At 52.2% G+C, this 72089-nt stretch overlaps 1 protein-coding gene across 1 annotated transcript; it reads left to right on the forward strand.

Moving 5' to 3' along the window:
* The first annotated feature begins 6118 nt into the window (after window positions 1-6118).
* On the forward strand, window positions 6119-52298 carry LOC119090893 (homeotic protein ultrabithorax-like). Its single transcript, XM_037213658.1, is given in 4 exon segments — window positions 6119-6396; window positions 6398-6582; window positions 51690-51953; window positions 52264-52298. Coding segments are annotated over 4 exon segments (762 nt in total).
* The last annotated feature ends 19791 nt before the right edge of the window (window positions 52299-72089 follow it).

The raw sequence follows: 72089 nt of genomic DNA on the forward strand, positions 1-72089 counted from the left end.
TCCTTCTCCTTATACCTCGTGATGGCTTTGTGGATGCCCATACTTGCCTTAGTTTTTGCTTTTTTGAATGAACTAATATTAAAAATGCTGGACACACAGCTAGTAGTTTTCAACTATGCGGTTGCGTTTTAAACTGCTGATCGAATGCCAGGGTTTCTTTCACCACTCCCCAATCGTGCCAAATGCCATTACATGGGCCGAACATCGCCATGAAAAGCTCTCTTATTTAACGGTACCATGCTGGTATATTACAGGTGATAATTGTCCAGGTTATGGCGATTAATGGCGAAGTCGGCATGATAACTAATGCATTCAAATCGGATCCATTTATAAACACTCTACACGCGAAGGGGTGCATCAGGCTGGAAACGTAAGGCCCCTTCGAGTCGATCCATCGACTAGGATCAACGTTTGCATTGTTTTGTTGGCGGCGCGTGACTCATAAACTTTGCCAACTCCTCTATGGCTCGATGATTGTACGTTTGTGTTCCTTATTGCCCGGTTTCTTGCCCAAATGACGTCAATATTACCACGGCTTATGTCACTTGTAATCTCATGACCCACTTATATGAGCACGTTCACGTGCTCCCTACGGCACACAGCCTCCTTGCATCATGCATATTGTTTATAAGCGCAGAGTAGCTTCGTTCTTTGGATGCGTTTGTAAAGATGTTTCGAAAACGGGGGCTTAGCTTTAACTTGCATATCTTATGGTAAAATGCGCTTGCCCCCCGCCGAATGACTCCTGGCAAAATCGTGGCCACAAAATCAAATTATAACGTTTTTAACGTACGCACCGACCATACTCAAACTCAAGGAGAACGATTTCAGATATCGGTACCCCGCTGCTTTCGCTCAATATCAGTGCGCACATTTATTGCGGTGATGTCCTATATGCTAAGCGGCCCGTACTTCCCTTGATTTTCCTGCTCTGAGCAGCTCGGATGATTCAGCCGGGCTTGTCCTGGCAAAATATCCATCGATGGCGAACTCTGTGGTTTGTCTTCTTTCGTAAAGATGTTTGTCAGAGGCATGCCAATGATGCCACTCACACTTGTGTCGGATAATACTATGACAGAAAATGCTTCAAACTGCCCCGAAACAGCCTGGACCTAAGCCATCCACGCGTCACCATTTGCGGTGGAGCCAGTTTGCACTGACACGGCCACGCCAGCACTCGCTATGACTGGATCAGATGCGCCTGGGTGAGCTCGGGATGAGCCGGTTGGAGTGGGCTTCACACTCCAGATCAAGGCGTCAAACTGCCCAAACAGAGAAACGCACAGCACCGAGCTCCAGCTAAGATCCAGTCAGCGAGCATGATGAAGGATCGGTCTCGGAAGCTTCGCGCGCAGTCCAGGTTCTGGGCTTTTGTTTTTGTTGACGACGGCCTGTGGCGACAGCTTGACGATGGCATGGTGGAGGTCAGTTTAGACTCGCGACCAGTTCGACAGCTTATTTCTAACCATTTCTCGCAGTGACCTCAGAGAACCGCTTTTAAGAGATGCTGAGGTAGTGTTTAAGACCTGCTAGAACCGGAAGATATGACAGCAACAAACATGAAGCGAAGCGAACTGAGAGTGGCACTGCTAAACATCGCTGGTCGTGTTGAAAGCCCGGGGCCTCACGGGATAATGCTGCTTTTCAGGAATGCGTCACGATAAGTAGCTAACAAAAAGGTACAAAACACTCTTGTACATGGTATTCTAAACGTTGCTTTTCATGCCGTGTGTTCTTTTTCCCAAAATGCTGTGGATGCTAGCATTCCGCGAGGAAAGGGATTGGGTTCAGTTGCGCCATACCGGCTTCACCGACCGGCGGCGGCGGGCGGTGGCTGGAAGTGAGACTGACATTGAGGTGACCGAGTGTGCACATTACCACGGCATAAACGTGTTTTGGAGGATGTCGCTTGTCTTATTGTATCCAAGCTCGGAATGGAGCGTTTTAGCCCCCGAATAACGCTGATAAGGTTTGGTAATATTTCTTGTGTAATACAACATGTTTTGCCGCACACCAGGCCAATTGCAATGTTTTAGGGCAAATCAGTCGCGTGGCCCTGGTGCACTGGTGTCCCAATGTTGATTCAGCATATGTACCTCCTGCCGCACTGTTTTTACAGCTGTTGCACTGGTGTCCCAATATTCATCCGGCGTATGTACCAGCCCTGTCGCGCTTGTTTACACAACGGTGTTAAGTTACAAGAACAAGGGTAGCATACAAGACTTCCACTTTATATTTACAATTTGGGGCAAACAGTTTGCAAACAAACAGCAAACAGCACACCGATTTGGCCGCCTTTTTTCTGAGGTTTGCCCATTAGGGTTTCACTTTGCCCCAAGTGTATGCCAATGAGCCCGAATTGTATATGATGTTTGCATTATGTGGAAAGGTTGTCCTGATTGGATCAAGGCCATACTCAGAGTTGTTTGGGGCGCGCACCAATGTTGTTAGGGTCCGCACCGCTGTTGTTGTTTGGGTTCCGTACCACTGTTGTTTTGGGTTGGCGCACCGCTGTTGTTTGGGGTCCGTACCGCTGTTGTTGGGTCCGTACCGCTGTTTGTTTGGGGTCCGTACCGCTGCTGTTTGGGGTTCCCACCATTGTTGTTTGGAGCGCGCACCGCTTATGTTTGGGGGTGCACACCGATAACGGCATACACTGGCATGCGCTCAAGCGCTCCTGCCAGACGCGTGCTGCACTGTCCCTGCTACAATGTCGACCCAATTTCGATGCAACCAATCACACATCCTACACGCGTCGAAAAAATAATATAAAATAAGGAATTAGTTGTTGCATGGAGGAGACAGTTTTGAATGTCTAATGTCATTGATGGTTATGAATGTTAACATTGCTTTGAATGTTAACATTCTCTAATGAATGTTAATGTCAGCCAGTCTACCTCCACAGGTAGTGCTGAGCACATACCGTTAGCTTGCTCCTCTCTTTTTTTTTTACCTTCGCATTGGGCCTTTATCGGTTAGGGCCTAACGATAGCAGAAGAAAATCTTGACGGTTTCCGTACTTTGTCGGTAATTGGTGATAAGTGAGCGAAATCCAGGGAGAAAACAGCTTTATGGCGCGCTTGAGACATTGATTTAGCATGTGCGCGTTCAGCCCGAAACGCATGTTACGAAACTACCCCCCTTAATGTGAGCCTGAAAAAGGCTAGTATTATCAACTATTCAAATGGGGTGCGCTTACGCCATGACCACTGTGTATTCAAGGGTACTTTTCCCTCCCTGTTTAAAAGCGAAAGGGCGATTATTCTTCTTCCATTGCTAGTGTCATTGTGCAAACAAAGGAGCCATTTCACTTTGTGTCAGGTGCGACTAACTCCACTTAACGGCAAGGCCCAACAAGCTTTGCAAGTTCGTGGCAGTTAGTGGCAAATTGGACCTTGGCGTTTTGCATAGCTAGTATGCGCTATAGTAGGTATGCAGCCAGCTGTAAGCACCATTTCGTGTCACATAAGTTTCGCTGCAAGAAGTTGATATCAGTATTATCGCAGGGAATTTCCACGCCGAACGACACGTTCTCTACGGGTTCCAATTCCCGATTATATACCCGTCCCTTTGTGTGAATGTGCCAGTGTCCCCTGCCTCCCCCCCCCCCCCCCCCCCCCCCCCGGGGCGTGCGTCCATTCGATCCTCCTCTAGACCGTCGGCTCTTGGCCGTTCCTCCTCTCATACGGCGCCATAACCTTGAGCAATGGGCCCCAATTGGCGCATGCGGGCCGAGCCGTCAGCAGCAGCGGCGGCGGCGGCGGCCGGCTGCGGAGCGTGGCTGGCTCGTCACCCTGCTCGGCCGACCGTGCTGCCATCTCGGGACGGCGGCCACAGCTGTCTTTACGGTCAATACGAACTGGCCTGAGACGTTGTAATTTAATGGATACGCCCACGAAACGAGATGAGGAAGAGGCCCTGAAACGGGCGGCGACGACCAGCCAACGATATCCACATGCTCTATTCTCCACGGAAATATGGGTCATCTACAAAGATTGACTGGTCCAGTGTCACAGAGTTACGCAATTCGCATTACCATCAATTTAGCTGAAACATGCAATGCAGTCTTTGCCATGACCTTTGAACATTTTCAAACGGCTGCTCTATTGTGACGCATGTGGGTCATCGCATACGATCGTGTTAGATGCATGAGTTTCTGTCAGACAAACTGTAATAGGTAGACGAGGCGGAAAACAATTCGGAAAAGGGGCCATAGAAACAGTGATATATCGTTATGCGGTAGAGTTAAGGGTTTCAAGTATGTTATCGTGAAAACTCGCATGGACCTCCTGAACAGTTTTGAGATCTCATCCTAAGACGCCTGCTCTAAATTCGATGCTCTTTAGAAAACTGGAGAAGCGTGGTAGTCAAAGATGGGAGGTTTTATTCAAAAAGGTGGATGGCAAGGGGTCCTTTCTTTGAAACGACTTCGGTACCGAATCGTGCCGTGTCAGTGATAGTCCGGAGCAGACTGTCCCTATGTGAGCGCTCCTCGCACCAGGGGCCAAAGAAACTAGCTATGCAAAAGCTAGTTTGCTATAGCTAGTTGTTCGACGCTTCTAATAAACAAATCTCATGTCCGAACTTAGCTTGACGGTTAGGTGTCGTCAACAGGATTTATATGGTGAGTATACGCTTTCAGTAAGCGTTCGAGTTTTTTTTACGCTGAGGAAGCAGCACGTTAAGGACGAGGAGCATATGAAAAACTGAGCTAGAATGAGCCTCCAAAAAATAAAATACAGTGGGGTGTATCCACGAAGCACCTAGAAACGGTCTCCTCAAACGGCAGCGCTGAAAAAGGTCTAGGCCACTAAAATATATTTTCTTTGTCATTGTTGTAGTGTGCACAGCTTCATCGCAGTCAAAATTTAGCGAAAGAACAAGTTAAGTGGATTTTCGAACGATGAGCGCATTTCATTCTCTTGTCATGACCGGCGGGGCCTTGATGGCGAGTCTCTTACGCGCCCCTGGGCAAGTGGACGCTTTTTACCTCTGGTCTTGACCTCCTACTTGAACCATTTTAAAGCCATATAATCCCCTTTAGACGCCTCGACGACACGTTTTATGTTCTAGAAGCCGTTTCGGGAATGCTCATTTAAAGGCACTCAGAGGTAATGTTCCGCATTTGAAGATATTGAGGGAAACAGTAGATATAATGTAATAATCTCACCTATAGCTTTTCGCATACTTATAAGTGAAAAAGTCTGCATAAAACAACACAATATTTCTGTTTAGTAAATATGCTCAATAATGCGTTATTGTTTTATCACGCCATCGTACTTTGCACCATATTAATCTAGAGGCAGTTGACAACTTTTTCTGGAAATCGTGCTCAGAAACGAAAGACATGAACGTCTGATATGTGCGTCTGTAAAACAAAAGGCACGGGGTTAGATAGAAGGGCGGTGCACGCCCTTCCTGCCAGAGTGAGAGACAGGCGACGCCATGTAGCCCCAGTAGCTGAGTGCGTCGTACAGCCGTAATGACACACACACTCCCTTTAAATTGGCAAGAACTACTGGGGCCTTGGGCTCGAGGAAGGCCACGCTACCTCCACGAGGGCCTCACCTCCGCGTTACTTTGCGACTGTCTACGACCCGAAACATGTTTCAAAAAGGAATGGATCCCAGTAACATTTACGGCATTGTTACGTCCATATATGTGCCCCTCCTAGAGCCTAGGCAAACTGACATTAGTGGCGTCATCTGGGAACAATCATGGATAGAACGATAGGTTACAACTTCCACCGTCAGAATGCGCTGGGAGCAGATTGCTGGCTGGCCGGGAGCGATGATGACGTCAGGGCACTACAGTCGTTTGCGCACGCAGCGGGGCCGTTCGCCGGCCAGCGGTGTTCAGCGCTGTGATTGGCTAGCTCTAGATGCCCTCAGGCCCGGCCTTGGATTGTTTACTGAGGAACTTCTCTTGCCGTAAAATTTTATCCAGCACATCGTAGTGAAAAGTATAATCGTCAACCAGTGGTGATCATAACTTAGTGGGAGCAGTTAGCGGGCGTCTCTGAGCTCCGTAAATCTGCACCTGGTCAGGTGGGAGCCGTTTGGAGCGTTCGGAGTCGAGCCGGACCATTGAGGTGCTCGTGTGGCGTGATTGAGGTGACATGGGCGACAATAACATCGCGCTCCGTCCGTACTTCGAACAGAGCGGCTTCTACCAGCGGAGCTCTGGAGAGCAGGCCTACCCGCCCGGGTTCCTCGGCTTCCCGAACTACCAGCAGACGCGCGGCCAGGAGTCGCCCTTCGTGGACCCGACTGGCGCGTGCAAGCTCTACCCGGGCAACGATGTGTCGGCCACCGCCTACAAAGTCGACTGCTCCAAGGAGCCGAACGGCTACAGCCCCAAGGAGCTGAGCGGCTGGCCGGGCTCGGTGGCGGCGGTGGCCGGCGCCGGTCGGTTCGCCGGCCTGCCGGCGGCCGCCGTCGACCCGGCCCGGGAACGTCAGCAGGCGGGCCTCCAACTGGCTGGCGGCGTGCAGCCAGAGCACGGCCCAGCAGAGCGCCCAGCTGGCGCAGCAGCCCAGCCAGTACGCCAGCACGCCTATCTACCCGTGGATGGCGATGGCAGGTGAGTGGCAGCCGCGCGCCGGTCCTGCCGTGCGCGGCCCCTTCAGTCCCGCCACCCGCCGCCCGCCGCCCCGCCGCCGCCCGACTTTGCCGACTTTGCCGCCCGACCGGCCGGCCGCGCCGCCGCGCGTCGCGCTGTGCGCCGCTACCCGGTGCGGCCGCTGCGCCAACTGCCCCCGCGACGAGAGCCCCGTTCGCGACACTTCGAGCCATCGCCACAGGGGGACCATTGTCGAGCCGTTCGTCAGGGGTCTGAGGCAGGGTAAACACGGCGAAGTCGGCCGCCGCCGCCGCCGCCGCCGCCGCCGCCTGGACGGGCCGACCGGCCGAACCCTGTTGAGCGGGCGCCGCTCTCACTGTATCCAACACTCTGAGCCCCCGACCCTGCCAAACCTGGGAAGGCACTGGAGGCAAGGCCGCACGTCATGAGCCAGAAGTGACAGAGAGACATGGAGGCATGTGTTGTCCACACTGAGGTCCTATACCAGCTTGCCAGCATCTGCACATCAGACTGAGCTATTCGGAGAGGGCCCAGTGTCACAAAGGTTTGGGGATTCACTTCTGTAGACAAAGAGAAACTGGCAAGGAAGTGTGTAATACATGAATCACACTACACAGGGGCCTATGACCCTGCACACTCTTTTTTTTAGCTCCTGTCAGCACACCAGTTTGCCGACTCTGATTTGGATCGTCAATTCCAATTGCCTTACAGAACGCTGAGAAACGTTGTTTCTGTGATGCGAAGTGTGGCGGGAGATCAACAAGCAATGGTGACGTGAATGCGTCGACACTGTGGGCGCCGCATTCCTCTGGATGCAGTCTATGTTAGCCGCAGACCTGGTGCAGCGTTTGTGTGCGCATCAGCCCCCTCACGGGCTGGATGGTGTCACCGTTTGCCATCGGAAGGGTGTTGTCATATCGACGTTTCCAAGCCCCGCAAGTTTTGAGTCCCAGTCCACATAAGTCTGAGTGGGAGCGACGATCCCCATTTCATCACAGTGCGGCCCGATCCTTTATTCCCAGTATTAATTGCCGCCTCCTGGTGAGACATTGTCCAGGTCCGGCTCCTGGCCCGAGCGTAGGGAATTTAGTTATCGAACGCGGCGAATTTACAGCGGGCGTGCTCGGTGCGCCGGGGCGGCGCGATTCGCAGCTGCGATTGCCTCGCCTGGAGCTGCGCTCCAGACGCCGCCGCCGCCATGTCTCAAACGCTGCCCACATTAATCATGGTCCGTCCGCATAATTTCAGTTGGCGGGCATAATTCCGGTCGGTCGGCGGCCCCCGACCGCGCTCACTCCTAACTGTCGAATGACGCCGTTAAGCTGGGCGGGTCTCGGCGCCGGCTCGCCGTGTCGGTTTATGTGTCGGCTGCGTGGTGTTGTATCACAAAACGCCGCCAAAGCTCAGCTGGGAATCCACCCGTCATGTGCTCACCGTATGGCGTTGCTCTACTCGCCTGTTTAGTAAGCGTGGCGCGTCGGGGGCTGGAGAGTCTGGGTTGGACAGGTTGGGAGAGGACCACAGGCCTCTTCGCGAAATTGTAAGTTTCACAAAGGATGATGTGCAGAGCTGCTATGGGACTGCCCCCCCCCCCCCGCCGGGTTTGCTTGTGTCTTCACTGAGAATGAGTGTCGGCAACAGACCAACGATTTGAGTCGTTGTAAAGATCTAAGCTGGGTTTATTGCGGGTTGAAGCCAAGGCAGAAGTGCTGCGAAAGGCACTCATCAGCTACGCATGCAACGAGACGCTCTAGTACATTGTCCACTGCTCAGTCTGTGCGCAGATACACCGCATGTTGCGCGGGTTTGTCGTGGCAACTTCTGCAGACTGCAAGCGGAGATTAATTACACTGAAATCCGGACATAAGCTGCACGCCTCAGGCCAAGATGGATGATGCTTGTTGCCACTGAGTGATGCCAGAACGTGCTAGCTGACGGCAGCATGAGGCCGTGTCTACCAAGCCACGACTCTATTGATGAAACGTTCCGCTGTGTGCAGTTCTACCTTACCACTGGCGCTTGGGAGCTCAAAAGCTAAAATTTGTGAGGAAATATTTGCAATGACGTTACAATCTATAAGTGCAACTCACATTGGTGTCCAATGCTTGTTTCCAGCGCAGTGACATCACTAATTCACCGCAGGAATAGTGCCTAATGCCGGCTGCAATTGAGTGACCGATTGACGTAATAACTCTATCGCACACTCGGTAGCTTGGACCCGTTACATGACTGCTCTTGACGCTTCCCGTAAGTCTTGCAGCCAAACAGCCCTACACTCACAGAATGATCACCGCGATCCAGCAGAGTGTCAAAGTTCCGCGCGCTGGGAGCCCGCGCGTGCTGCGAGCACGCTGATGTCTCGATCTCAGCAGGTCTCAGCCAGCGGTGCGAGCTGACCTGCTTTACTGGACTATCGCCGTGCTGCTTCTAGCCGTCAGGCGGCAGTATTTATGACAGCATTAAATGACACATGATAACTTAAATGCAACAAACGGCTTGGCCAGGGAGGTAAATCAGAGCGATTTCACGGCTTCCTGCCGGCAGCAGGTCGCCACTGACGCGTGCGTCGGTCGGTTTCCTATCGGCAGGTCGCCACTGACACGTGCGTCGGACGGCTTCCTATCGGCAGCAGGTCGCCACTGACGCGTGCGTCGGTCGGCTTCCTGCAGGCAGCAGGCGCCGCTGACACGTGCGTCGGTCGGCTTCCTGCGGCAGCAGGTCGCCACTGACGCGTGCGTCGGTCGGCTTCCTGCCGGCAGCAGGTCGCCACTGACGCGTGCGTCGGTCGGCTTCCTGCAGGCAGCAGGTCGCCACTGACGCGTGCGTCGGTCGGCTTCCTCGGCAGCAGGTCGCCACTGACGCGTGCGTCGGTCGGCCTCCTGCCGGCAGCAGGCCGCCACTGACGCGTGCGTCGGTCGGCTTCGGTTTCATGGGAAAGGGATACGTACAGTCGGTGACCTCGGTGAAATCCACGGTGAAATCACTCTGTGTATTGCCTGTAATAAGTTACTAGTGAAATGAGGTGTAAATCGCATTTAACGTAAGCTAAACTCGCGCTGACTTTAGCGTGACTTACTTATTTAAGGCTCGGCGAAGAGGGATACATTCAAAAGCACCGATAATCATGTCGATGGATGTGCAATTGGGGACGAGACATAGCCGTTTTCATCATTATTCTTACATTCGTACATCATGCGAACAAATGATATACGCCTCTCCACGTACGGCACGCTATCGCCCCGGCGGCAGCGCCGGTCTTCCTCCGCGGTATGGCTCGCCTGCGCGGTATGGTCCACCTCCGCGGTATGGGTACACCTCCGCGGTATGGGTACACCTCCGTGGTATAGTACACCTCCGCGTTATGGTCCACCTCCGCGGTATGGGTACACCTCCGCGGTATGGGTACACCTCCGTGGTGTCGCAAACCTTCGTGGTATGGTCCACCTCGCGGTATGGTCCACCTCAGCGGTATGGTCCATCTCCGTGGTATGGTCCACCTCCGTGGTATGGTCCACCTCGCGGTATGGTCCATCTCCGTGGTATGGTCCACCTCCGCGCCGAGCCTCCACACTCCATCGGCGCACTCACCACGGCCCAATTTCGACGATGCTTTCTCAATTTCCAGCAAAGTGGCGGTGGCCGGCGATTCATTAGATGGTGATTTCGGCGGCGGCCTGCGAAACGGGCGAGCCGGCGGCACCCGCGGGACCGTCCGTCATTGTTATGACTTGGCCTAAGCTGCCATCAGAGAGGCCGGCCGTGAGCAATGGCACCGGCCGTCGGCCGGTCACCGCCCCGCCGACGACGGCGGCCCGGGCCCGTCGACTCGGCGCCGGCGTCGGGCGCCGGCCCCGGCCGAGTCCGCCGCATGCCTCGGCTGCAGTGACGGCGCTCTGCGTAGCCTTCACCTGCCTTGCTGCTGTCGCTGTGTGCTAAAATATGAAGCCTGGGTGGGTGTTTATGCAGAAACATCTCCAGCATCGTCACATTCAGTACAGACTGAACGTCAAGCATGATTTTTCTTTAAAAAAGTTTTAGTATTGGCTATAATCTTTTTCAAAAAGGACTTCAGAAGATTCTATGAGCAACTTGCTGATACGTGTCGCTGAGCCAGGAACCAACACGCCGGCATTGCTTTTGTAACGACGCCTGTTGCTGCTCCAGCACAGAACCAAACAATACGTCTTCATGACAATTTATAATCACCTTTTGAAATCACTGGGATCATCCGTTACGGAGGCTCAAAAATAGTCCCATCAGGCAAGTGCCCTGATAGCGTATTTGACCCAGTCCCTTACGGGTCTTGATAGTGAGAAACGTAGGTGTCAAAGCGCATCAAGCTCACGGACCTGTAAAAGCACATCAAGCTCACTGGACCACCCGGGTATCGATGGCCCGCCGGACAAGGCTGGACCACGTCGGCACACGGCTCGGTGGCGCCAGCTGTCGTGACATGAGCGTGTTGCCTGCGGCTGGACGTGCCGCTCAGCACCGCCAGTTGCGCGTGCTGCTGCGGCGGCGGCCACTGCCGAGGTCAGAGCGTGCCGAACCCTGTCCAGTCCGCTCAGCACCGCCAACTGCGCGTGCTGCTGCGGCGGCGGCCACTGCCGAGGTCAGAGCGCGCCGAACCCTGTCCAGTCCGCTCAGCACCGCCACCTGCGCGTGCTGCTGCGGCGGCGGCCACTGCCGAGGTCAGAGCGCGCCGAACCCTGTCCAGTCCGCTCAGCGCCGCCACCTGCGCGTGCTGCTGCGGCGGCGGCTTCCGCCGAGATCAGAACGCGCCGAACCCTGTCCAGTCCGCTCAGCACCGCCAGCTGCGCGTGCTGCCGCGGCGACGGTCACTGCCGAGATCAGAGCGCGCCGAACCCTGTCCTGTTTGAGAGGATTTGCGACGGCTTGAAAGGCGGCGCGCAAACCTGTGTCCACTGTTTATTTTACCAGACCGGAGTTACGATGTTTATCTAGTTGATGTGTGTCTGCCTGTGGGTGGGCAGCTGGCTCTCGGGCAGGCGATGTCCTGTCTCCCTTCGGTTCAGGTACAGCATGGTTTGCAGGCGTCACACCGGCTGTCCAGCTGGCGCGAGCTCAGGCTGGAACCGATGTCCTGTCTCCCTTCGGTTCAGGTACAGCATGGTTTGCAGGCGTCACAACCGGCTGTCAGCTGGCGCGAGCTCAGGCTGGACCGATGTCCTGTCTCCCTTCGGTTCAGGTACAGCATGGTTTGCAGGCGTCACACCGGCTGTCAGCTGGCGCGAGCTCAGGCTGGACCGATGTCCTGTCTCCCTTCGGTTCAGGTACAGCATGGTTTGCAGGCGTAACACCGGCTGTCACCTGGCGCGAGCTCAGGCTGGACCGTCGACATTCATTACAGAGCTAGGAAATTCAGTCAAGCACCTTGCATATGATAGTGATAGTTCATTCCACTGATTTACTGAGAGGTCGCCAGTCCCGCTGTGCCTCCTCCTGTGTCAGCTGTAAGACCGTCATCTACGATGGAATTCTGATGCGCAAAATTTTGGCTCGGCCTAGGCGGAATGGGAAAGGGGAGAATAGGAGGTACAACGAATGCCGATTGCAGTAGCACTGGGGCTTCTATTCACTGAAATTTAAATTAAAATTCTGCAGAGAAATAAATGGAAGAGCAAACAGCTCGCAAAAAGCGGGCCAGAAAAACTAGTCCGGGGAAGGCGCCACATCTTCGCTTACAGTGAAGCCTGAAGCAATTATTCGGTATGCCCATGCTCTTTAAGCTAAAAGGGGGTCTACACCGGTAGAAAAATGCACGGCGCCAGAGTTGTGTCGCTTCGGTAAAAACGAATGCTGATGACCAGAATAAAGCGATGCCTGAATGGTTGAAGATGTCATGACGTGCCCTAGGCTGCTGGGGCGCCGGAACCGAGGAGCAGCCCAGCATTAGCGTTGCCCTCTGACCCGGGATACAAATTTAGCATCATTTCTATTATGTTGTGTGGTAACAATGGGCTCAATGGGCTTTTCCCGAACTTTCCGTTGCCCCACCGTCTCTGCCCTGTTGGTTGCATTATCGTATTTGGAATATTGCATTTTCTTCACAGATAATGTCTCGATGCAAACATCAACCTTGTGATATGTAAGAAACAAAGCTATTCCATCACTATCGTGATGCGCAAAAATGATTGTCGAAGAGGAGATGGGGGCGAGACGCGCGCGCGGGTCCGGAAGACTCTACGCGGAGGCGCGCCCGAGCGGCAGCCCAGGACCGGAGGACCGCGAGCGCCCGCCCCATGGCGCAGGACTGCAGCCCGGCCCAGCTGACTGCCGGTGCCGCGGGTACACTCGGTGACTGACTGCCGTGACGAAGGCCGGACGATCGTTGGCGATGAGTGCGCAGCAGTCATGGTGATAGACGTGACTGAGCTCTGCAATTACTCTGAGAGACGTGAATGAGTTCTGCAGTGACGCTGACAGACGTGGCTGAATTCTGAATCCCGCTGACAGAAGTGACGGAGTTCTGCAGTCACGCTCAAGGACACGAATGAGTTCTGTAGTCACGCTGATAGACGTGAATGAGTTCTGCAGTTTGGTTGGTAAACAGGCACCTGAACAGTTTGTGTCGCCTTGTGTTCCAAAGCTGACCCTTGCCAAGCCACACAGCCAAGTGCCCCAGTTCAGCTGAACAGGTGGTTGTTTGAGCACGGTCAGCTGCGAATGTGTAATTACTGCCCCGCAGAACATACCAGGCCTTACAATTAAATACCGGTACAATTAATCAACGGTCATACCACATTTTCATCAATAACAGGCGAATTTGAGGCGCCGGTGGCGAGGTAGACAGCTCACGTGCCAGACCTCAACTGTCCATTCTCACACGCGCACAATGACGACGGAAAGTGGAGCTGACACCGTGACCTTTCGTCCCTGATGACGCATCAGACCACTTGCGTCGCGTGCTGGAAGGTTACGACCTCCTCAAACCAGGGTTTGGGAGAGTCGCCGGCTACATCGCTCAGGCGGCATCCGTGTTATGCTAATGCAGATACATGTGGTGATGTATGTGTAGTCTAGTGTGAAGTCCATAATGTAAACCATCGTTGATTAAACAAATGGTAGTTCATTAACTTCCTTCCGTATTCTGTATTTCTAGTTTCTTTCTTTGAATGGGCAAGGAGGCACATTGCGTAGGGGGTGTGGTTTTACGAAGATCAGCCCAGCTCCAGCCTTCCTACCAATTGCAGTAGGACCCAGTCATTCTGCTCCCTACCTGAGCAGGATAAGCAGACACTGATGGCCGATTTCATGGATAACGACTGGATTAATGAGCCATCCCAGCTGTTTCATCTGCCGGCTTCAAACACAGACCAACCGACCTAATGCAGACCACCACGGTGGCCCGCACGTGCCGGGCATGTAGCGGCACAGGGATGCACATGGCACACAGCATGATGAGGTGCAAGTGCCGGAAAGTCTCGCAAGTGCAAGTGTAAGGGCTGTTTTTTGTCATTTTGGCTGCCGGTGGGAGTTAGTTATTGAGCGTTTACAGACCTTGGGGAGATTACTTGGCGCTGCGAGCGTTTTTTGTTTGCACGCCTTCAAGCCAGCGCTGACGCCCAAAAAGGCGCTACTGCTGGCCATGTCGCTGCCGACGGTCGGTAGCCGAGCGGGGCGTGCGGTCATCCGGGCCCCGACGGTCGGTAGCCGAGCGGGGCGTGCGGTCATCCGGTGCTGTCGGCGACCTGAGGCCGTCCACTTCCGGCTGCGGCTCGAACGGTGACGTCACGTCGGCGCCATAACGCCAGCCCGGCCGGCCCACTTGAGTTTCACCGTGAGATGCGGACACCGGAGTGGTCCCCTGCTCAGGGTCAAGCTCAGGGAGGCACGCTCAGCGAGGCCGGACGTTCAGGGCGCGGTTCAGGATGACGACTGGCCATCCCTGACACGCTCCAAGACTGTCCAAGGGACGGCTCAGAGGGAGCTGTGTTTCAGGCTTCGCTGTCTTTCGAGTAGGTGTGCGGTTCATATGAGGCTTGAGAAACAAGCGTGCAATGGCACGGAGCAGGATAACAGCGTTGGCGTTCCTGAGACCCTTTCGCCTCTTTGCGTCCAGTTTGGTCACTTTCGGTCTCAGTTGTCTTGTTCTGCTGTTTTCCACTTTTGAACTTCATGGCGTTCAACAAACCTGTTCACAAAACCTTGTATCAGAACTACACGAGCGATGCGGCGCTGGTCGACCTGAGACTCAGGATGCGTCGCAAAATTCTAAGAAACAAACATACTGCATGGTGCATTATTGCCGTCAGACGTTATTACCGTCAAACATATTGCCGTCAAACGTTCTGGATCAGCAGGTTTAGCATGCGCTTCTTCGAGTTTCCTTTGTCATTGCCGTGTGTATTTGCCCACAGGCCATGCGGCTCGTCAGGTTTCCTTTGTCATGTGGTTCGGTATTTGCCACAGACCATGCGGCTGGTCAGGTTTCCTTTGCCATATGCTTCGATATTTGCCACAGACCATGCGGCTCGTCAGGTTCCCTTTGCCGTGTGGTTCGGTATTTGCCGCAGACCATGCGGCTCGTCAAGTTTCCTTTGCCGTGTGGTTCGGTATTTGCCACAGACCATGCGGCTCGTCAGGTTTCCTTTGCCGTGTGGTTCAGTGTTTGCCACGGACCTGTCCGCCGAGCTGTGTCCGCCCACAGACAGCCATGGATGGACAGGCGTGCAAATAGTTGCTCAAAAACGCTGCGCATTCATTATAATGATCGGGGGCGGTAAAGGAAGAGCTGCACATTACTGCATATATTTCAGCACGTAATTATTCATGGTAAAGAGACGTAATGGATTTAGAACAGGCCCATAACAGCGGTCATAATGGACGGCGGCGGCATTAGCCGGGCACTAAAGGTGATTTTCTGTGCAGCCCGCCTTTGGCTTCGTTCCACGCAGTGCCTTTCGCAGAAGCGATTCCGTTACTCGTGATTCATGACGGCTCTGGCATTGACAGCCGTCTGTCTGCTCGGCTAGCCGCCTGTCTGGCCGCCTGGGCGGGCAGGCAGGGGGGGGGGGGGGCGACGCGGCTACATGGGTCGGCGAGCTGTGACGTCAGCGTGAGAGCGAACCAGGCCGGGCACCGCCTCCCTCTGACGACGCCTCCACGGCAGAGGAGCGGGGCCGTCTTCGTGGCGGCCACAGTGTGTAGGACCCCAGATCGACAGTTTAAAAATGAAAGGGGGGCAGGTCAGTCCCCGACGCTGTCTGCCCGCCTGTTGCCCATCTGGCAGCGCTGGGGAGAGACGGACAGATCTGGCAGCACTGGGGAGAGACCAGAGACGGCTCCCCAGCAGCGCCCCACCGTTGGCGTCCATTGGACGCGGCGGGCACGACACGGTCAGCTAATAGAAAACAGATCAGATTAACTTCAGCCGCTGCATGCGCTGGCGTAATCAACGAGCCGGCCGCACGCTAGCCATGTCCAGCGGGAGGCAGGCCGGCAGGGGTGCAACAGTGCACTGTGGGGCCGGCCAGGGGTGGACCGGCCCACTGCGCCCATATGGCCAGGTGTCCACCTGGCCACATGGGCGCAGTGGCCAGCTGCGTCCAAAAGCGCCAGCACACTGCACCGGGACACCAGAGCGGACATCCAGTGGGAGGGCTCGTGTGGGTCGCATGCTGAGGGCGACGAGATCAGTGCCGTGGATTCGGGCAGCTGGTTCGGGCTGCTGGCGGCCGCCGCTCCGCAGCTCGGCCCGCAGCCCGCGGGTCACTGCTCAGCCGACTGGAGGCGTCCAGTGGGATCGGCTTTCTCGTCCATCATTGATGCTCAGGGGAGGCCGTCGGCGGCCTGCAGTATACAGGTCGCAGGCAATGTGTGCCCTGCGTCACTGATGTCCGAGTATGATGGGGCTGTCTTCATGCACTACTCCTGGCGTTGCTGTGACGCACACCGTTCTGTCAGCACCATACTGCAGTGGGAAATGTGACCCAAATGCGACAGCGTTGTCACTGGAATATACAGTTGTCGCCGTCATAATTCTGACATGAATGCCATTGCCGTCAAAGGTGTGTTTTTGTATTCCTAGTGTGCTTCGCAGTGCACTCGAATATTTACGCTCCTCTGCTTATGTGGATCCTGTCGTGATCACTTGGGTTGAAACAAAGATGTGAATGCAAGGAGTGCGATCCAAAGCCTCCCGGCAGGCTGCGCCCGCCGCTCACCATTACCAGACATAGGGGGCCTCCCAGGGATCAGGCTACCAGGGACTCATCAACTGATGGGTACACCCACCGCTCGCCATCACCAGACGTAAGGGGCCTCCCAGGGATCAGACTACCAGGGACTCATCAACCGATGGGCACACCCACCGCTCGCCATCACCAGACGTAGGGGGCCTCCCAGGGATCAGACTACCAGGGACTCATCAACCGATGGGTATACCCACCGCTCACCATCACCAGACATAAGGGGCCTCCCAGGGATCAGACTACCAGCGACTCATCAACCGATGGGTACACCCACCGCTCACCATCACCAGACATAAGGGGCCTCCCAGGGATCAGACTACCAGGGACTCATCAACCGACGGGTACACCCACCGCTCACCATCACCAGACATAAGGGGCCTCCCAGGGATCAGACTACCAGGGACTCATCAACCGACGGGTACACCCACGTCGGCATTGCTCACATACGAAACCTCTCCGGGTGACCCTGCATCAGGTCCCAGCAGGTGCATCGGGTCTCAGCAGGTACACCAGGTCTCAGCAGATGTATCAGGTCTCTGCCGGCACTTGTCGGCGGCTGCATCGAGCTGAGGTGTGTTCAGCCTCAGAGAGGCCTCCAGGCGGTGCGATGAAATGCAACACGGCTCGTACGGCCTCCGGTCATGGCTGTCGTGACGCGTCACGGCCAAGCACGTGAATTTGACCCAACACTAAGTACCACGTTGAACCGGTAGTGGGAGCTTGTAGGTCGCCTCAGTCCTCCGCGAGACGCCTCAGGAGACTTTTAGGTCGCCTCAGTCTTCCGCGAGACGCCCGACGCGACTTCCTCGCGCCGCGCTTGTCGGTACTGCGAGAAAAAGCCAGGTGCTCTTGGTATCAACGAAGCCCGTCTACAATGCATGGCTTGACTGTCTGGAGAGACCAGGTCAGGCTTCGCATGTGGGACGAAGGAATAATCGGCGCTTAGGACATAAATGGTGGCAAGAGGACGAAGCGGCCTGCTCACGTTGGCGCTTTAACTGTGTACTGGTCCCAGTAAGGCCCTGCATGCCGTCTGTGGTAAGTTCTCGTCTCTGGCCAGCTTTTATCAGCACTTGCCCTCTGCTTGGCCATCTAAGCTTCTTCTTCAGTCCAAGACTGCAGCTTTTTTGTATATGTACGTTGGTCTGCAAAAGTCCTGAGCACAGGGGCAGTTGTATCTTGCTACTCAGGCATCAAATGGCCGTGTGATGTTGCCCTGCCTGCTGGCGTATGTTGTATGGATGGCGGCTCAGGCTCGCCTCCGTCTGCTAGCGTGAGGCTGGCCTGAGGGCGGCTGAAGCTTCAGCGCCGCGGGCTATCGCAGCCTGTGGCCGAGGCTTGAAGACTGAGGCCTGGGGCCGGTCCGTGGCTGTCCGAACAGCAACGGCCAGCCAGTGGCCTGAGGCCTGAAGCCGGTCCGTGGCTGTCCGAACAGCAACGGCCAGCCAGTGGCCTGAGGCCTGAAGCCGGTCCGTGGCTGTCCGAATAGCAGCGGCCAGCCAGTGGCCTGAGGCCTGGAGCCGGTCCGTGGCTGTCCGAACAGCAGCGGCCAGCCAGTGGCCCGCCAGTCAGGCACGGCTTGGTAAATCAGGCGGCACGGTGGCGGCCGTGTTATCGACCGCCCCGCCGTGGCAGCCCCATGCACACGGTCAGGTCCAGTCCAGCTCTGGGTCATGGATCGGCGTGCGCGCTGATCCCGGTCGGATTGTGGGTGCCCCTGACAAAGGGTGGGGTGGGGGCGACACCGCGCACGGTCCCATTGGTCTGGTCTGCTCTGTATCCTGGATGCTGGAACACAGACCGCGGAGCCCAGGACCTGTTATAACACCACGGTTGGTCAGGTCATGTCAGACCACGAAGTTTTTGGTCCGGACGCAGCTGTCGAAGCCGGTCATCTCGGCGTAGTTTGGGCGCACGCGACCGAGCCGGTCCGACGCTTCAGTGACGTCAGCCATCCCTGTGAGGTTGAAGTCACATGTTCGGCATCCTCTGCCCTCAGCCGGGTCCGAGAGCTGAAGACATGCCTCTCGACGCCGGCTGAAGCGGGCCTTCATTGACCTTTAGGGGCCGTGGAAGGACTGATTCTGCTAACAGGCATTCGTTTTTCTGTTTTGAAGCGCTTAGTGAGCATTTCGGGTGACCTTAGCTGGACACCGAAGGGCTAATGCAAGCAGGGAGGCTCAGCTCCTGAGCAAAGCTCCGCCTACGATGGCGGTGTGGTCCAGCCAGGCGGGACAGGGAGGCTCAGCTCCTAAGCAAAGCTCCACCTACGATGGCGGTGTGGTCCAGCCAGGCGGGATACAGGTGGCCATGTCCTCTGGCCACACTGTGCAGCAATGGTAGACTATGATCAACGATAATAATGTCAGGTTTTGTTTGCATGGACTCATCGCTGCTTAAAGTCTACGCAAATGGCGCATTGGGAATTTGTGATTTTGGCCTCTTTGATTCTCCTGCATTTCTTTGCCAACTCGAACAGCGGCTGTGCGCTCCAATATACCGCAACAGTATAGCGGGCAGCAGACTTGCACTATTCGGATACAGTAGTGCGGAAGCAAACTTACACTACCCGTATACGGCGGCGCAAACAGCGCAGTGAGGTAGCAAACTTACACTGCTCGGATACGGCAGGACGGCACATCGCCCGAAGGCGAGGCTGGCAGCTGCAGTTGGCTTCCGTTCCGGCAGATCAGGATCGTCTCACCTGTCTCCCCTCCACCGTTCAGATTGTAAATCAGGCATTCCTAACCAGGAGGAATCTACCACAAGGGGAATACAAGGACCTCAGCCGACGGGGGATGTGAGATGACCATAACAGGTCTGAGTCAAGGAGGGTAACTTTTCAGGCATCGCCACCAGGCAGACGCAGAGTGGAAGGTAACGCTGCTGCATGTACTTCCAGGCGCCATATGGGCTGAGCTAAAAATGTCTATCACGTTTCTCTGGACTCATCAGCCGCCCATATGGTTCTGCTCCCAGTGCGAGATGAGAATAAGCGTGGCTTATGCTGAAGGAGTTCTTTTTTTTGGTTCGTGGGGTAAAATGATCAATTGAGCCATCCTTAGGGCAAGGGGGAATCAACCATACAAAGGTGGAAAACGCCGCACCAGATACTCCGCATTCCGGCAGAAGGCAAGCTGGGTCGCTTACATCGCATAGTCACGCTAGACACGGCCTGCGAATCGATGCTCACCAATCCTGTTAATGTAGTACTAGAGGGCTTCAACATGACAGCATATATGCAGGCCATGGAGCGCTGAATACCCTGCAAAGCCTTGCTTTCTTCCTGGGCCAATTTGTGCAGCACAAATATAGGCATTCCAGGTGGTTGCGCAAGGCATGAAAAGGAGAAACCTGATGCAAATGAGACTACCAAATGGCGGTCGTAAAATCCCACTTCTCATCACAACTGTCATCACGATTTTACCACATTCAGCGACGTGCATGGCATCACCGAGTTATCCCAGCGACCCGTCGGCAGGGCGGTCCCACCAGCCTGTCGGCAGGGCGGTCCTACCGGCCTGTCGACAGGGTGGTCCCACCAGCCTGTCGGCAGGTGGGTCCCACCGCCCCGTCGACAGGCCGGCAGGCACGTCCCACCGGCCTGTCGGCAGCGCGGTCCCACCGACCTGTCGATAGGTCGGTCCCACTGGCCTGTCGGCAGGTGGGTCCCACCGGCCTGTCGACAGGGCGGGCCCACCGACCTGTCGACAGGGCGGTCCCACTGGTCTGTCGACAGGGCCGCGCCACCGCCGAGTGCCTTGCATGCAGCGGTGTTCTTAATCTCCCTGACAACTAAATAACAGCGGCCGCCGAGATAACGACCCCGGCCATGCACAGGTCACAACCAAGTTTGGAGCCACGGCCCCTGGCAATGCCCTCACAATGACTTCGTGGCTTTACACGGTCACATATGTAGAAGAGACACGAAAGAGCTTTACTTCTTTGCCATATGTTAGCATCCACACTCGACTTGGTCAATTACGGTTAGGCAGAAAGATTTTGCTTCAAAGCGTCCGTGTGGCGAACATGATCGCGAATTGGGTGCTACAAAAGAGGCTCGGTTCTTTCTTTCTTTCTTTTTTTTGGCGCGTAAAGCAGCGAATGCGACCGGCACAAACCAGCCTTGTGCTGTGCCCATGCTGTTATTTTGCATTGCACTATCGCCGACACTCGGCATCGAATCTGTGCGCGTAGTTCGAACTAGGTGCTGCATGACCATTTGTAGTCCACGTGTGCAAAAGCCCCTCGCTAGCTTTTGCAAAACACGACAGAACGCAACCATAGTATGCGATATTCATAGTGTGTAAACAATGGCGGTAGTAATCATGACCTCAGTACTGTGGCCATGTGGATGTGAACTGAATGCACGTTACACATACGTGCGTCCATCGCCAGCAGTGCCTTCAGCAGCGTGACATGGAGCCCGTGTATCCGAGTTTCGAATGCACTGTACGCCATAGCGATCGGCCCTTTGAACCAGGACCGGTTTGATCCCGCCGGATGGCACTCACTTTTGAACCACGCGGTGCATACCTATTGTGGTAGGCATACCAAAGGGACGCAGCATGAGCATAACAGTGCTTTAAATGACAACGCATACGCACATTGGCTGTTCTGTTATGACATTTTGTGTTAGTCGTTCTATTATGAGCATTGCCATTCTTGAAACATGTTTGTATAAGTATTGCACCTTGATGCAAACTATTTGTAAGATGCTTTCAGCTGCGTTAAAGCTACGGGCTGCTAGCCGGGGTTAAGGCAAACAAAGATGTTAAAGTTCCGTTTCATTAGTTAACATGGCATAGCTGTGACACAGTTCAGCGTTCTGCAGTAAGTTTGTTTTGTGGCTCAGTATTGGACGCAGTGGCTGACGCAGGATTTCCAAATTTGAGCGGAGGACACAGCTCAAAACTCACTGAAGTCTGAGCAGCTTGCTGGAAGTACGCGCAATAGGTGGCTTGAACTGAAGCAACATCGCATGTTCCCTGCCCTCCTATTATTACGTATGCATGTAGTTTTATGCGTCTCGTTTTGCTTGTCTACCAGAAACTTTATTTGCCAAGATTAAGTCTCACCATGCATATATATATATATATATATATATATATATATATATATATATATATATATATGCATGGTGAGACTCAATATATATATACAGCCACAGTTTGGTAAGGGAAGGGAGCACGTGACACGGGCGCTGCTATGTGCTTACCTCCCTGGGCGGACTGAAACTGGAGACCACTTAACAGATGACACATCCAGCGCGACTGCAATGTGATATCAGATCAATGAGAAATGCGAAGCTCAGTAGTGATAATACCGTGAAGTTGTGAAAAAAGACACCTCGGCGAACCTATTTACCAATGCAAGCGAATTTTGTTGGCTTCTAAGCGTGTGGCGTGCTAATTTCGGTTGTATTTCATCACACGAATGACCCAAGCAAAAATTACATGGGTCTGGGTAACAAGCATGAAACTGGTATCCTGCTAACCGAAATGTATTTTCTTGAGATTCAATGCCCCTCAAAGAATTGCGTAAAATGTTCAGAGAATTTGCCAGGAATATTATTCACAAAGATAGCAGAGTAGTAATGGCCTTATTCCTCGGATAAGAAACAGGAGAGTGGAGATATAGTTGGTTGATATTTCGGCAATATGCCCTCTTCCAAACAATAGCAGAAGTGTTATTGTTTCGAAGAGGTGCTACTGCTTCTGCTATTGTTTTGATAAAGACATGTTGCCGAAATATGAACCCATCTATATATCCATTCTCCTGGTTTTCTCCTAGGAATAAGGCTATTACTACTGCTTTCTCCCTCAAAAAACTGAAATCTGATGTGTCCGCAGGTGGAGCGTTTAAACGCACGTGGAGAGCTTATATCACATGACGTCTCACATATTCAAGAGCACGCCGCATGAGACGCCCTCTGGACGGATATGTAGATGATAACGGTGGTGTCGATGAGCTCGGCGGCCCACCCGTGTGCCATCTACAGCGCAGTGCACACACGTCTCGGGTTCACTCGCACTGGACGGCAGCGCCCGTCAGCGCTGCACACCCCGTCCGCCGCTGGCCGCCGTACCACCGGTGGACTGCGCGCAGGCCCAGCGCTGGTGTGTGAGAACGGGTGCCCAAACCGAGCTGGCTCAATCTGTCCGGAGGTTAGCAGCGTCTTGCGGCGGGCTGCCGCCGCACATTCCGTGATATGCCCAATCTCTGAAGGCGATGTCAGTCCGGTTAATGTTGTAATGGACAGAACACTTCGGGTGATGCATCGCATTCTGACGCAAAGCAGTGGTGCATTCTGGTTTCACTAGCTAGACTGCAGACATGCACCCGGGATAATGCAACGATGCATTCAGTGCTTAAGCTACAACCTGGTCGCTCGGATCTCAGTGTGGCACTGGACACCGCACCATTCAGACACACTGTGATATTTGACGCCGGACCATTCCGACACACTGTGTGGGTACCCACCTGGGCAGCGATAGATCGTTCGCGATGAGCGCTGCCCATGCCGCTGCTTAAGCGCCCCGCCCAGACGTACCACTTCGTCGTTAAGGCAATGAATTTCCGTCGGCGACATGGACGGAAGCCGTCAGCCGGCTGGCCGATATCGACTGTGAAGACCTCATTTCCTCCATTTGATTTCGGCGGTCATAACGCGTGGTTTCGCTAGTGACTTGCCAGCCTCGTAAAACGTCAGGGGCTGTAACGTTGCATAATGTATGCGATACAGCCAGCGATTCATTCCCCGACCGGGGAGGTTCAGCGCGCGCCGTGCGGACCATTGACTCGGAGCTGTTGGAACCCTTCTCACGAGGCCTGGCATGTGATCCGACGTGATCCTTATGTTTTGATGGCAAACAGTGATTTCGTGTGCTACTGTGCTCTCCAGAACTTGGCTGTGTTTTCTGCAGGTAATATGGGTTCAGAACGTCATGATGGCTGTCTGCTCCCTTTGTTACAGAAGTTCCTCTCGTTTAATTGGCCCATTGCGGGCCAGTGCTGCCATCTTTGGATGACGGCGCGAACTATCGTCGGCCTGTTGATGGCGATGCAGTTTTCGTGTGCTGGCAGCGCGCGCCGGGCTAGAATTTCAGCCATTGACAACGGGCGGTGGAAACAGAGAACAGGGGGGGGGGGGGGGGGAGACATTGGGCGACCGCGCCCATCTCTGAGCATCGTGCACCACCCATCGACCACTGTGCAGCATTGACACTTCCTGTTAGAAATAGGACTAGCAGTTCAAAAAAAAAAATGTTGACGAAAACAGGGAAGGCCATTTTTTCATTTTGTCCCGCTGAACCCGCTTCTGCCTGGTAAAAGGCCTAAAAGGGCTCTGAGCAGATGTGAAGACTTAGGGTGTCCAGAGCGTTACTGTGAGGATGCAGCTAAATGACATTAGCTACCAGACAGAGGCGGAGCCGACAGTGGGCGCTCCGGAACCAGCCGAGAACTTTTGTGGCTAGAAGGGCTAATGGTCAGTCAGAGGTGCTCTTTGGCAGGAGCGCAGCCGAGGCTTTGACATCTGTGGTTGTAGAAGCAAGAGGGCAGTGGCCATGGCTCCCAATTTCTGATACTGTTAAGCAATGATTCCTATGTCAATGCTTGGAAGGAATTTGCTTCGCAATTAAGATTTCTCCTTGCACATGCTCTGAACCGTTTCTATACCTTCTATTCCTGAATCGCTTCTGCCACTTTGATCGTATTATATTGCAATATTCATCCTCATGTTGCAGCCGTCTTATTTACCGGAAGCATCAATTCTCCTGTAATAGGAATGGAATGCGTACTATTCCCGGGAAGTCGAGGCCCTGATAGTGCCGCCATATTTCACTGAACGTCCTTCCAACGCCTGACCCTGGAACCGCCCCTGCGCGTGCCATCCGTCCGACAGTTTGATCCAATGTTTTGAAAAGGTATAGAAGAAAAGTCAGAAAGTTTTAGGGACCTACTCTAATCCCCTATGAAAAAGCAGCAAAATACCCAGAGCGGCATCCGCAAAAATAGAAGAGTGTCATCCCCCCAAATGCACCCCCCATCCCGGCCCCGCCCTGCCCGGAAGCCGGTTGGATCAACAAAATAGTTACATAAATTTTTTAAAAAAACAGGCAACTAAGACTGTATATAGCACTACGTCACCCCAAGCATGGCCGCCACCATCAGTGTACTTGCCACTGGCCAATTACAGAATGGATGTTACAAAGACCATGACTGCCTTGACAGCGCGTTGCGGTTGGGTTTTGGTTCTACTGGTCAAACCAATTGTTTCCCATGGGCAAAATCTTATTCTATAAGTATTACACCGGGCTGCGATAAAAACGGCGACGCGTTTTTTTCATCGAAAATGTATCACAAGATCTGATGGGTATGGATACGTAATATGGGCCCAAATGACCACCGTCGACGCGCCATTAAACTCAAACCGCCATCATCATCACCATCACAAATTGTCAACGAAGTTGTTGAACAATTATTTTGACCATAGGCGAATACGATTAAGCTGAATTTTATGCAGGACGGCATTTGCACTTATAGCGAGGAAAGAGGAGTCCGATGGAATTCCTAACGCCGCCAGATCAAGAAAGCATAAACATTTGGGGGATATGAATTGGCTAAGTTATCTTGAAGAGTGCAAATAAGCCAGTGGTCTTGTTTCTTAGATGATAGGCTTGGGTCTACTGCCTTTTAAGCCACATGAAGCCTCCAAGATATTAACGCATCGCGGCTGAGGGCCAAAATGCACCAAAACTGTCGAACTTCTCTACTTTTATAAACTTGCTATTTATGTATCTGTATAGTTATATTTGTAGTGCAGTCGTCTGAGAGTGGTCTGAGCCAAAAATAGACTTGGGTGTTTTACAGTCTGAGGTTCTGTCCATAAAAAATAATAAGAAAGATGATCGCACAAATCGCACAATCACCGCACTTATATAGAGGTGATTTGTGCAATCACCGATCGCACAAATGAACCGTACTTTGGCGAATGTACCTTACTGGAGCCTTAGTACAAGGTATTTTCGTCTGATCATGACATTAACCCACATTTCTAGACAGCATTTTGACAAATGTTCTTCACATTCTAAATTGATATGCTCGGTTTTTGTCGTTTCTACTTTGCTGGACAGCAAGTCGTTTCGGGTGACGTGCAATATCAGATAGCGGTAAATATGTATACATACAGAATGAAGATATGGTACGCCAATATTCGGCTTTCGAGGCTGATTTGTTCGAATTTGCAGGTTGTTGGATGTTACGTAACAAAGCCCACTGCATGCATTGGAATCGCTCCTACGCAAGCAGCGGGGGGAATCACACGCTGTCTTCATGGCACTCAGCCACTTCCATCTCGCCAAAAACCAGGCGCATGCAGAGCAAGTGTCCATACGTTGCGCTGAATAAACGAATGCAATGCACCGCACGTATTGTGTCATGTCGCATTGAAGGCGTAGATCCCGTGTTGTGACTCTCTCGAATTCTTTGAGCTCCTGAAGAATTATTGAGTGGCGTTCGACTCAGATAGAATTGATTTGTGATCGCTGGCCCCGTGTCCTATTCCTTGTCCATCTCCGATTCCTCCCCATATCACTTACTGACTTCTCCTTCGCTGGCCGACCTAACACCACCCGACCCTCGCTGGCCGACCTGGCACCACCCTACCCTCGCTGGCCGACCTGGCACCGTCATACCCTCGCTGGCCGACCCACCACTGCCCTACCCCCGCTGGCCGACCTGACGCCGCCCGACCCTCGCTGGCCGACTCTCCATGGAGCCTCGGCCCACGCCGTCTGCGTGACACGGATACGTTTGGCCATTCTACACGGGCCAGACGGCGGCTGACCAATCGGCGGGGTCGACGGCACGCCGCTTGGCCGACGGCCGTGTCTGGAGGGGGGGGGGGGGGGAGGGGAGGGGTTGACACACCCGGCTGGCCCGGCTGGAGGGTCGGACGCACCGCAGCCGACCCGCCTTTGTTGGCAAGCCCGGGACCGGTGGGCTCACGTGCATACGGCTCGTTGCCTCGAAGGATTCGAGTGATTAGGTCATGTGGCCGGTTGCTATGTGGCATGCTTGCACTTGTGGAGATATCTTACAGCGCTCAAGAAACGTCATGTGAGGGCTTGTAATCGGATGCTACAATAGTCTCAGACGGCTTAAAATTGCGAATAAATCAGCGGCAAAACAAGCCATTGCTTCTGGGTCGGGCCAAAATATTTTAGAAGGACCACTTCGGAACATAAAAGATTCGTCTACAAGGCATTGTATAGTGTAATAGAATGTTCTGATCTACAGCAGCTGCCATTTGGACCACATTTCACCGGCAGAGCGCATCGTTCCAGCGCTCTGATTAGAGCATAAACCATGGCTCGGCTATAAACCCCACCGAATTGCTGCTGCAGGAGTGCTCAAAGTGTGTTTAATGTATCCACCTACACTGTAGGCGGGTTGTAGGTCCTACAGCAACTGCTTCGCCAGTGAGTGTTCAAACGCATGCGAGACGCATGGACGTTAAAGAGCGTACACAAATAAAATAAATCGTCATTATCGGAATACAGGTTTGATTTGTTAAGCACGAATTATGATTATCCCTAATTTTGATAGAGGGGACAGTAGTAATGGGTGTTAGCGTTGACAGAAAGAATGGAATTCAGTTCTGATATTGTTTCGATAAAGGCACGTTGCCGAAATATCAACATATCATTGTCTCCATTCTCCTAGTTCTCCTCCGAGGAATGAGGCTATTAGTGCTGTCTTATTTATGCGAATAATGCTTCTCGCAATTGTACTTAACAACTTCCGTAAGTTTTATAGTTTCACTTACCTGCAACTTTGCCCACGCAGATCACGCAAATGCAAAGATCAATTGTGGAAAGAAGGCTTACTACAAGGTTAAGGTTGGTAGATTAGCTGTTGTATGGGTTACGCTAAGTATTTCGTTTTGTGGCCGCTGTTGTGTCGGAAAAAGCGACATATGAATTGAGTAAACAACTGCAGGTCTTGCTATTTGCATCTATCAAGAACAACTGGAAATATTAAGATTTTATAGCCGAATGAATTCCGTCCCACTACGTTCCACTGTACCTGTGGTAAGTTCGTGCGGTTTACGTGTAACCCATTCAATCCCTGCTCCTGAAGTAAGTTCGTGTGGTTTAGGTGTAACCCATTCAATCCCTACTCCTTTATAGGATATGGGTGTGGTGTGACCCACGTTCTGCTTTTCGGCATTGCCCACTGAACCGTTGTATAAAGCGTTCAATCTACTATCATATCGTACGGCTGATGGCCGAATTACGCTAAAACTGTCAACTTCTTTACTTCTAAGCAAAAATTAAATTCAGCTGCGTTTCAGTGTTTACTTCTATCCATGGAAAAATCAATAGGTATAATCACATCAGTCGTCCGGAGAACCGTACTTGGCGAATGTACCTCGCTGAAGCCTCAGTATAAAGTATTTCCGTCTGATCATGACATTAACCCGCATTTTCAAGAAGCGTTTTGAAGACTTCCCTTCTAATGCAAAATCGGTATGCTCGTGTTATTTCGGTTCTTTTCTGCTAGACACGGGTTGGTTAAGGTAACGTGCGATTATAAATACAGTCAAATATGTATAAATACAGAATGCACATAAAATTGTGGCAGTAATGGGTTCTTGGGACTCATTGGTACGAATTTGCAGGTTATTAGATGTTTCGCAGCAAAAGGGCACTGCAAGTACTGGCCCCGCCCTTACGTCAATAGCAAGGTATTGGGCACTGCCTTTACGGCGCTCAACCACTTCAATCGCGCCAAAAACCACAAACATACAAAACATGAATCCATATGCCGTAGTTAACGGACGAATGAAATGTACCCCGTCACGGTTGTCATGCCGCATTTGAGGAGAAGATTCCGTGTTCTGAAGTGTAGTAGATTCAATCCCTGCTTCTTTGCAGGATATGGGATTGCCACCCCTGTTTCACTTTTCGGAGGAGTCCACTGAGCCGTTGCTCACACCTAACGACATTGTTTGCAAATGAGTTTTAGCCTTTCGATGCATGATTTGCAGACTCTAAGTTCCTTTTACGACAGAAAAGGAGCCTAAACAAGGAACCCCTCGTCCTCTAAGTAATCTTATTTTCGGCACAGATACTCTGGAAATGTGGAATGGGTCAGTCACGATAGTTAAAATACGGTGGATGACCGCAGATTGACCGACGAAACCGTTGTCATTTGAACCAGAACCACCCGCAGACGTTTAAACTTAAGTTGGCGTCAGTTCAGCCCCGGAAAATTTAGAAAAGCTCTTCATGCGTTACATTCAGTCATCTGTCATATGTCAGGAGCTGGACCGACACTAAAGGCCGAACGAGTGCTTAAGAAAACTGGCGGGAACTACTGCTCCTGAGAGGCTCGGAAGAAACTGGCGGGAACTACTGCTCATGAGAGGCTCGGACTGGCCAGTCACACTTTCACAGGCTTATACCTGAACAACCACTCATAGCACCACCGTGCAGGCTGCACCCACTAGTGCAGTAGGCCTTCAAAAGTTGCGCGATGATATTTTAGAGACATGTTTGTACGCAAACTGCTTGGTCAGACGGGATTCTCTTCCACAGCTCCATTGCCACCGCTTCACTTCTCCGTTTGGTTGACACGTGAAACGCAAATCTTTAAGTTGCCAAGAGGTGAAAGAATGTGGATGGAGACTGGGCGCAGATATGAACCACAGTTGTCGCAGCGACATGAGACCAGCACATTGCGACAGTCGAGAGAACGGACAGCTGCATGGTCAGAGTGGTCAGTTGATTTGTGCGGCCAGTCACTCGCTGGCCGGTGCAAACCCTAGATCCGCACGTGGTGAAGCATTGCTATGATTGATGTCAGGTCCCGGCAAGCAGTGCAGATGCAATCGTCAAGCTCACTGCACGGCACTGCATACAAACCACTAGGCAATCTGCACTGTCTCATGCCACGGCACTGCATACAAACCACCAGGCAATCTGCACACTGTCTCATGCCACGACACTGAATACAAACCACCAGGCAATCTGCACACTGTCTCATGCCACAGCACTGCATACAAACCACTAGGCAATCTGCACACTGTCTCATGCCACGGCACTGCATACAAACCACCAGGCAATCTGCACACTGTCTCATGCCACGGCACTGCATACAAACCACCAGGCAATCTGCACACTGTCTCATGCCAAAGATGCGCCAGTGAAAGATTGAGAAGCAACCAATGTGGCCTTATCCGAAACTAGTCTTGCATATAATATCCCGGAGTTTGGAAAAAATTGGGCCATTAAAAGTAAATATTTACTATGCACACGGGACATGCGCATGGCCAAGTATATTGTGGCATATTGCCAAGCATGTTTTGGTCATAGTGGTCGAGGCCCGAAACAATGCCAGCTTCGCTGATTCTCTGGCTACAAATGCCAGGCCTTGCACGTTTTAGTTACCAAAGCATAGTCATTGTTAAATTCACGCGTAAACACTACATGCCAGTGCATATCTGTCTCCTACAGTTATCATTCAGGGATTGTATGTACTGAAAGGGTGAACCCTTTCTGTGTATACATTGTTTGCATCTTATGCCACAGAACCAGTTCACCGAACCATTAATACCGATGAATATCCATCCGTGTAAAACATTCCCATTGTTAAAAGCCAATGCATCTACTTGTATTTTGTTCATTTCATGCCGAACTTTTCATTAAACATCGCGCTCTTGGTGAGCAACAGACAAGCAAGCAAATAAACAGGAACTGCCGTCCGACTGTGGGTTTATTCTGCGTTGGAGAATAAGGCTGCGTGTGCCATCACTGTAATTTGAGCGAAATTATTTGGTTTCTTTATTACTTGGTAAGCAAACAAGCACCGTAATAATATAAATAAAGGATGATGATGAAGGATACGAAACAGATGTCCATATTCTTCATACAAGGGTTTGATACGACTTGTCTACAAAGGTTGACACTGAAAGTGTGACCAGCTACGTCGTGCGCGAGCTGGCGACTAGAGTCCAGTGCAGACAATTTGGCATCACAGATGTGTTATGCTCGTGCAAGAAAGTGTTGACAAGGCTGAACTCATCGCATTTGATCGGACACAGCAGCGAACGATTCAACGCGATCAAGACTCTCGCGTCCACTTCACATAACAATTGCAGTATCTAAACTAACAACCAGCTTCGAAATCCATTGGGGCTGGACTCAAGTAACCACATATTTGTTGAAATGTGCGAGATAGCGCTATTTTGTTATCTTGCAACCACCCTGGACCTAGCGTCGGAACGTAAGCTTTCTCGGTCTCATCGTTTTCGCGCTGTTTTAATATACGCGCAGCTGAGACGCAATGAACCGCTGTAATGACATTTCTGTAGCCGTATGTAATGCCCAGTCGCCTTGATTGGACATTATTAAAAGCGTAAATCTTCCCGCTTCAAATACAAGGCGCGCGTCAGAGATACCACAACAAGGGGAGGGGGCGCTGGCTTCGCAGACTGCCGGCTGGGCTCCTCATGCTCTGCCAGCGGCGCGATGGCTTTGCTTCGCCTCCGTGGCCGTGCTCGACGTGATAGATGTGGCGGCTTCTGGCAGTCGGTTTGGACGGCAGGCACGCCGGGCGCCCGGCTTCGGCGTGCCTGCCGGCGGCGCGGTGGTTTACTGCTGCCTCTGAGCCGGTCCGATGCTATCAGAGCGTGCTTATGCACGCGGCGAGACAATGAGTGCCGCAGAGGAGTCAGTCACGAGGCGGGCTCGGACGGGAGGCAAGTCACGACAGCGTGATGGCTGCGTCCGGCCAGGAGCCGTGTCTTCTGACCAGGCGAGGGGGTTAGGAGCCTCCCCGTCGGATGGTCACTGCGTCCGGCCAGGAGCCGTGTCTTCTGACCAGGCGAGGGGGGTAGGAACCTCCCCGTCGGATGGTCACTGCGTCCGGCCAGGAGCCGTGTCTTCTGACCAGGCGAGGGGGGTAGGAACCTCCCCGTCGGATGGTCACTGCGTCCGGCCAGAAGCCGTGTCTTCTGACCAGGCGAGGGGGGTAGGAACCTCCCCGTCGAATGGTCACTGCGTCCGGCCAGGAGCCGTGTCTTCCGACGAAGTGGAAAGGATTTGAATCTCCCCTGGGATGGCCACTACCCACGGCTGGATTATGCTTGAGCGTTGCAAAGATTGGCACATCCCTTGGGACAGCGAGGGAAGAGGGAGTTGGGAGAGGGGCGGTGGAAACACAGCGTAATGTGAAGCCGTCGTCGGCGGGATCTCCGGCAGCCGGCACGGTGGCCGGAGTGATCTGATAACTGCCCAAGTGCCGGCTGACGCTTTCCACCTCCCCATCGCTTGCAGTGGTCTCCCTGGCGCTGTATCTGCAGGGGAGGAGCTTAAACGTGCCGCGGAGCTGGGGCGTTTGTTTTCATCCGATCCCAAGTGTCCAGGGGAAATGATGGCATCCATAATTTAGTGAAGTTTGCTGGGGCAGAAACGGTCCGGACTGCTGACTTTACCTTGCAAATATTTGCCAGTTCGGCGTTCCAGGATCAGATCACGAGGATTTCAAACGGTTAAAGGCTCGAAATGAAAGTGCTGAAACCTAATGTGTAGTGTTCACCTCGCGCTTTTTTGCTCTGAACTGAAGGCCTTCTGCTCTTTGAAATGTCACTGGGACAGGGGTGAAGGAACCTCCAAGCAGTCTGGGGAGTCGCATGAATGATTCGCAAAGAAATTCTGTCAATGCAACGCCATAAGAATAAGGTTAGCTAGATTTTTAAAGGATTGGAGCATTCGCTTCCTTTCCCTGCCCACGCGCTATTGCTTGAAAATAATAATAGATGGCTACATGGCTAACGTTGAAGAATGGTCGTCAGAACGGTTCAGGGTTAAATGGTTGTGCTGCGGCATGCAGTTAATGAAAGATCCTGAGATCGCTAGACTGCTCCAGCAGCCTTGGTTAGAGAACGGCCCTCTGCGTCCATTAATTTACCGCATGCAACCGCACTTAACGTGTCGTCAAAGCTGTTACCACTCACCACTGTCGACCGTTTAGCTGCTAATGCGGTGGCTGGGCAATAATTTTCTGATTTGGGCTCATTTTACTCTGTGACTTATCACAGGAATGCCTTAGGAGACTATTGTATCCTTCGCTCCTAGCCTATCATCTGACAAAAGTGGCATTTCCAAGAAAGTTTTTGCTCATTGACCGTTATTTCCCCTTCATCGAAAACGAACACTGAACAGCTCTTGGTCCAACGGCCTCCGACACTAACTCCTCGTCACCTCACTTGGGCAAAACACAGGTTTCCCGTATCCTGGGGCGGGCACTTACCGTGTGAATTATTCAAGATGGCCGCCGCCGCGGTGCCAGCCCGTCCGGCCCGCAGCGGCCGCCGCCGGCCGGTAGCCAACATGGCGGCAAACACGGCCTGGCGGCCACCGGCGCCGCGCCGGAAAACGGAGCCATTTTGCCTCTGTTTAAAGGTAATTGCATGTTTGGAAAATTAACGAAAATGAGTGCGCTTAGATTCACTGCGCTTGGGCGGAGTTTTAGACCACATGCTGAAGTTATTGGCGCTAGATTTGGACCATATCAAATTCATTCCCCTCTAAAGTTTTGCGCAGGTGCCGCGTTTGCGTTAACTACTGCGCGTCTGGGAAACCAGAGGTCCGGGTTCGATTCCCCGCGGTACCCACCCTTCCTGCCAGGGTTAGAGGCAGGTGACGCCACATAGCCTCAGCAGCTGAGCGCGTTGTAAAGCCCCAATGACACTCGAGGGTTTGGCGCAATTACCAATAGACTGCTTGAGTTTACTGCAGGCACAGACAATAATGGGCTGGGGCTTGGTACCCCGTCCCCACACCCGCCTTATCAACCTCGATGTGAGGTTGAAATGAAAACAAAAAACTGTGTTTAATGAAAAATTGGACCACTCCTCCCACATAAAGAAGAATGTTTTCCCGCCAGCTGCCCGTCAGTTGTCAATGTCCAGTCCGTGACAATGCTAGTGTGATTGCTGTTCGTATCGTTTATGGACGTGTCACCCATATAAAGCAACGCACGGTCACACGTAAGGAATATATCATCATTCGAATTTGGAACATTCAACTGGCTATGCCCACCACGTTACTGTCATTTCCTCTTTCAAGGGATATTTTCAAAAGATACCTACGTCATCCAAATTCACCGCCGAGCCTTGACCAATCAGATAAGACGTCCAAGAGTGCCCTAATACGTTCCTATATGTTACACGTTGTAACACACGTGACGTAATGTAGATCAATGGCAGCATGTATACAATACACTAAGCAAACATTGTTACGGTATACCCTGACCTGATAAGTCTTGCCGGCCAATGACTGGATAATTGAGAATGTTATTCGTACGCCCGTGTATATACAGCTGGCATGTAATGAGTTTTGAACAATTAAGTTCTAGTGAATATAATCCAGCAGGTTACATAACCGACACAAGCGCGTCTACACCGCCTGACTGCTTTGATGGTAGCCGTTGAACCACTGCATGAAATCAGAATTTCAATTATTGTCGAAATAAATTCGAGTGAAGTATGTTTCAGAGGTAGTTACCCAAAATGTCGGGGCGCATTCAAAGGGCAGCAATCGAACTACATACCGCCATAGCATATATGGCCCCTCAGGAGCGGAAATTTAAACCCACGCACAAACTCATGCTAGGAATATTCGCCGACATGCAATTTGGTTGTAAAGGCAATTTTAAGTATTCTTCAGTGGCACTATTTGTGTTGTGCTCTCCAATGAGTAGGCTTACACCCCTCCTAAGGAGCGTTGCAAAGGCAATGATCCTTTGAACAGCCTCACAGCTATGAAATTACGAAGCTGTAAGGACCACATGCAAAAACAATGCAACACGGGCCTTAAAGTGTCAAGACCCGTGCGATGACAAATTCAATAGGTTAACCATCAGAAGTCAGCCGGCGAAATCCAACTTCAAATTGATAAAGACAGTTATATGTATTTCATTAATAGTATAAACAGTAGGATTCATTCATTTTGCAGCATGCGCAACCACCATACACCCTCGGATTTTCCTTGTCATATTCTCATTTACCAAAACGTTCACCACTTTCGAACTAACAGGCAATCTAACAGTTATCCCACTCAAACCAATAGGCAAAAGACCGAACGTACTTCAAGATGACCATCTTATACTGCGCCACATTGCACCACTGTTTACCGGAGCGACGGCAGGACGGCACACGGGCCGTCACGCGTCCCCCACTCCACACGGGCCGTCACGCGTCCCCCCACTCCACACGGGCCGCCACGCGTCCCCCCACTCCACACGAGCCGTCACACGTCCTTCACTCCGCGCGAGCCGTCACGCGTTCCCGACTCCGCGCGAGCCGTCACGCGTTCCCAACCCCACACGGGCCGTCACGCGTCCCCCCTCCTCACGGGCCGCCACGCGTCCCCCCCTCCTCACGGGCCGCCACGCGTCCGAGTACTGGGCGCCGGTACATCGCTGCGTGCGAGGCCGCCCCACGCCCCTGTCCCATAAACCCTGGCCCTGAGCTGTGCGGCAGCCTGCCGAGCCGGCCGGGCGTGCGTATCAGCGCCGACGCTCGCCGCGCGTTTATAGCCCGGAATGTCTCAAGGCTGGGCCCGCACTAAACCCGTTCATGCCGCGCGAGCGTGGTGGCGAGGAGCGTCGCTTTGGCTCGGGAACGGGGTCCGAGCCGGCGTCTGGCCGTGGCGCCAGGCGTCAGTCGGGCTATGAGACGCGTCTGGCCGCGGCGCCAGGCGTCAGTCGGGCTCTCAAACGCGTCTGGCCGTGGCGCCAGGCGTTAGCCAGCCTCTGAGACGCGTCTGGCCGCGGTGCCAGACGTCAGTCGGGCTCTCAAACGCGTCTGACCGCGGCGCCAGGCGTCAGCCAGGCTCTCAAACGCGTCTGGCCGCGGCGCCAGGCGTCAGTCGGGCTCTGAGACGCGTCTGACCGCGGCGCCAGGCGTCAGCCAGGCTCTCAAACGCGTCTGGCCGCGGCGCCAGGCGTCAGTCGGGCTCTCAGACGCGTCTGGCCGCGGCGCCAGGCGTCAGTCGGGCTCTCAGACGCGTCTGGCCGCGGCGCCAGGCGTCAGTCGGGCTCTCAGACGCGTCTGGCCGCGGCGCCAGGCGTCAGTCGGGCTCTCAGACGCGTCTGGCCGCGGCGCCAGGCGTCAGTCGGGCTCTCAGACGCGTCTGGCCGCGGCGCCAGGCGCCAGGGGGCCGTCGAGAGGCGCGACTGGCTGGCCTCAAGGCACCGGTCGCGCGCTGACGAGGTATGCATTTCTGAGCGCGGCAAGAGCTAATGGTGACAGCCGTGTGTGACGGCCTCGTTAGTGCGGACGTTAAGAGCATTGTCCTGACGATAATGGGCCGGGCATGCAACACTTGACGGTGCGTAACAATGGCGCGGGCGTCATATTGCACACATGCGTGCGGTAAGTTTCAGGCGCCTGAGGAAGTTGTTGCGTTATCATGGGACGCAACACAGCGTCACAAAATTTTGTCATGGATGGAAATGTGTGGGAATGATTGTTAGCGGCCTCTTTGTTTCACCAATTAACATTAGTGGAGGTGCCATTGGAAAACAGCAGAATGGTATATTTTGCGTGGCGGAACAGACCGCCGGCAGGCACGGATGCAGGCTTCAACACTGGCTAAAGCGACGAGGACTGAAGCAAAGGACGAAGGACGAACGAGGACGAAGGACGAGGACGAGGACGAAGCAAATTCGATGGGATCATTATCACCGAAATCAGTATGCCGTGATGTAGCTCAAATGCTGCGCAATTTATCGGATGTCTGGTGTTTTGCGGGCCACAGGCAGACCTGTCTTCGATTCAAGATGAATGGGTCAACGATTGGTAAGTCGCAGCCTTTTCGGGTAGACCATACGTGCGTCGATGCGTTCTTAGCAAACTTCAATGTAAGTCGTAACTGGAGCCGATGGCTGTTAAAAAAGAATCGATCTGAATCGTGCAACCTATGCGCAGGCTGTATCCATCATTGTTTTCAAACCTGTGCACAAATTAGCTCTTTGTCTCAATTTTATTGGCGGAGATAGACATGTCCAATCAAGCCCTGTCAGCACGGCACTCATGAATGACGCCAGATAGTCATGGGCTGTCTTATCAGACTTAAGGCATGCCTAACCCACGTACACAAAGGCCCAGCTGATCCCGACCTCGCTACTACCATTGCCTTTACCTGCCAGGTCAATTTATCGCAGATCCCTCCCATATCCCATCCCCGCATCCAACAACATCTGAAATAGCGAAGGTCCAAGAGCAAATGGGTGCTGCCCACTCAAGTCGAGCAAAAGACCCAGAGGCAAATGGGTGCTGCCCGCTCAAGTCGAGCAAAAGTTGTATTAAATGAGAGCAAGTCATCCTCACAGCTCGACTTCCGCGGCAGTGCGCGTGGGGCATTTGCGCCGCCTATTGCTTTAGCTGCTACATATTGGGTTTATCCAAGGGTCTTAGTGAGGATTTTTTCTCGGAGCATTAATGTTTGTCCTAGACAGACAACTACGCAAGAAGCAGGCATGATATATGAAGCCATCAGCTAATTATAGCAGCTCTGTACAAATGTGACGCACATGGAACGGGCATTCTTGCAGTTCAGGCCCAAGTAGGTTGGAGCATGGATAAATTTGTTGGCATATATATATATATATATATATATATATATATATATATATATTGATGTGCATATATATATATATAAACTGATATATAATATAGCTATAATGATAGCTTAATGAGTACAGCATTTCGGGCTTTGGCTATGTGCCGGTTAAGTTTCGCAATCCTTCACACGTTGTGCTTGACGACGTTTGTAAACGTAGAACGTAGTTAGCCAAGAGACATGTGCTGTCTTTATATATGTATATTTGTTAGTGTACATCGTCTATCCGTTTTAAACTTCCCTCTCAAAATGATTTTGCCACTCCACGCACCTAAAACATGCACATAAAACACGAGCGAAGCGCAGTCAGTAATGAGCAAAACACACATGCGCTCTCACGCAAAGGTTATCTTTTGCAGTGTGAGTCAACACTCAAACTCAACCACGTACAGATATGCATTTGTCCGGCATTGCGTGATACGCACACACACACACACACACATCACGCATATATATATATATATATATATATGTGTGTGTGTGTATATATACATACATATATAATGTGTATAAAGATATACATATCCCTGTTTATATGTTGTGGTCGTTTTTATGTTTTCTGCAGAGTTTGGTTGGTGCAGACTGAAGATGAGACGAATATGGACGGACTGGGGCTCATTGGGAGAGATACAAAGCTCTACACGCGGTTGATTTGACGATTTTGTGTCCTTCCTTGAAGTTTACCCAAAGAAACGAGCAAATTGTCTGTAGCCGCTATAAGGCCATGCTGTTGCCTGCGTCCCCGAAAACGACATCCTCGAGTTTCAATGAGACAGCTGCGCTCAATGGTTAAACAGCCGTTAACTAAGTTGCGCGTCAGCTTCTCCTCCGTGTTTGGTCTGACGCGCCGGCTCGGCGGCCTGCGCACAGCGGCCGTTGGGCTGGTCACGACACGTTAGTACCGCGCGCCCCTGGGATACGGCGCCAAATGGAGCTCCCAACGGCCGGCGTATGAATGGAAAGAGTGCGTGATGCACATTTACCACGCAGAAAGAAACTTTATTTGGGGCTAATTTATAATGTTCCCAACATCGGCGCAGCCGCTTTGCCGACCCCTGTGGCCACAATCTGCCTGTTCGCCACGTTTGCGCCCGTGAGGCACCGGTGCAGGCATCAGTATTAGGTAGAAAACGCCAGCAATAAACCTATATTTTTGCGATCATCTTTGCAAATGTAGGTGCAAATTAGCGTCTATGTTCAGTGCTTATTGCAATCCTGGCGAAAGTGAGGAGCCAAAAAACAATATGTGCACGATCAGCGCCTGCAGACCGGTTTACGGCGAGAGGATTGTGGCTGAATTCCCCCACGGCTGCGTTCTGATGCTTTAATATTGTACGGAAGCTTACGTGCTATAGCCGGAACACAGCTTTATAAGTATTCCAAGTTCGCCAGGAGCACGAGGCACACCTGTTTCAGACAGCTGATTCAGTGCACGCGAAAACTGCGCGCTCCTTGAGAATGCTACACGTGCTGGCATATACACATTGATCGGAGGTCATTCTCAGTGACATCGCTGGTTTCACTGTGTTGAGAAGTAACGTAGACATAATTTGCAAAATCACAAAAACGAGTTCACAAGAGCGTCCTGACGGCATGCCTTTCGTCTTTTGTTGCATTACAATTACGTTTTCATGTTGCATTGGGTTGCGTGGTTATGTCACAGCATGTGGGGCGCAAGCGAGGCACGAAAGTTGCGTAACAGCACCGATCGATACGAAATTTTGTGGCTATCGAATAGGGGGCTCGGGCTAACCTTGAAAGTCAATTTTGACATTTCGTGGTAAGTCATTCATCGGACAAAATGCTTTGGGTGAAAACTTTTCTAACCTAGCCGAAAATATAGTTAAGCGAGGGTCTTTAAGATCGCGAATAAATATTGATCAAAAATCATACAAAAACATTCTGACCCATAGCCCATATGGACAATATTAAGAAATTCACAGGGAATGCGAGGATGTGCTACGACACAGCCGCAATTAAAAACCACACATATTGACCACTGCACATGGAGGCGAAGTTGAGAAGGCGGCTATGGCGGGTCTCGCCACTCTCACCACGCAACGCCAGACATTCGACGTCACAACGCCCATTGCCTGCACCGTATATCCACGCAGCACGCGTCCTCACCGCTGACTGGCACCGGCACGCGCTCCCCAGGCTCACGCACTGGGGATGCGGCCAGTGCGTGACGGCCGGGCATCTCGTGTTCGGCCGCTGCCAACTGCGTCAGCTCTGATTTAATCGGTTCAAAATGGCCGAGCGGCGCGACGACCAATCAGCGCGCGGCTAGGCAGTATCGACCGCGCTCGGCCAGCCGGCCGTGCGTGCTCTGCCCCGCTGCCGCCGCCACCCCCGCCGATGCCGGACGCCGCTTTTGTCCCGGCGCCGCGCCACGACCGCCGCGGGTATCAAAAGCTGTAGGTGCTGCGGACAGAGGGACGTTTGGTGAGCCACCTACCCGGCACGGCGTGTACGGAACAGGCCTCCGTGCTAGTTAGGACACATTACTGGATTAATGCAACTATGGCGAAATTTGATGGAAATGTCATGGAAGTTTCTTGTCGGACGATTCCATAAAGATAATTAGAACGTATTAGGTGCAATTTACGACCAAAAGTGATGGGAGTCTTCCGAAATTCTAGTATCGTGAGGACTTACACGACCTCTAAATCAGGCCTAATGAAAGGTTAACCCTCAACGATCAAAATGTTATACACACACCCAACGGAGAAAATCACGTGGGATAATTATGTCAATTATTTTATAGAAAAGCACACCACTAATTTTTAGGCTCGGACTCGGAGTGAAATCACGCCCCTATGCTCCAGGCCACACCGGGTCTGCAATCATGGAGCCCGCCGCGGGGCACAGCCTGCCAGCTGCCGCTCGTCGATCTCACAGATGCGGCGGCTGCCGAGGAGATTTACCAGGCCGTCGGAAAGGCCGGCGAGATTTAGCACAGCGCTTTCGGAGTTGCAAAGATACGTCGGCCCGTTTGAAATATCGGTGAATAAATCGGCCGGGCTGGGGCCAGCCGGGGCGTTACTCTGGGGCCGGCCTGTCCGGCGGCCGCCGGTCTCATGTCCGCGGGCCGTCGGATGCCCAGACGAGTCCGGCTCCCGTCCCTTCTGCCCGGCGATTGGACATCACCGCCGACGCTTCGGCGGAGGTAGACACACATGACTGGGAACCACCACACATGGCTGCCATGACAGAGACGACCACCGGCGGCCACGCAGACGGCCGCCAACGGACTGAAGAGGCGACCAGTTGGGCAGTGGAAGGCTAGCGGCCGCTGCCGGTGCTGGACGTCTCCTGGCAACGTGTGCCCGCGCAGTCATACCGTACACGGGGGGTGACGTGGGTTGTGCGTAAGGGATGTGATGCTAAACCATGCACCGTTGCCTCTCTAGAGCTCATTCATTCACATATGAACAGTTCATCTATGATAATCGATCTAGCGTCCTCCTGGCGCTCCTCGTGCCGAAGGAAAGAAAGTAATATTCAACCACTTTGGTTATCATCGGGTGCCCAGAACACTGCCAGGCTGCTGGGGGGGGGGGGGGGGGGGGGGGGGGGGGAGGCGAGCATGGTTCACTAGGGCAGAGGCCTCCGGGAGAGACGGTCCGCCCGCTATCGTCGGTGCCTGCAAGGGACGGGTTTGGAAACGTAACGGTTGAAACAAGTGTTGGAGGGGACGAAGGGGTTGCTAGGTTACATGGAAAAAGTCGACGAAGCTCAAGACTTCACATATAAAATGAATAAAACACACAAAACAAAACAAAGCCAATAATAACTATTAAATAGGCCTTACGCTGGCAGCCAAGTATCCAAAAATTACAGTATGTGCCCCAGTGTTATCCCTTTTAAATAATTTGCCGACACGTAAAGCTTTACCCATTTTATCACCTTTTAGCAAAAAATCGCTGCAATTGCCTTCCATTGCTTTCTGCTTCAAGGCCGGGTGGGGGAGAGAAAATCACCTCCGACAAGCAACGTAAGGGCAAAATAGACGATGTCATTCATTTGTCGCCTTCGTACGCAAGTTGAAACAAGACATCCGGGGACAATTTCTTGGCATTTGGACTGGGCCATAGCCCGGGCGTAAATTGCAGTCCCAACATACTGTTGAAATGGGTCTTACTTATATTGACCCAAAACGCAAGGTGTAAGCAGCAGCCACGCGCCTCCATATACCAGCAGCCGCAAAAGGCCTCCTGATACCAGCAGCCGCAAAAGGTCTCCTTATACCAACAGGCGCAAAAGGCCTCTATATACCAGCAGCCGCAAAAGGTCTTTATATACCAGCAGCCGCAAAAGGCCTCCTTATACCAATAGCCGCAAAAGGCCTCCTTATACCAGCAGCCGCAAAAGGCCTCCTTATACCAGCAGCTGCAGACGGCAGCACTTGTTCATCTTAAGACAGTTATCGAATAACAAACACGTTATTAATGAGCACAGGGTTTACATATTTAAACCTGTCTGATCCTAATGAATAAGGGCTGAGGAGCAAGGAGCCTGATGATGCTTGATAAATCACTGGCGCTGTTAAGCCTCAAGGTTGGCGTTGGGGGGAAGAGCCTCGACAAAGCAACTTATCCTGGTCATATCTTGATCTCTCTGTCTCTCTATATCAAACTTTCATGAGGTACCCCAGGAATACGCACACCTGCTGGCTACTCACGAGTATATGGTCCATGGTTACGTGCACCTGCTGGCTACTGGAGCGAATGGTCCATTTGCAACACGCTTGAGTCCACACCGTATTTTCGTCACATGGGGGATGTGTCTCACCCCATGGATTCGGGAAGGCGAATTTAGCTGTAACATTCGTGCCTGTGCACTTATTTGTTAAACATCTGCTGCCTCCGCCTCTGATGCCGCTGTCTCTGCCTTTGGTCTATGCTACGAATCAAGGCATAAGGCGAACATGGGCAGAAGTCAACAGCGACAGTTGTATAAAGGTGAAAGGTCAAAAGCTTAAATTTCGAGAGATACAAAGGTCCACAGGAATAAGAGTGCAATGAAAGGATGGAAGGGCAACTGGTTAAAAGACAACAAAGAAGCAAAATCCGTCGTAAAATAATAAAAACGGAAAACCGTGAAGAAGTGCACCTTAGCCCACCAATGGGGATTGGAAATAAGCACGGATTGGCCTCTGCCGCATTGAAGGGTTTCTCGCCTTTGTCGGACCCCAGACGGCCTCTACCAGGCCCTAGTGTCTTCCCATTGTATCTAAATAATTATCAGGACTCTGATGGAGGTCGTCGTCGAATGGCCATCATAAAAGTTATCAGTCTGAAATATCATTATACTGCTGCCGCCTACGGATGACCATGAGTGAAATCAAAGTTTGTTATTGGCATGATACCCTCATTTTTAGATAATAACAACCCAGAATTTAACAGCGACATGCAACTAATGGCTCTCGATTAGCACCCCTGCGGTGCCACCCTCGGCCCAATGGGACGTGATATAACGTTCTGTAGCTCGGTTCGTGTGGTTCATTGCCAACCGCGAGTGACGCCGTGTAGTGAAGAAGCCCTGAAGGGCGGGGGTGGTGCAGGGCATCCATGCCCTGATGTCCCTCAACACGTGAGCCGCACAGCGAAGAAGCTCTGAAGGGCGGAGGTGGTGCAGGGCATCCGTGCCGTGATGATCACCAAAGGCTTTGGTCCCAGAGTTACCCCTTCATATCCTTGGGGTCCGATGATATTTATTCACATAGAAATGATGTTAACAGATGCTTTGTATCCCCATTTGATTTGGTACTTCTGATGATGATTATCAGCGAACTTTGGCTGCTCTTCACCGATGATGGGAGAAGAAGGCGGGGTAGGAGGGTTAGAATAGAATAGGCTAGAAAAAGGCAATGGTCCCTTAGTACAACCAGTGATTTAAACACTCCCGAAGCCTTCTCGTGCAATCGGCGAGCGCCAGACAGAATGCGAGTAACTCCAGAAAAAAGGGTGTCAGGGGACGCCGTTCCTCAGACCGTTCATACAGGAGCGACATGATAGTGGGCCAGTTACCTCGAAACAAGACGAGACAAGAGTGTTCTATGGGGCTTGGAGGATGGTAAGGCGACTCCAGCAGACTTACTGTCTTCCTTTTAGAGAAAATTGAAGCATGCCTCAGGCTGGAGTAAAACGATCTTGACGTTTGAAGGGGAACGGCCTTCTCTGTTTGATTGAATCTGAAATTTCGCTGGATTTTTATGTCGGCCGATGAGAGAAATGTTGAAATTATGCAACTCGCTTCTTAATGCGTCTCCGAGTTATGTCCAGAAACTTCACTCATTATCTCAAGGCGCGGCATTGGTGTTGTTTGGCTCGGCCAAGACATCCTTTACTACGCGCAATGGAGCGGGGGAGGGAGGCGAACTCCCTTCCGTTTTTCGTCAGTATTTCCAGAGTGAATGCCAAATATGCATGCTGTTGTGTGTGCCTGCAAATGGGTACCTAGCGTGTCTTTAAAATAACTAAGGACAGGATTGACAGGTACGTTTTCACAATGCGGTCCGTCAATTTCACAACACGGCCAGCGCGACGTCCGAGCGTGGAAGTTGGTGCTAATGCATTCCAGGAATATATGCAGTAAGAAATGCTCTTGACAATATTGGCATGTTTTTCAATGCATTTTGTAATGCATTATAACATCAAGTTCATGGTGGCGTGGCCGAGATCGTTTCATGTCCAGTTCGTAAAAGGTTGACTGAAGCAATCTTGGGCCACCTCAACGTTGTCACATGCACAAATGCCGATATGTGAGTTATGTCCTTGGTCGAAGTTGTACCCTAAGCGTAATGGCAGCTCGTGTTTACTGCTCTTGTCAAGCAATACGTGTGGATAATTCATCAATTACCGATTGCGCCCTTAAGCTGTTTCTACGGAAAATCAGCTGCTGCCGGCCAAGCGCGATGGCATTACAAAACATTCAAAATTTGAAATTCTAGACCTCACCTTACCTTAAAGATATTGGTCTGGGGATCATTCCCACAATATTGCTCTCTATGTTATCCACCCGCCGTGTGAGTTTCGCCACTCCACGTTTCACAATTATTAAAACGGCAGGAGAAGACCCGCCCCCTGCCCCCATACGCTGCGTAGAATTATGAACAGCCCTCCCGCTCATGGTAAAGGGATTGGGCATATTTAACAATAGTTTTCGACCAAAATATGTAGAAACTTGCAACGTGCCCTTTTGCCTCATTTGCTTCGTTCTTATCTTGGCTTTTAGTATGGTGCTGCAGTCAAAAGCCAAAACAATATGGTGCCTCGGGTAGTTGACTAGTTTCTCCGAAACGGTTTGAAGGAGCTGGTTGACGCCTTCTGGTTTTTCCTAGCATCTTTTTGACTTATTGAGTCAAAAGTTTGGGTAATTATATAAACAGGGAAATTCCAGGGCTTGGTGTTGTGAGGAACATGCATTGAAGTTTGGTGACCAAGTTTGAAGACCAAAGGTAGGCATCCAAACTTGTTTTGGAATAAGGTGGGAAACCTTCCTGAAAGCACTTACAACCTGTCGTAGTATTACACTCAAAACCTAGCCCTAGCCAAATCTGATGACATTTTTTAAAGATTATGCTGAGCCATTGAACATTTTGCTTTGCCTTCCCGGCGACAGACGTTCCTTCCCAGCTCCCGCGTGGTAAGTGTTGCAGTCTCACTATGATGACTTGAGCGAAGCCAGAGAGCTGGCCCGCACGTAACCTCTCGGGCGAGACGACCATTACATTACTAGCACAGGGGTGGCCACACCGCAGCCGAAAAGGCAGTCGGTGCATGCTCTGGCGACGACTTTACTTCCTAAGCTCTGAATCAGCACCTGACATGTTGGCTTGTCCCTTCATTGTGCGACCATTCGGCTTTCCACAAATCTTGAAATGTTGGTGCGTTGGAATGTTATCTTCGACAACGATGGCTTTGCCTTAATTAGCCTTGCCTAAGTGGCCATTTTATCCAAACAGTCATTCATGCATGCCGTTTAACCACGTTCGTCCTCGTGCATTTCTTCGCTTTTCTTGACAATGCCACATTTCATTGACCTGAACACTTGCGTGTTATCAGAACATTCCAAATAAAAATATGAATTCCAACAAAGTAAAAAATGTAGCGATGTAGTATACTACGGGTTTGTTCACATGCAAGGGCAGGTTTCGAACACCGCTTGAGGGGAGCAACCCTGTCTTGGGAGGCCAAAATCATGATTGTCAAGATTTAAAATTGACAAATGAAAAAATGCCAAAATTTCAGCTCACAGAGGTGTCATGCTTAAAAAAGCACACTATTTTTATTTCCTTTGCGTAAAGAAGTGTTCTAAAACAAACTTTGCTTAGTCAAAGGTGCTCAAAATTTCTTGTAAGTCCAGAAACGTGTCATTTTTTGCCCAACTTGACCTATTTTGGGTTGATCCGATGCATACCGATATCCTCGACTGGTGGCGACACACCTTACGTGTTGGACTAAGGCTTATTTGATTTGGCCCACCATCCCCGATACAGTGCATCTGTCGCGATTGCGATACTGAGCTCTTTTTATACGCATGCTCAGCGTACGGCTACATTTTTATTAAAGCAGAGAACGAAACTAGCTGACATGCGGTGTACATCGTCACGCAATCCTCTGACGACGGTACAGCGATAGAGATATAGGCGCGAAGAGACCTAAGAAGCCGAGTGCTGACGATGATGATATTTAATCCTCTTAACACAGCGATCAAATACACGCAATGTTGTGCAAACCGATTGGTTCGAAGGCAAACCAATAAAAAATGGCCGAAGATCTTTCCGGGGAGCCTGGTCGTGGTGGGTGTTCAGCATTGGACAACTAAGACTAAACAAAAAGCGCGGGTAACAGCAGACTTGTTGCCTGTTATGCCAGACTGCACGGGGAAATACGTACCCTTCACATATCGCGAGAGCTCGGTTGGGCTTGTTGGGCTAATTACATGCGCCAGGATCAGCATATGAAAAGGCGGGTTATCTCTGGTTTCCTCTTCTAATTTTGTGCCGAATATGAAACAAAATATCCCCAACTGTCATGTAACACTTGTTTGCTTATAGTTCCTAATAACAACTTAAAACTTTTTAAGTCGCAAAAACATTATGATCCGGTGAAGCGACCGCTGAACGATGTGACGTCAGCAAATGAAAACCAGAGCTGGCAGCCAGCCAGCGGGCGCCAACTTCCTTCGTTCATATCGCGCTGCTTTCCTTTGTTGTGTGTGAAGTGATATAGTAATGTTTTGTGGGTGCTGGGGGTTGATATCTGTCCAGTTGGAAGCTGCAGTCAAGCTTGGGAAATTCCGGGAAAGTTGGCACGGTAAAACTATCAAAACGGTTGTCGTTTAATCGGAAAGTCCCAAAATAATGGCGATTTCAAACATGACTTGTGTGACTGCTGCCCCATCTACCATACAGCATTCCCAATTCATGGCTGCAGCGCGCTTGCTTCAGAGACGAGATAGGCTGTGAGCGGTATAGCAGGCCGTGAGCGGTGTAGCAGGCCTTGAGCGGTATGACAGGCTGTGAGCGGTATGACAGGGTGTGAGCGGTATGGCAGACTGTAAGCGGTATGGCAGGGTGTGAGCGGTATGGCAGGCCGTGAGCGGTGTAGCAGGCCTTGAGCGGTATGGCAGGCTGTGAGCGGTATGACAGGGTGTGAGCGGTATGGCAGACTGTAAGCGGTATGGCAGGGTGTGAGCGGTATGGCAGGCCGTGAGCGGTATGGCAGGCTGTGAGCGGTATGGCAGGCTGTGAGCGGTATGGCAGGCTGTAAGCAATATAGCAGGCTGTGAGCGGTATGGCAGGGTGTGAGCGGTATGGCAAGCCGTGAGCGGTATAGCAGGCCGTGAGCGGTATGGCAGGCTGTGAGTGGCGGTTCAGTGGAGTGGCACCGGTGACGTCATGTTCATATGGCAGAGCACTGGTCCAGAGTCAGGCTGCAGGGCCGATTTCCCTGACGGTCTAGCTGCTCCAGAAGTCAGAAAACAGTGGTGAGCCACTGCTGGGCATGGCCCACCAACCACATCTTGCGCTGATTTTTAATGCGAAGATCACAATTGTGTGGCGATTTTGCTGTGACGACCACGCTTTTGCTATACTGAGATGTAAAACGTCTGCATCATGACGCGACATTGCAGTTCATAAAGGAAGTCCAAAGCGCGGTAAGCATGATGCACGACTGCAGCCCCCGCAGGACTGGCAGCTCCCACTGGCCACCACAACATTTTAATGATTATTTGTATACATTTCTCTGGGACTAACACATACGTGCTATGTCAAGCTGGCACGTCAATTTCTCCAGTCATCTCAGGGGATCAGGGCTTTTCAGTGTGATTCATACTGACAAGTAGTAAGGTCTTAGGTCATTTCTGCATTCAGCAGCCATACACAAAGACATCCTGGATATGTTTGGCAATGAGGTCTCCAACGTATATGGCACTGGCATCAGCCATCAGACCTTAGGCCTAGCCACTGGTTTGTTGGTCCTGAATAAAGTGCAGAAGACCATCGAGATCACCAGTGGAAACCAGACCTTCATTACTGCTAAAGATAACATAGAAAGTAGCATCAGCAGGTGTGACACTTTTGAAACTGGCGGCGGAGGGCGGGGCTGGGTCCATGCGGTTGAGCAACCGACTCCGAAACCTGATTTTTTCCCAAGTTCTCTGCCACCTTAACTTGCATTGCTGATGTCTTTTTCGTATTTGATTCAAGTTTTATTTGTCCTGCTTTGGAATGACTTCCCATCTCCAGGTAACGTGATTATGCATTTTTGCAATACTCAAAATGGGTTAGTTCAAAGAAAAGAAACATCACGGTATTTCGAGCCCTTGGGAGCGATGAGAACAGGCGCCCTCCATCTTTCGTCGAAGTTGACCCGAGGTGAAAAAGACTGTTTTATGCAGAATGACGTGCCTGACATGCAGTTGAGAACCTGCAGAAAAGTTTTGGGTACACTACTGTGATATGCCTAAAAAGACAAGCAAGACTATTCCTGTCTTGATTGATAAATCTAGTACCTTTAGTAGTCACAATTTTATTGGTGTGGAGCGACTGATGACTACTGCTGCCGCTGATCATGTTTTACCATCCCATTAGTATTTGAACACCACCAGAGTCACGACCGTGTGAAGAATATTCTTGCCACTGTTGAGAGAAACATCGGCTAACTTTTATCTGGACCATCCTGTACTTTTAAAAGCTGCTACATATTGCAGTCAAATGCTTTTCATCCCAATCCAAGGTGTCATCGTGTGAAAATCTGTTAACAGTTTGCAGATTGGCCTAACACATGAAAAAGCTGGCAAAATAACACCTTTGGGAACCTACAGAATGCTATTTGGTACAAAAGGAGCAGGATCATGATAATTATTCGTCTAGGTCTAGGAAGTGGCATAGCCCAGATGTCACCCAGAACGGGGCTGAAGCATAACAAAGGGCGCCACTTCGTCGCATATAGGCCCTGTTTTTAATCTGCGGACCATCCTAAGCTTGTAATGCCGTTTTGATGCTTGAAGCGCCGTATGTTGATGTTTCAAACTTTCTACGGCAATCGCGCCCTTATTCGCCGTTTTTCACAAGACGAATGGATTGGAGGCGGGGGAGATGAGGGGGAGGGGGAATCGGGGACACCCCTGCGATTTCCAAACCAAAAGTAATATAGACTGGCGGGAAAAGCCAGTGGTTTGGTCTCAGCGAGATCTTGGGATGAGTTATAAGTGTTGTGTTGCTTCGTCAAGAATTGGCCCCACTAGCCACAACAAAGGTGAATTTTTCCCACATCCTGGGATATTTCAGCTTGGCGCACCAACTTATAAAAGTCATGCATCGCTTTAACATATGATTTATGCATGTTATGTGCATGTTTAGTTCAATTTTGAGTACGCAGGCATGTAGGCTTGTGTGATTTGAGCAAACATTGGGGACGTGAGTGACCGTAAATACCACCGTGTCTTTGGCACCGCCGGCGATCGGCAGACCCTTCGGCTGCCACCCGCCGGCCGCACCGACCGCAGATCTCCGTGCAGGGTCGTAAGCAAAACATCTCTACTCGGAAGTCAGAAATGACAGATACGTTTTTGGTTTAAAGAAACACGTGCAGTGAATGCTCCAGGGAATGGTGAAAAATTGGCGGCAATTTCACACCACATTGGGAGAGATGGGCGGAAAACCTACCAGAGCAACGGTAGAGACGGTTGGTATGCCAAAATGCACTGGGGCCTTCGCTGTCATTGGGCCCCGCCTTCTACAAGGGGGAGGGGATGTGACACGACCACATAAACCCCACTTCATTGGCTACACCACTGGTCATGCCTGTCAGTCCGCCCGTCTTTAACCCTCATGGAGGCTGAATTGGTTAAAAAGGTTCCTTTATCGGAACACTTCTTTATCAAACGTTCGTTTATAATTCTGACATGTCGACTCATGGGCTCAGCAGGTCCGGCCAGCGACTCCACGGTCTTCCGTGTGGCTTCGGTACACTGCACACTGTGTGCGGGGTGGGGGTGGGGGCTGTCTGTCTGGTCAGGATGACTGAGCGCTCCCAGGCCCTATTCGAGCGGCTCTCAGGCCCTGTTCGAGTGGGCTGTCTCTCTGGTCAGGATGACTGAGCGCTCTCAGGCCCTGTTTGAGCGGGCTGTCTCTCTGGTCAGAATGACTGAGCGCTCTCAGGCCCTGTTCGAGCGGGCTGTCTCTCTGGTCAGGATGACTGAGCGCTCACAGGCCCTGTTCGTGCAAGCTATCTCTCCCGTTATATTTACTGAGAGTTCTTAGGCCCTGGTTCGTGCGAGCTGTCTCTCTGGTCGGAATGACTGAGCGCTCTCAGGCACTGTTGGTGCAGGCTCTCTTCCATCAAAATTACTGAGAGTTCTCAAGCCCGGTCCGTGCGGGCTGTCTCGTTCTTCAAAGTTACTGAGCGTTCTTGAATTGTTTAGCGTTGTTGAGAACTACGGTAAGCCGTTTGGTAAGTTTTTCGCGCCGACTTTCCTGCTGATGCTGCTGCCATTCGATGCCATCCGATGCCGTCCGATGCCGTCAAGTGCCGTGCCGAGACCGGTGTATCCTTGTACCCCATCCCCCGACTTGTGTACCTTCGTCCTTCCCCCGACCAGTGGTACTCCACATGCCCCGCTGATCCCATGCCGTCCCGCTACCTCACCAGAGGGTCTTGTTGTTTTCCACCGAGCTACCAATCTGTGCAACCTGGCACTGCCTGTTACCTTCCTCTCGATGGGAGTGGGGGAGCTGCCTGTTACCTTTCTCTCGATGGGAGTGGGGGAGCTGCCTGTTACCTTCCTCTCGATGGGAGTGGAGAAACTGTGCAGGCGAGGCAATGGCTCATTTGAACGCGTTTTAATACGTTGTGTGACGTATGAAAAATGACGTTATCAAAGCTATTGTAATTTGTGTTGCCTGCAGCAACGTACGTGGTCACGATTCGCATTCTTTCATGGATCTGTGCGTGTTCAGTCAGCTAAGTTTTCTCCTTTTGTTTTCAGCCTCGGAGCGCGCCAATTACCCCGCCTGGCTGCAAAGTAAGGAATTGCCTTTAAGCGCGCTTTCCTCTCCTGGCCCTGGTCGCCCTGCCCCGCTGCCTCACGCGGCAGCCAGTAATGCCCGGTCCTGATCAACACCAGTCCTGTTCGACAACTTCTGCACTCGCCCCTGGCGGCCGGCCCACCCGCGTATCTTGCTCTGTTTCACGGCCTGTGCTACCTCAGTTGACTTTTATGCCTCGAATTACCCCTATTCTACCCTTTATGACCTATCCAAGTGTTCGGGATAGCATGCCGGGGTGCTGACGACGTAACGCGAACGTCGGTGGGCTCCTTTCACCTAGCGGAGAAATGTGTACTCGAAGTGTGGACAGTGATCATCAGGGTATTCACCAGGATTAGTCGACGAGTTGGTTTTGGTGCAGATGCTGGGATTCGATAACCTTGCTTTATTGATAATTGAGAATGATATGCACTTCTTATGCGGTTGGCTTGTGTATTTCATTATCTCATCACAGCTAATTTGCAATCAAAGTGCGCTTGGTCTTATCGGAAATTTTGAATTTAATCGTGGACTTATTAACACCCAAGCTACTCGTCTCCGCCCAGTGCCCATGCCCTTGCAGTGCCTTGCGTGACATTTGCACGCCCTTGATAACGACACTGTGTCTGAGCGTCTCTCCCCGCGTGCCCTCAGGTCATGGTCCGCACGGCCTGCGGCGACGGGGCCGGCAGACGTACACCCGGTACCAGACACTGGAGCTGGAGAAAGAGTTTCACACGAATCACTACCTGACTCGCCGGCGCCGGATAGAGATGGCGCACCAGCTCTGTCTAACGGAGCGACAGATCAAGATCTGGTTCCAGAACCGACGCATGAAGCTCAAGAAGGAGATCCAGGCTATCAAGGAACTGAACGAGCAAGAGAAGCAGTCGCAGGCGTCCAAGTTGGCTGCGGGGGGTAGCAAACTCCGACGAGAAGCCGACGCAGCAGCCGCTGCTGGGCGGCGCCGACCCAGCGTTGGCCCAGCCGCCCAGCAGCGCCGCGATGCCCAGCGGCGCCGCGCCAGCCCCGCCTCACCCCAGCTCAGTGGCCAAGTAGACCTGCTCCTACTGCGTCTCACAGGTGAGGCCACCCAACCAACAAAAGCGCACAGGTCCCTCGCAGCGGTATTCTGAGTTGGACCAGTGTCCGGTGGTGGCACGTTCTGGCTAGTTATTTTCTTGCCTGACATGTGGTCAGGGCGGTTCACCGCCACAGTGTCCCACAGACGGGCCCCTCTCCTCGCGCCAGCGCTCCATCTGAAAGTCGCGGCGTCCGATGCCTCGCGGCACCGCGGCCCTGTTCGAATTCACCCGCCGTGGGCCGGGCCAGCGCCGGGGCGACGCGCAAGCACATCGCAGGGGGCGGAGCTTAAACGGAGGGAACTACTTTCAACATGGCGGCCAGTCGATGGTTGGTGGCGGCGACGGTGGTTAGATTTGGAGATTCGGCAAGTTTGTTTGGATAATGCTTCTAGTGATACTGAGTTCTTTGCGTCTCTGAGTGAAAGAAGCAGTGAGAGATAGGCCTGGCAAGTACGTTCTGAATGTGATAGTGGCGTCACAGGTCAAGCTGAGACGTTGCGCAGTTAGTGTGGGCGCACTGCTTCGAACTGAGCTGTGCCGAGTTCCCCGAGCCGCCTCTCTCTCCGTGTAGAGGAAAACTGAACGTATTGCGTGGCATGAATGTATTTCAGGGCAGTGAAAGCCACGACCAGTGTTGACCTAATGCACTCAAAATGCTGTCACAGCTTGTGTAAGACACGTGAATACGATTGCAAGTATAGTAAGGTTGGGAATTTCGGAGTTCAGCTGTTAATTTTGTCTCAAGTGTACCTAGATGATGAATTTCTCCTTGATATGGCCTGAAAATCTTCAAAGAAATCTTCGGCGTAGTTGGTTGTCCAGGTTTTTTCGTTCTTACCAATGTGAAAGATAAGCCAAATTTGGATGCTCCTCAAGATCTAGTCATGAATTTGTAATGAATTGTACGTGAAAACGTAAATGTGTGATTAAAATATAAACTCACACCAAGTTAGGTTTAGTGCAACCGGTTGCACACCCGATTAAAAAAGTTATCTTAATAAAGACACAGTTCTATCTTAAAACGTGTCTCACGAAATTAAAAAAGTCAGGCATGTCATATCCGTGTTTGAAGTATTGAGTAAATGAACAACCTTTCCTTTACCATATTGCTGTGCACTCACAAAATTTGACATGCCCACATGCTTTTGTAAAGTACCTGTAGGTACATTGTTGAGTGATGCAGGCATGCGGGCAAGACACCTGAGTCAGTGTTCATCCCAAAATTGTGCAGATCAGTGTCACACATATTAACCTTGGCTGCAAACACGTCAGGTTCGTGTTGTATTTATTTTCTTATTCAATTCATTAACACTTGAAGTGATGCATACCAGTCTTTGCAGCCAGTGCAACTACTTATATGTGATGTATATCATGATAAACAGAATTGACCGTCTGGCTTCAGTGACAACGTTCAAATTCGATGTCCTCTGAAGCTGAGCGACACACAGATAGGTGGCGACTTAAAGCTGCCTTGGGGCTCACTCACGCGCTCGCAAGACCTTTTGTGTTTGGCGCGTGCCTCGCGCACGGAGCGAACGGATGTACCCGGAGTTGAACGGAGGCATGGGCTCTGGGACCGATGTCATCGCCACAGAAGTCGGCCAGACGAATCAGGCGTGCCGAGTGATGGTTTGGGTCATATTTGGGCATCAGATTGCACTGGCGTTATCTGTACTGTTCTGCCATGATGTGCACTAGGAGCATGGCCGCAGCGGATTGTATTGCCCACATTCAAATAAGATATGCCGCGCGCTGTTACCAGACGGACCGTTTCCGATCCACCGTATTGCATTTGCTGAGTGGGTATGATTGTCAACGTCCAATTGACAAAAACGTCATTTTCACATGGTAGATTGCAACCGATTCGCATCTTACAGATAGCTGCCGACGGCTAAAAGTGTGATGCATGTCATATATATATATATATATATATATATATATATATATATATATATATACACATATAAACCATCGCGGAACGAATGGGCTGGGGGGCCAGCTCGTTCCGATGGGGGGATTACACACGAGCCGCCCAGCATTCCGGGGCACACGCGTGACGTCATAACGTCACTGGACAGAGCGGCACACGCGTGACTGAACATAGTGGCACACTCAGAACAGGACGGGTGTCTAGGGCAGGAGTGTAGAACGCTCATCGATGCTGGCATTTGATGGCATTCGTTTTCGGCGATGATTTGCTGCTTGGCAGTCAATGTGCGCGTCGTGCCCACCGCCCCAGATCTGTCTGGGAGCGTTCCTGACTGAGAACGGACGTCTGGCTTAGAGCCACCGTACCCTCCCACTGTGGCATATCACAAGGCCCCGTGGCCGGCCCCCGTACGTCCGCCTACGGGCAGACGTACATGGCCCCGGCTGGCAAGATCGGCTATTCATTCGCTGGTCAGCATGACACGATTTCAAACAATAAACGCACAGAACTGAACTTGCTGAACTGGACCGTGGATTAAGCTGCTGTACGCCGAGCTCTTGGTTGATGAAATGCTACAAGTCAGTTAGTGCACCACTTAAGGTGAGTGGCGCCACTTTTTGTGGCAAGAATGAAATAGTTCAGTGACTTCATTCTCCCAAAGATGCACTCGCCCAGGCTTCGTTGCGGATAGCAGGTCACTTGATGACAGCAACAAAGGCCTTCAGTTTCCGGTTTTTTAGTATAATGTGTGTTGGGTTCTCATGGCGAGTTATCGATCCTCAGTATAGGAGGAGGTACTTGCTAAACAAATAACCAGTACCTCCTGGTAAATGAAGGTCGGTAACTCATCTGAACATCTGAGCTCACTGAACACATAATACAGAGTTAAGTGAGTTAACTCCCTCTGTATGGGTCAGAGCATCCGTTAAGTCGTATTTCCCAAAGCCCTTTTAGATTACTGGTCCAGATGTCGCGCAAACTCATCTGGCATAGGCTGGCTGATGGAGGGACAGTTCAGTTCCCACAGCAACAAAATGTCTTGCTCGATAGCATTCGTTTCGTGCGAGGCTGGATGCGAAGAAGAGCGTATAGTAGGACACCAAACGCTAGAACACCAAACGTGTTCAATTCACTCCTATGATTGATGAAGCAGCAGACAATAACATGAATGTCATACCATCCATTCACAACCATCTGGCATGACAATTCCTAGTAGCCTTAGCAGCCTTCCTGACCACATTAGAGTTTTTACACAGTTGGCGAATATTGTGAGAAGCTTGTGTTGAAAAGGTGATGAAATAAGCATCCTTCAACTGGTATATGTTTTGATTATGATGGATGGAAAGGATATTGGCGCTAACGGCAACACGCTTGCCATATCTACATTATGCTCTTGTCAATTTTTTCTCCTTTTTCCCGCATTCTCCTCTCGAAAATAGGACCCCTACGTCGGTGAACATACGGAACCTCCAAAAGCATAGAGCTGATATAACATACACATTCGCACACATTACAATGAAGGCCATAGAAGACGCTGCTTGTTGTGCATCCAATTGCGCGATCATACTTACACGACATTTTAGGTCCCTTTGCTAAATGATGTCGCCGAAAAATCCGCCGAAAAATGAAGCAGGCTCTTACGAAATATGTATATATATATATATATATATATATATATATACGTATATGTATATATGAAATGTATATATATATATATACGACAATTATATATATATATATATATATACACATATACATATATGAATTTGTGAGCGTGAATTTGTGCTACATGCACCTTGCATTAATGAACAGCTATATCAATAGCATTAAGGCTGTGTACTTCATTATGGCGATCTAGCCACGTGTTATGATAACGTGATGTTTTACCGTCTCACCTGATCAGTGCGGCGCTCCGGCGACGCGTGAGGCGCTGGAAAAACTGTGTCACGCGGCCGACACCGGCTGTCCACTCACGAGACTGATGTCGGCCAGCCAACGCAGGTTTATTGTACCGAGCGGCGCGTACGTTTGTTGGCACCCGGTCAGTTTTATTGAGCGCTCGCCGGGCCCGCGGACGGCGGCGCCCCTTCCTTTCACTCGCGGCCGCCGGCCTGCATCAGTGGGCCGCCTAGGCAGTAGTGCTGTGTTTTTGTAACTCAATGTCGCCATGCAACGACGATTCATACGCGTAGGACAGGCAGATGAGATAGTTAATTTTCACATTTTTCTAAAGATGTTCAAAAGTTTTGAGGTGGCGTTGAGCAAGTGGCTTTGTTGTAATGGGTTTGGGATCAGAGTCTTTAGAAACCACGGCTACCTGCACGGGTCCTGATTGCATCCCCCCAAAAAAAACAACAGAAATTCGGTTTGCGGACAACTTTTAGCTGAAATCGGTTGACCCGCCACTCAATGCTACAACATGGCCGCCCAGTTTCAGCCACACCATCATTGCCAATTGACAATTCTGCTCCACAAATGAGTGACAAAGTGCGGTGTCTAGGGCGCGACCGCCTATTTTTACCATAAATTAGCTAGTGTTCCACACCCTAATGCTCTAAGAACTGAGGTACAAATACGACAAATGTACGTGAATTAAAAAGATCATGTTAGCTTCCTCCCAGGTTTTAAACTCAACCATAGCCAGGTTTCAAATTACCCAAAGACCCCGCAAAGAACTGACGGTTGAACTTATCGATAACCGCCTCGTCACTGAGTGCATCACCTGGGGATAGTCATATCACTCTTTCTGCCGCGTTCCTTTCTGCAGTCGGTGGACTCTTAGTTGTAAAGTGAAGAAAACCTCTTTGCCTTTGGCCTTACGTCAGGTGAAACAATCTTTGCCGCGTACTGCCCAACACATTACTACTGACAGCATGCTTGTGATGAGGGATGGAGTGCCAGGGATGGGGGAGGCTCATGCGCTTCTCCATTAATTTTAGCCCTCTTTGCTGCGGCGAACGGATCTTTTTTGTCTTTCATCGTTTCTTCCTTGGTTTCATTATCAGACGAGCCCTTTATGCTTATTTAAACAGTATGTGCAATAGCCACGACCATCAGAAATATCCAAGCGAGGGAGGCTTTCTGTGATATTGAACTTTTCCTCATTTTCTTTTGCGTTGCACCAAAAATTTCAGCGGTTGAAATCCACGTTAAGAGGTAGAGCCTTCACAGAATAATAACTGACTCCTGCCTCTTGTCACATCATGCCACCTGTTACTACTTATTATGAACAAGTCATGTCAGGGCCAAGAAGTACCCGCTTCTAGACCATCGTAACACAAAGGGATCGCATCACTCAAAATACAGCCGTGATGGTGAACAATTATTCAAACAAATTCAGATGCCGTCATGCGTTCGTAATCAAGCGTTCTTTCTAGGACCGGGCGTGGTGAGATTAAGTCGTGAGGTTCTCCACGCCGAAACAAAGTTTGAGTTCCTGAGTTCGCAGTAAGCTGATGTGGAACGAGCTCATCATAAGCTGCTGTAATGTGACCTGGGTCTGGCAGGGCGCGCGTTGGGCATGACAAAATTGGCTCTGAACCTGTAGGAGGCACCTATCGGATTTCCACATCACACCGCAAAAGGTGTAATCTGGGAGTGCTGCGACGCCGTTCAAAGAGTCCAGCTACCTCCTAACGGACATTTAGAAGAGTCGCGTCGGAGTAGGGGCACCATGAAGTCCTCACACCAGTTCTTTTTCCCCGCCTTACAAGATCTGTGCTCGAATCGGATCTCCGCCTCGATGGGTCTCCCACACAGAGGCTCGTGATTTGCTAGATGCAATCTGCACCCAACCAGTTCAGCCGTCCAGTTGAACATCTCCGACGACCACACAGGCCGCGTTGATCAGGTGCCTCCGCCGGCTCTCCGGCTCCCCTCCCCTCTCCCGACCCCACTCCCTAACCGGACACCCGCTCGGCGGCGGCAGCGCTCCGGTACCGCCCCCCCCCCCTCCCCGGCACGCCGACCGCGGCGGCGGCGGCGGGAGGGGGGGGGGGGGCGACCTTGTACAGCATGGCGGCTGACGGACCGCTCAATTACAGCGTCGTGCCGCGCGCTACACGAGCGCGCAGCGGGCCCGGGCCGGGCCCGGGCCGGGCCGGCGCGCCAGCCCGGCCGGCCGAGGCGAGGTCGCGCCGCTCACAGCTGACGCACCTGGCCGGCTGCTGGAGCGGCGCCGGCAAGGCTGGAGAGCGCGGCGCCGGAGGCCGCGCCGACTGAGGAGCGCGCCGCGGACGCCGATCCGCGTCTGGCCGTGTCAGCTGGAGACGCTCGGACGCCGGCTGGAGAGGCTCGCACGCCGGCTGGAGAGGCTCGGGAGGACAGCTGGAGACGCTCAGACGCCGGCTGGAGAGGTTCGCACGCCGGCTGGAGAGGCTCGCACGCCGGCTGGAGAGGCTCGGAGGACAGCTGGAGACGCTCAGACGCCGGCTGGAGACGCTCAGACGCCGGCTGGAGAGGCTCGGACGCCGGCTGGAGAGGCTCGGACGCCGGCTGGAGAGGCGCGCAGCGGCCGTGCGGACTGAACCTCGCCTGAAAACAGATAAATGAGCTTGATTATCATCCAAGGGCTGGAGGAGCGGTTTGATGCTCTGTACAACGAGCTTGATGCTGATCAATTCTCACGTTTGGTGCATGTGTGCTTGTCGACTGATCATAATATGTAATCAAGTTGGGAGCACCAACAAGTCATCGCTAAAGTAACTTTGTCCACAGCCGACAACGCTTGCTTCTGCATGACGGTGGGTTCTTTCAGCTCAGTGGGCGGGCGTTTGAGGCTAGCTTGTCTTCTCATGACCCAGCTGACGTCAGCACCCGGTTTGGCTCCGCTCATACCAGGGTCAACTGGTGAGGGGGCGGCGTCCAGGTCAGCTCAGAGGCCTCCGACAACAACCGAGAATGCTGTGAAGATCCCAAGAGTAAATCCAGGATCCAATAAGGTGCCATGTTAACAAGAGTCATGGATCGGACCCTGCAAGTTTTTTTGGACCCAGGCACATGTCTGGTCACGAGGCAAAACAAGCCACGTGTGCCATGCAATAAAACAAGTCAGTCGTTAGTGCTCACTAGAGCAGAGGCAGCGGCGCACCTAGACGCCGCCAAAACGCAACCACGGCCCGAGTACGTGAAGCGAAGTAGGAGAGGAGCAATCGCGCCCAATATGACGGCCCGAAATTCGGTCACAGTTTGGCAACGGGTGATGTAGCGCCTACCGGCCTAAGACTCCATCTTCTCCGGACTGCCATCTGGCAACTCCGACAGGCCGGTCGGCATCTGACTGAACCTTCTGGCCGGCGCAAAGCCACAGCCTCCGGACCGACGCAAGGGCACAGCCTCCAGCCCGCTCAAAGCCGCAGCCTCCGAACCGACGCGAGGGCGCAGCCTCCAGCCCGCTCAAAGCCGCAGCCTTCGGAGCGGCCCACTCGACCGTCTCTCGCGGAGCTTTCCCCGAAGACGTCATCGGGCCGCCTCGACCCGGCTGATGATGTCATTAAGGCCGCGCCGCCGGCTCGCGTGACCCGCGCCAGTCACATCCCTCTGGCTGGGCTTCAAATTACCAAATGATAGGTTTGAAATTTTGGCCGGCAATCACGATGATGAATGCCACTGCTGTAATGGCGGCCGGGGCGGCGGCGTCCGACGTGGCCGGCTGTAATTGGTTAGCTCCGCATGGCCGAAACTCATTAACGGCGGATTTCTGTGCACAGGGGTGGCTAATCACACACCGGGCACATCGGCTGCGCCGTTAGGAGGCGGTAATGAAGTGATATTCGATGTTTTGTCCTACAAGTTTGGGTTTCGGGTAGTGTGCAGGTACGCAGTGGCATGATATTGGTGCAGTCGTGTGAACGATGTAATCGCATGTCAACACAGAACAGACTGGCCATGGATTGCAGGATTCCCGAAAACGTATGGTGATTTTCCTGTTTTGTTTTGGTTAAGACTAAATGGATCACCAGAGCAGAACCACCGCATGAAATTTTGCCTGGAAACTGGCAATGAATAGTTGACTTCTTTTCCGATGGGATATATCCGGGGTTTTGTAGCCAGTCCTTGAATTGAACTAGACTGCAGATACGAAGTTTCCCAAAATAAGTGTGGGGAGGGGCTTAACATGGAAAATGGCTAAAGATGCCCTAAGTTAGCCCAGAAAATGCTTGGCTTACTGTATTCTCAAAGTTGGTAAGGGCTGAAGTGTCCCCCTCCAAATGAATAAGAAAATAAACTGCTGCTGATTGGACCAGAAAAACTTCAGACGACGACTGCACGTCAAACTGATGGCAGCTGATGGTGCGCTGCTGGTCACTGCACGTCAAGCTGATGGCAGCCGATGGTGCGCTGCCGGCCACTGCACGTCGAAATGATGGCAGACGATGGTGCGCTGCTGGTTACTGCACGTCGAACTGATGGTAGCCGATGGTGCGCTGCCGGTCACAGCAGGTCAAACTGATGGGAGCCGATGGTGCGCTGCCGGTCACTGCACGTCGAAATGATGGCAGTCGATGGTGCGCTGCTGGCTACTGCACGTCGAACTGATGGTAGCCGATGGTGCGCTGCTGGCTACTGCACGTCGACCTGATGGTAGCCGATGGTGCGCTGCTGGCTACTGCACGTCGACCTGATGGTAGCCGATGGTGCGCTGCTGGCTACTGCACGTCGACCTGATGGTAGCCGATGGTGCGCTGCTGGCTACTGCACGTCGACCTGATGGTAGCCGATGGTGCGCTGCTGGCTACTGCACGTCGACCTGATGGTAGCCGATGGTGCGCTGCTGGCTACTGCACGTCGACCTGATGGCCGGCCGACACCCACCTGTGTGTCGGCTGGGGAACGCCGATGTTAAGGCCACGGTCTAGCCACAGATGGCCTGTGGTTGGGGCCGCGAAACAGTCACACATGGCGGCCCGCCCGCCAGCCGAGCACGGCCAGCAGGCCAGTCGATGGGCGGCGAAACAGTCACACATGGCGGCCCGCCCGCCAGCCGAGCACGGCCAGCAGGCCAGTCGGTGCACCGCCAACAGGTCAGGAGTTTTCAACCCCAGACCAACGGCGGGTCACTCCGAGCCTCGGGTGGTCCTCGAGCGGTCTCTGTTCGGCTCACCCCGGATGTGACCTAAGTGATGCTCCGTGACAGCGATCACCTCAAGCCCATTGGATCTGGTACCTTCTAAGAAGCTTGTGCAATTCTTGAATCAATAATGGATCTTAAGTAGTCTGTATCTGCAAGCCTGTATCTTAAGTGGTGCTTAGGAATAGAAACCACGCATGATTAGGGTCAGCACGCTAGATAAGTGATCTAGAGAGCTAACAGCCCACACGAGTTGATGCTGGGCTAGGTTCCTAGAAATTGTATTCAACACGAACATAAAATCCCGCGCCTCATTTGCCGCCTAAACAACTTCAGTATCTTAGCTCCCACCCTGATATGGATGGGAATGGTGAATGGGGGTCGATGCGAGCCTCCTCCTAAGTTTTTTTAGAATACCTTTGCTGCATTTTATGCAATCGCGCCCGAAAGTTCAGTAACCTATCGGGCATCCATTGTGCGTGTTCGACACTAAAAACATGCTCCTAGCTTTCCTAGTTGCGGAGCAGCGGCGGTTTTTGAGGCACATCACACGGGGATCTACGGCCGCCGCGGGCGACGGGCGACAGCCGAGGATGCCGCGGAACGCGCGCGGCGGGCGACATATCACATTCACAGGGCCATAAATAATACATGTGTGCTCAAAACACACTAAAAGTACACCAATGCACTCGGAATTGAACAATGAATACGACTAGGTTGGTATTTGTGTTTGTTTGCTTGTGTTTGTGTGTTTATGGCCCTATAAGGCATGGTCTCGTATGTATGGCGTAAAGCTGAAAAGTATGATATTTTGGAAAAGCTGGCCTTTAGCCTGGAATAATGGGATCAATTACTAATCTTAAAGCATAGAACTACTAGCAATGGCGAGATCTCGCTAAGACCAATCCACTGGTGTTTTCTCCATTAATTCTATCTCCATGAATTTAGAGACGCCGGGAGGGAGTTCGCACCGCCGTCCCCATCCACCCGCGTCATGAAAAACGGAGAATCGGGGTGAGGGTTAACACATCTCATGCTGATGGTACACACAAGCTATTATCTCAATGCTGTTGTGTAGGCATGTTTTATGCCCAATCGCATGAACAGGTGTTGGAAATGCGGACGTTGTTCATATATGCCGTAACGAAATCCTTTGATGGAATATGTCAGCATCATGCTACTTTCAACGATGTTTGTGTTGCCGCAATTACGCTTACCGATGTCACATCTGCCATTTACAAATGTAAGAAACTTCTAAGCCTGACCACGTATACAGGTTATTGACCAGTTCATGCTTAAGTATGGTTCATAAGAATTGATTTCGGTTTTGGGTCAAATGTTCGCTACTCTGTCGGAGTTGATCATGTAAATAACGCTGACGGATTAATCCTCTCCACGTACATGTTCTGAATTTGACGTCTTTATCTGCTCATGCCGAATGGAAAACAGTTTCTCGCTGCGGCATGATAATGCTAGACGTTTGGCTGTGTGCTATCAACCAAGACCTGAAGCCCCTAACATCCGTATAGTGCTGTTTACAAGTCAAAGACCTACTTGTTTACATACGGTCCATAAATAAACGGAAACATTATTGTGCATAAAGCCTCTGTTGGCTGGGAATCCGAAGCGGTAAATCGTGCTCATCTACAGGCTTGCCGTGTTTGTTGAACAAGCACCTGTCCCTGTAACACGATTAGATTGTGTTCAAAGCTCAGCGTTTGCTCTCACTCGAGGTGTAGTTTTATGGGATGCTCCCGGGACACTTTATAGCCGCAGTGGCTGGAAACAGGTCGTAACGGGTTTACGCCGAGTCGTTAAAGCATAAACGTCGAACGAGTGACAACAGACCCGAGAGACCGCTGCAGACTGGTGACGGCGCGTGTCCGCGCGGCCGGAGAGCGGACCGGACCGGGACCACGGCACGTGCTGGCGGTCATCACACGGATCATCCAGTCATGCTTGGCGCCACGAGAACGCGGCCAGATGATCTCATCGTCCCGGTGGTGGCCGGTGCACCTCAGACAAGTTTCGCCCCAGGCACTGGTTGCATGTTATCCAAACCACGGAGAGAGGTCTGCCAGCACCCCCAGACTATGGCTCCAATCTGCCCAGGGACCGGTCCTTGCCCCAGGCCGCCACCGGGCGCCATCATGGGAGTGGTGCAGGCCGTCGCGGGTTGCCACCAGGGGAGTGGTGCAGGCCGTCTGCCAGCCGGCGCTCGGGCACCCTGCTGACCAGCCAGGGGGGGGGAGGAAGGGGGCAGCCGGCGCTCGGACACCCTGTCGACAGGACAGGGGGGGGGGGGGAGGCCGGCACGGGCAGGCCGACTTTGCCGACAGAGCCTCTCGGCTGCAGTGTGGTCGTCTGCAGCTTATCATGACTGTGTAGACGCGGCGACGCATGCGCATAGTCGTAACGCGTGTGAGCACCAGTGAAAGCGGCTCTTCTTGGGGACATGGAGGTGCAGCAACCTCGTCATCATGTTAAATAGAGTCATGCAAATGGAAACGATATTATGCTTTTGAGGACCGACGTAAGCGTTCTAAGTCATGTTTCTCATTGGCAATGCCGATAGGAATTAGCACATTCATTTCTCTAATAATGGTCTTTAAAAAGGGCTTGGACAAATAGATGACTAAGTTGTTGCCAAGTATGCGAATGCTACCTTTTACCCTGGCCGAATAGGTCATCCTTAGTCCTAGTAATAATGATTCATGCGGTTATGGAAGACATCTGGCAAGTCAGTGCCACTTTCCCACATTCATCCAATGCAATTTGATTTAGTGATATGTACTGCGCATGCATTCAATCTACTGGTAATTCTTTTGAAACGTCCGATCTGGTTGCTTCAAAAAATGAGATAAGTCGCAATTCGTATTGAATACTCCACCACATGTGGAAGTGGTCTGGATTGTGGGTTGACGGTGTTCTACGTCCACATAATCGAGGACAGCCGTGGTGTCAAGAACATTCCGCAGATATGTGACAAGCTTGTGGGAAACGTAAGTTGCACCTTATTTTCCATGGAATACCATGAGCCACGTTAGTCTTTTCAGACATGGTGCAACTCTGCCTCTCTCCTCCTCCTTCACTCCTGCCGTCCCTGCTTATTCACATCAGGCACAGCCTGGGTGCAGGGAGGATCGACTGCTGCCTTTGCGGTGGACATTCCTATGGATGCTCTTCCTGGTTATGAATAACTGCTCATTACATCGTACCGAAAATTATGGCTTAAACTATTCATGCGTGATGCTATCATGTGCGCCATGCCCTAGATAGTCCAAAAAACATCGACCACACGCAAGGCTAAGCGGACAGGATGTTGGGCTGCCAAACGCAGGGTGTCACAATCCCATTGATATGAATCCATATGGGATCCTGGACCTGCGCTTGTGATCCAGGCGCATGTCTGGCCACACGGGCGGTGTTTGACCGCACGCGAGAGTACTTAGGGCGTTGTCGTCTCCAGCACAAGGCCGCTGCCATTTGTCGGCCCGCATTTAGCAAAGAGCCGTCGAGTTTTCATCATCGCAAAGAGACACAATCAATAAAGATGCCCGAAGATCCATATCATTTCTACAAACCCTGGGCATCCGTAGACGATATGCAGGCGTGATCAGGGGGCTGGGGCAACTGAAGCCAACACTGCTACAGGCGTGATCAGGGGGCCAGGGCAACCAAAGCCAACACTGCCACAGGCGTGATCAGGGGGCTAGGGCAACTGAAGCCAACACTGCCACAGGCGTGATCAGGGGGCTAGGGCAACCAGAGCTAACACTGCTACAGGTGTGATCAGGGGGCTAGGGCAACTGAAGCCAACACTGCCACAGGCGTGATCAGGGGGCTAGGGCAACTGAAGCCAACACTGCTACAGGTGTGATCAGGGGGCTAGGGCAGCTGAAGCCAACACTGCTACAGGCGTGATCAGGGGGCTAGGGCAACTGAAGCCAACACTGCTACAGGTGTGATCAGGGGGCTAGGGCAGCTGAAGCCAACACTGCTACAGGCGTGATCAGGGGGCTAGGGTAACTGAAGCCAGCAATGCCACCATGCCTGGTTTTACGGAGCTCAACTCGTCATTTGGCACCGCGTATTGAGCTAGGCCGGTTTTCATGACAATGCCACACAGGCGGTTTTTAACTGCACCCAAGAGCGATGTTCTGAACGAAATATGGGTACCAGCCAAGGCTGGGGCTGACACATGATAATTCGCTCTGGCGTTGCTGCTACAGTGTACTGTCGACGCCCCCAGTTACTGCTCGTAACGACGAAGGGAACACGGGGCCGGGCTCAGTGTTCTTTTCAAGCGCGATCACGGGTAGTGCGACTCCCAGCCGGGGCCGACAATGACCCAGACTGGACTGCCAATGCGTCGGCTGCATCGTGTACCCTGAAAAATGGCATAAGTGAGCTCCCGATAAAACTACTACGTTAAAACAATGAGACATACAGCGATCCTGTAATTGAGCGGAAAGAGATTTCTAAAGCGTCTGGGAGTTATCGACTTTTCAAGAAGTTGCGACGAAATGAGGTGACATCTGGGACAGATAAAATCTTGTACAACAAATCGCAATATGCGGCATAGTTAAACCTCTGAACGTAAGCAACAAACACAAAGAAGTGAAGAAAATGACGAGCGTACCTTGGGGAAAAATTAATGAAATACTTTTTCTACGAATGCTCAAAATTCCTCAAAATATTGAGCAAACAGAGTCAGCGTTAAGTCAAAGGAGATAAATCTCACAACCTCCAAAAACGGGATTATGCTGATCGCCTACGGCTCATATCGTACAGGTCCGCTAAAAAGCAGGCGCCGGCCCGAGGGCTACCGTCTACCGAGGAACAGTGCACGCCCAGAAGCCTGCATATGGATGAAGCCTGCAGTGAAGGTCAGCAGTGGATACCAGAAATGAGGAGATTGGGGATAACAAATAAATAGCCGAAAATGGCAGCGAAAGAAAAAAGTGCTTGTTTGTGTCTGGGCGGGCGGGCGGTTGTGGCCGGGGGGCTGGAAAGCCGGGGACAATCTTATCGTGCCAGCAGCGGAAAATATTGTATAGTAGCTGCAAGATCAAAACAAGCAAGCAAGTAAAAGCCTTCACAGGTAAGACTTAGGAAAGCAGAGAGTATTTGTAGAGAAGCAACAATGTTTGTTTGTTAGCAGATGATTGAAGATGGGCTAGTTGAGACATCATCCTTAATTTGGACCCGTTGGTTAACTTATCATAAATTTGACCGGTCGACCTGGTAAGCAGAAACAATGATTTTCCATGGAGTGCGTCTTTATACTTTTTGTCTGATAAGAAAATATATTTCCAAATTTGATGACGTCATTTTCACAAAAAAACTTTTTCCTTCACTGAATCGCAAGATCATCCCCCCAATCCGATGCCATTGCTGACGGATCACGGCAAATCTTGTTCGTCCATCAGTGCAGTGCTTTTTCAGTTTTTGTTGGTGCATGATGTTAAGACAACTTGGTTGATCAGTCGGCATGTTAGTTAGCCTGGTAGGGGTTGGAGCTCTGGTCCTGCAAAGCAGCATCTAGGTATCTTACCATTTGGTAAAAATATGTCAGTACTGTTTGCATTATATCTTTTACCAATTTAATATGTGGATGGCTGTACTCTTGTAATTATCCAAACTATGCTACAGAGAAGTGACTGTTGGGTAGGTGTTCGGAACATACTATCAACAATGGTCGCCGACCATCAATAGACAGTGAGACAGACGGCTGTGTACGCAGATCGTAAAGTGTCGAAGCAGGTTTGAGGGTGGACAGAAGATAGAAGAAAAAGCTCACGTAAGACAGCTTGACTTTGCCAACATAATCTGCGCGGCTCGACTGTCAATTCTGTACTGTAAACTCTGCGGCTGTTACTTAGATCCTCTCTATTATTGCTTACTTAGGTAGGTAGGCTTAGGTGGAGTAATAAGCAGTCTTATTGGTTATTTCTCACGAACGCTTGGGCCACGGGAGTTGCCGGTCAGCTGAACATTGCCTCCCGGGACGCTTCGCATAACTGATGCTGGCATCCAGATTCACTGACTAATATTGACCAGCGCCGCTCAGTTTCATTCAGTTGCCCGGGATCCTAACCTCAGAGCAGGGACTTCTGGTATGACTCACGCAATGCGCCGACCAATGAGACCCTCGTAACTCAGTGACGTAGATGGCAGCCAGACGGCAATCGGGTTTTATGACGGCCCTCAGTTGAAAATGGCCGCATTTCTGGAAACGTTGGCTCCGGTTTGTTTTCACATCTTTCCGTCAGTCATTAAACTGGAGCAAGGCCGTATCTAGGCAGAGAAAGGGGGTGTAGCCAGAGGTAGTGCGGAGAGGAGGGGGGACGTGGCTCTACCATGGGTTAAATGCTAGGGCTCGCTGCTTTTATAAGGCCTGATATCCATGCAGCGTTGAAATGTCATCGTATTATGTCGCAATATTCCACCATCACATAATGTAACACAATGGTGGTGATGTCAAATATCGCAAAAATAATAGGTAGGGTTGGGGGGAGGGGGGGGGGGGGGGGGTGGAGTGGGAGGAGGCGCGCCACGGCCGGAGCCAGGGCTCCCGCGTGGCTGATGAGGATGAGGATACGATGAAGAAGAATTGGAGGAGACTGAGGGTGTCTACCCTGCGGTCTATATTGCCTTGTGACCCCATCGGCGTCATCGTGAAGTTTCCGGCCCTGGCAACACCGCCGCTGTTGCCTGTGGCTGCGCATTGCGGCAAACTCAACAGAGAGTATAATTATCAGCTTCATAGTCACTGCCGCCTTCCTCTCGAGGGCCCTCCGCCCTCCCCCTCCCCTGCCCCGACCCCACACAAGTCATGGGGTTGCCGACATCCATATACTAAAACGGTGGATGTGGGAATTTATGCGCCAGTAGCCACCGACCCTGTTTTCAAGAGCTCTAGGCAACCCCCCCCCCCCCGCCACCGCTTTGTGACGCGGGTAGCCGCAGCCAGCACTGTCAACCATTTCTTTGTTTCTATGTAATGCCAATGTAATGTTGAATTCCGTGGTAGCCGTGGGACGCGCCGCCCGTGCCAGCCGTCGGCGGCGTCTGACGGCAGTACGCCGGGCAGACGCCGTTCGGCGAAGCTCGTCGGCGGCGCCGTCACGGAGCCGGCGGCGGCGGCGGCGGCGGCCAACGCAGCAGCGTCACGCGAGGCGGCGCCGCGCGGCCGGCGACGACGCCATAGCCGCCGCCGGCCGCCGCGAAAGGCAAACAGCGGGCCCTAACGCGGCGCAGTCACGCGGCGGCCGGGAGTTCGTGGAAGCGGGGCGGCGCGGCGGCTGCGCGCGCCGATGGCCGCTCCTCTCTGATGAACGACGCCCCGCTCCGGCCGTGTTCCCTCTGAGATATGGTGCTGTCAATGCGGCCTCATTAGCCCGCGTAATTATTTTAACTGTGCTTAGATTCAATTACGGGTGCAATTATTGCTAATAATGCACTCGTTTGCGTGCGATTATCGCTGGTGGAAAAATTGGGTACAAGGCATGAGGTTCGTGCAATTTTAGCGTAAGTCGTCTGGCCGTGCCATGTATACAATGGGCCGGATGTAAGGTGGGCCGCCATTATAGTCTTCAGGGCACAAACGTGTGGATCGCTCAGAACGAGTGGAGGAAGCTGAAAGCGGGCTTTTGCTCGGTTTGAGTTTAGTAGAGTCAACTGGCACTCCGATCCACAATGCGCAGGGTTCACTGCAACTCTAACATTTACAAGTTTGGGTCGGCTCCACACCTGGTACCTGCTACTAAAAATGAATGGAGTCGCTTTTTACACCGGCCCGAGAACACAGCCCAATTTTGGAACCGTTTCCAGGTGAAATGACTCTCCCTGTTTTCTTTGAGGTATTATTCCGATAGACAGCTTCTGACATTGTTTAACATGTAAGTAAGTAGCCGGACACCAGGAAGGAATGTGCGCAGATCGATCGACTCATGGTCAGCACAGGCCGGCCGACTCATGGTCAGCACAGGCCGATCGACTCATGGTCAGCGCAGGCCGATCGACTCATGGTCAGCACAGACCGATCCACTCATGGTCAGCACCGATCAAACGACTCATGGTCAGCGCAGACCGATCGACTCATGGTCAGCACAGACCGATCGACTCATGGTCAGCGCAGACCGATCGACTCATGGTCAGCGCAGACCGATCGACTCATGGTCAGCGCAGACCGATCGACTCATGGTCAGCGCAGACCGATCGACTCATGGTCAGCACAGACCGATCGACTCATGGTCAGCGCAGACCGATCGACTCATGGTCAGCGCAGACCGATCCACTCATGGTCAGCACAGACCAAACGACTCATGGTCAGCGCAGACCGAACGACTCATGGTCAGCACAGACCGATCGACTCATGGTCAGCACAGACCGGTCGAGTCACGGTCAGCACAGACCGGCCGACTCATGGTCAGCACGAACCGGCTGGCTCATGGTCAGCACAGGCCGATCGACTCATGGTCAGCGCAGACCGATCGAATCCAGCGCAGACCGATCGACTCATGGTCAGCGCAGACCGAACGACTCATGGCCAGCACAGACCGATCGACTCATGGTCAGCGCAGACTGACCGACTCATGGTCAGCGCAGACCGATCGAATCCAGCGCAGACCGATCGACTCATGGTCAGCGCAGACCGAACGACTCATGGTCAGCACAGACCGACCGACTCATGGTCAGCGCAGACCGACCGACTCATGGTCAGCGTGTATGCGAGTGCCAGGACTGTTTCAGAACCGAGCGCCAGCCCCGTTCGTAGCACCTGCACAATGCAAGCGGACCACATACAACACAAACATTCATAGGCGCTGTACCTAACGTATATGTGGGCTATCGATGTCGCCTGTCCTGGCGCCGAAAACAGCTGCGGCCCAGCTGCCTACAGTACAAATCCGTTGGTCGGTCGCTGAGCTTGTCAGTACATACTGCTGGGGGGCATGACGTGTTCACACTCATGCCGGCCAATGAGATGTAAAATCAGCACAACTGTCCCGGTCACCGGACAGTGGAACTATATTTAGTAGTGTAGTGTGAGTGAGCGAGGTTATTCCTCCCGCTGGTGATTTGTTTCCGCTCGGTATCATAGGACGTTGGCGTGGGATATAACTCGACACTCTTCGTGCTCACTACGTGGCTTGAGCTGTGACTGTGACAACATTTTGCTGGACGTAACCGGTGCCATGGGCATTCCCACATCCAGCCGCCAATCTGCTGGTGGCATTGGCCGCCTCTCTGTTGCTGATGAAGTTCTGGGCCGAAAGGCGAATATCATGCACATTGTAAGTTGAAGTTGAATTATTTAGGACAAACTAAATATTGTAATGTCAGGATGAGAAGTCGTGAATGTGCCCGGCTATGCTAACGCAGTGTGATAATACACACGTGTTTAATACGTCCATATAAGCTCAAATGCTCAACTGAGATCTAACGTCAAATCGGTATAAAACATTATGGATTGATACGGATTTTGCTGGAAATATATTTGTTGTGACGGATTAAAATGGGAAAGCTTTAGAGCTTGTAATTAAAAAGGAAATGGCCAGGTCAATTCAGCACAAAATTAGTAGATTGGATGACAATAGATCCCGATAATTCGATCCCTGGGTTTTTAAATGACGTCCACTCTTCTCTGTGTAACACAGCGTTCCACCTTCCGCCCTGAGCTGTCCAATCATCAGACATGACATGGTCGTTCTTTAACGACGCACTCAGCTGGTGAGCCTACGTGGCGTCGTCTGCCTCTCACCCTGGCAGGCAGGGCTAGTACGGCAAGGAATCGAACCCCGTTGCTCTGATCTCCTAGGCAGCGCAGTTGCTATCACAAACGCGTTAACCGCTACACTATCGGCACCCTCTTCAGACATTGCAGACGTTCAGTTCAGATGGTGAGGTGCCTCACACGCTCTCCAGTTTAGGGAGACGAGTCGGCGCCTGATGCCGCAGCCTTCTGGCCCCTTCCGAACCGCAGCGGCAAGAGCGCCGATCGCGCTCGCCACCGAGGCAGCACAGACACCGAACGTGTCCGGCGGCCAGAAGCCGCCCGGCCCGTGCTGGAAAGAGTGCCAACGAGCGGGGGATCATCTCGGCCGCGTAACAGGCCATGGGGTGGCAATAAACGGGCCAGACAGCGTCTATGTGACTGCCACGCGGGCCACGTCATAAAACTGGCCACCCTCGGCCTCACCGTAGTGGCATCACAACAGGCTGTGACCCGAATCAACGGTGCTAGGGTTATAGCGGCTCGATTGCCCGGGAATTTATCTGTCGTCGATCTCGGGCATCCGTTGAGACAATTGCTGTCGACGTCATTTAATCAGCGGCACAAAGAGTCGGGCTGAAATCCACAGGCCGATTTCAATGTTCGGCTTGAGCACACTGGCGTTCCTTTAGCAGTCTTTGACCATTACATATCTCTAAGATTAAAGAGGGAGGTAAAAGTGGTAAAAGTGCGATAGACCGGCTGCGATCTCGAATTGCTTCCGACGACGCTGCTTGCCTCGCACAAGGAATCTAAGCCAGATCTGTGCGGATGCCCGACCGGGGCTGCCAGCCAGGGCGGCCGTGCGACAGACTCAACCGCCCGGGGCCCCCAGCCAGGGCGGCCGTGCGACCGACTCAACTGCCCGGAGCTCCCAGTTAGGGCGGCCGTGCGACCGACTCAGCCAGCCTGGACTCCCATCCAGGGCGGCCGTGCGACCGACTCAACTGACCGGGGCTGCCAGCCAGGGCGGCCGTGCGACCGACTCAACTGGCCGAGGCTGCCAGCCAGGGCGGCCGTGCGACCGACTCAACCGACCGGGGCTGCCAGCCAGGGCGGCCGTGCGACCGACTCAACCAGCCGGGGCTGCCAGCCAGGGCGGCCGTGCGACCGACTCAACTGACCGGGGCTGCCAGCCAGGGCGGCCGTGTGACCGACTCAACCGGCCGGGACTCCCAGTCAGGGCGGC

Source organism: Pollicipes pollicipes, unplaced genomic scaffold, assembly GCF_011947565.3.
Source record: "Pollicipes pollicipes isolate AB1234 unplaced genomic scaffold, Ppol_2.1 Scaffold_1163;HRSCAF=1353_pilon_pilon_pilon, whole genome shotgun sequence".
Taxonomy (NCBI): domain Eukaryota; kingdom Metazoa; phylum Arthropoda; class Thecostraca; order Pollicipedomorpha; family Pollicipedidae; genus Pollicipes; species Pollicipes pollicipes.